This window comes from Erinaceus europaeus, chromosome 2 (genome assembly GCF_950295315.1).
Source record: "Erinaceus europaeus chromosome 2, mEriEur2.1, whole genome shotgun sequence".
Taxonomy (NCBI): domain Eukaryota; kingdom Metazoa; phylum Chordata; class Mammalia; order Eulipotyphla; family Erinaceidae; genus Erinaceus; species Erinaceus europaeus.
Genome location: NC_080163.1, coordinates 147,728,625 through 147,800,713, shown reverse-complemented (window position 1 = coordinate 147,800,713; position 72,089 = coordinate 147,728,625). Strand labels below are relative to the sequence as shown.

Below are 72,089 nucleotides of genomic sequence, written 5' to 3'. Positions count from 1 at the left end.
GTCCGTATCAGCTTTTGGAATCAGGATGATGTTGGCTTCATAAAAGGTGGAAGGGAGTATTCCTGTTTCTTCAATCTTATGGAATAGCTTAAGAAGTATGGGTATTAACTGTTTCTTGAAAGTTTTGTAGAATTCGTTTGTGAAGCCATCTGGTCCAGGACTTTTGTTGTTGGGGAGATTCTTAATAACGGTTTCAATTTCTTTGTCTGTGATTGGTGCATTTAGATTTTGTAGTTCTTCTTGGTTCTCATTCTGTTTTTATCACATTTAAATTCCATACTATGAGTCTCACATATAGATAAAGCACTGTAATCTTAAAAGGTCCTTATTAGAATGTTACAGAGCGGAGAGAGTGAGGAGGCTGCGTCTGGCTCCAGCTCTCACGGCCATTGCAGTACACTGAGCTCTATAGAGACAGCGCCGGAGCAAGTGCGAGTCAGACGGGCACTGGGCAACTCTGTGCCTCGCGGAGGAAAAGTAATCAAACATGGGCAAAGGAGATCCTAAGAAGCCAAGAGGCAAAATGTCATCATATGCATTCTTTGTGCAAACTTGCTGCGAGGAGCACAAGAAGAAGCACCCGGATGCTTCAGTCAACTTTTCAGAATTTTCCAAGAAGTGCTCAGGGAGATGGAAGACTATGTCTGCTAAAGAGAAAGGAAAATCTGAAGACATGGCAAAGGCTGACAAGGCCCGTTATGAAAGAGAAATGAAAATTTATATCTCCCCTAAAGGGGAAACAAAAAAGAAATTCAAGGACCCCAATGCACCTAAGAGGCCTCCGTCGGCCTTTTTCTTGTTTTGTTCTGAGTATGGCCCCCAAATCAAAGGAGAACATCCTGGCCTATCCATTGGTGATGTTGCAAAGTAACTGGGAGAGATGTGGAAAAACACTGCTGCAGATGACAAGTAGCCTTATGAAAAGAAGGCTGCTAAGCTGAAGGAAAAATACGAAAAGGATATTGCTGCCTACCGAGCTAAAGGCAAGCCTTATGCAGCCAAAAAGGGAGTTGTCAAAGCCGAAAAAAGCAAGAAAAAAAAAAGGAAGAGGAGGAAGATGAAGAAGAGGATGAGGAAGAAGAGAAAGATGAAGAAGATGAAGATGAAGAGGAAGATGATGATGATGAATAAGTTGGTTCTCGCGCAGTTTTTTTTCTTGTCTATAAAGCATTTAACCCCACTGTACACAACTCACTCCTTTTAAAGAAAAAAATTGAAATATAAGGCTGTGTAAGATTTGTTTTTAAACTGTACAGTGTCTTTTTTTGTATAGTTAACACACTACCGAATGTGTCTTTAGATAGCCCTGTCCTGGTGGTATTTTTCAATAGCCACTAACCTTGCCTGGTACAGTAAGGGGGTTGTAAATTGGCATGGAAATTTAAAGCAGGTTCTTATTGGTGCACAGCACAAATTAGTTATATATGGGGATGGTAGTTATTTATTTATTTTTCATCTTCAGTTGTCTATGATGCAGCTTATACAAAATAATTGTTGTTCTGTTAAACTGAAATACCACTCTGTAATTGCAAAAAAAGAAAGTTGCAGCTGTTTTGTTGACATTTTGAATGCTTCTAAGTAAATACAATTTTTTTTATTAAAAAAAAGTCCTTATTAGTGTTCTCCACCTCATCCACATGCACACATACACATAAACAGACACACAAAAATTGTGCCTATGTCCTGGATCAAGTCATATCCCTAGAAGTCACCAATGATTTATTTATTTATTTATTTTACTTTAAAACCAATTTGGCATTCACTAGCAGTATGTCAAATTCAGCTATTTAGCATTGTCTCTACTATTTTTTAATTTCTTATTTTTGCTACAGGGTTACCACTGGTACTTGGGGCCTACATAGTGAATCCACTGTTCCTGGCACCATTTTTTTCCCCATCACTTTCATTATTAACCAGCACAGTACACTAACATCAAGACTCTTATCATTTATACGTTTTAGTAAAAGCACATGAGAAGCAGCACCTATATATGTGCATAAATATTTGTATATGTTTACATACATTTCTAATCATAGAAAATTACTGTATTATTACATTGGCAATTAAAAGAACAAGATTTTCAAATATTTTAAGCTAATTTTATTAAAGTAACAAGATATTCTTGCTGACAGTAAAAGGACTATTAAGGTTTTTTTTAATTTATTTTTTATTTAAGAAAGGATAAATTAATAAAACCATAGGGTAGGAGGGGTACAACACCACACAATTCCCACCACCCAATCTCCATATCCCATCCCCTCCCCTGGACTATTAAGGTTTTACTGGCAGTTATTTCACTACCTGGTTTCTTTTTTTTTTTTTTGTAAAATCTTTACTTAATGATTTGAATTTAGAACTAGACTTTATATCATAGATTATTTCAATACTATTTTTAGTGGCTCCCATAACTCCAAAAATAATTTTTAAAAAGATTCAAATTGTGCAAATGCATTTTGAGTGTTTCCTCTATCAATCACAATTTTAGATATGTATATATATATATATATATATATATATATATATATATATATATATTCACCAATTATGAGCTTTTTGCTGAAATTAGGGCACTAAGTGCCAACTTTCCTTGTATAATCAGTTATCTTTGCAAACAAATCAGATGTTGTTTCTTCATGTTTTTAACACAAAAAAATTTAAAACAGACAGGATTTTAGAGTATTTATAAGATGGTATGAAATCATATTTCCAGAGCTTTAAATGTTACAGGTAAGAGAGTTTTTATGATGCATGTGAAATAGTTTTCAGTGTCAAAGACTACTAAATAGAAATATTTTCCAATATCTATTTCCAAGATACTACCTCTCAAGCATATATTACTTTTAAAGCTCTTACTATTACATTTATTATAAAATAGTACTTGAAAGAAAAAAAACAGCCTTACCCCCCTATTTTTCAAATTATTGTTTTGTAAAGAAAAATTCTTCAGATCATCTTTACATACAAAAATCTTAAGTACTAGAACACAAATAAGGGATGAATCAAATCATGTTGTGACTAAAACACTAACACATGGAAAGTTGAATGAGAACTAAAATGTGTGGTATCTAAGAATCTTAATCATGAAACTAAGTGAGGACACTAGTGTCAATCTAGATTGTAATATTTTTTGGGGGGGTACTCGAGTGTTATCACAGGGGCTCAGTCCCTGCACTATGAATCCACTGCTCCTAGAGGCTATTTTCCCCCTTTTGTTGCCATTGTTGTTTATCATTGTTGTTATTGCTGTCAATGTTGTTGGATAGGACAGAAAGAAATACAGAAAGGTGGGGAAGACAGAGAGGGGGAGAGAAAGATAGACACCTGCGGACCTGCTCCACTGCAGTTGGGGAGCTGGGGGTTTGACCTGGGATTCTTTTCACCCGTCCTTGGGCTTCATGCCATGTGCACTTAATTGGCTGTGCTACTGCCCAGCTTCCCAGATTGTAAATTATTAGCACAGTACTTACAGATATTAGATAACATTATAAAGAGAAGTTCTCGGTGTTTCTTCTCAATCCCTTGTATTTGTTTGTGTCCCCTGGCTACGTGAAGAGAAATTAAACTTCATCAAAGGCCATCAGTGAATGAAATAACTCATTTTTTTTCCTTTTTGTGTTTCTCTCATTGGTAGGGCTTCACCATTTTGAACTGATTTTTACTTTGTCAGAGAAAAACACCACAGCACCAAAGCCTCTTCTAATGAAGGTGGGGTCTGGGCCATGCATTTGGCAAGGCAAGTGTACTACCCAAGTGAGCAGTGTTGCTGGCCTACAACAACATTTATTATCTATTTAGCAAGCAAAACCAGATTTTAGGAAGAATAGAAATCTTTCTTCTGTAAAATTAAAAATTAAAGTACGTTATGTTCATTAGGTAATGGAACAAAAACCATCCTACATTACTGGTGTGAATGCAAGTTGATATAGTCATTTTGAGCAATAGTCTGGCAATATCTACTAAAGCTGAACATAGTATTACCTATGACCCAGGAACATGCAGAAATGTTTCTTTATTGAAACAATACTCACAAAAGCCTAAAAAAATGTGAAAGTATCCAAATGCTTATCCAAAAAAAAAATGAGTGACATATATTTCTGCAGTGTATTACTAAATAGTGATGAGAAAAAAATAAGCTACAGCTATACAAGATGAAAACTAACATAATTTAAATAAAACTAAATAGAAAATAATGTATAAATGAAGATACTGCAATGGACTAATAGGCCTCAAAACCTCCCACCATTCATATGTTAAAGCCTTGCCCCAGACTATATTTGGAAACAAAACCTATATGAAGTAAAAACAAATATGTCTTTATGATGGAATCTTAATATAAAATAACTAGCATTCTTATCAAAAGAGAGAGAGAGAGAAAAAAAAACAGTGTTTATTTGTTTTCATTCATTCTTCATCCCTAATTCCCATACACATAGTGAATATATGTGCCAGTGAAAAGGTGACTAGAAAGAAAGTTTTCACCAGAAACTGAATTTTCTGAAAACTTCAGCATGGATTTTTACCAATTAAACTGGGAAAAAAAAATAATGTAGGCTATTGAAGCTACCCATTATGTGACAAAATGTTGAACAGAGAAATGGAGATACCTTTACCTACAGGTATATAAAATTTAAATAAGTCTGGTGAAGTACCTCACTTGGGTAGTGCACTGTTTTGTCTAGTCCCTGCCACACTGAAGGATCACTCTCTCTGCCTCTTTTTCTAAAAAAAAAAAAAAAAAAAAAAAAGACAAGAAAGTCAAGAAAATAGTTACCCATTGACACAGAGAAACACAAGGAAAAAAAAGAAAATCTCCCACCTCTTCATCAGGTTTCTATGTACTGTTTACATGAATGTGTTCAATTCATGATACTTTTTCAAACATTGATAGTCTTTCTGATTAATTGATATATGTGCATATATTTTATGACTCTATAAAATATTTATGCCTCCTATATCAGAATGTGCCTGCAATGTGGAGGTGAAAATAATACCACATTTGAAAAGATCTCGACTTATCACATTCAGAATAATATACAATAGTTGAGGAAGTGGTCCTGGGAGAGAACATAGAATCTCACACACATGTGAGAGTGAGAAAACATATATAAACACTATGTCTGTGTATGTGGACTTGGGTTCTCTGAGGAGTTAGGTGCAAAGGGGTTATTGTGGAAGAAGTAGACTACATTGGAGAGAAAAGGCATTTTGGTGATAGGTTAGCATGTATTTTAGGGTTATGTGACACTGTAAATCAGAGACAACAGTCAATAAATATAAGTTTTTAAAAGCTAATTAGGATATTTTCCCCACCTGCAGGGGGAAAGCTTCACAAATAGTGAAGCAAGTCTGCAGGTCTCTCTCTTTTTATCTCCTTCTCTATCTTCCCTCCACTCTTAGTTTCTCTCTGTCTCTATACAAAATAAATAAATAACATAAAAAATCAAGAAAGCTAATTAGGATATTTGTATCTTGACAACTTTATGGATATAAAATGAGTATCTTTTAAAAATACTCCTTTCAACAGAATTACCATCTCATGTATGAAACATTTTCCTTAAATATTCTTTCTCCTGAGTCAAGACTAAGGAAAGGGGTGGGGCTAACTGTCTGGGTGGGGATACCTGATAGGTATACACATTACCATACATAAGGACCACAGGTTCAAACATATGGTTCCCATCTGCAAGGGGGGAAACGTCATGAGTGATGAAGCAGGGTTGTTTCTTTCTCTATATATCCTTTTTACTATCCAAAAAGGGAGACTTAGGTGGAGGAAGAAAATAAATGGTTACCAAGAGCAGTGGATGTGTCATGTAGGCACTGACCCCCAGTGACAACCTTAGTGGTAATAAAGAAGAAAAAAAATGTGAGGGGGAAATAAGGCTTTAAAAAGAGTGTACTTCTGTTATTGTAAGTATCACAACTACCACAAGATCATCTCTGCCTCAGAACATTAGCCCCCAAATCCTCATCCATTTATTTTCTTTTCCATCAAGCAGGACCTCTGATGGATCCACACACATACTCAGTCAGTGAAACTGCTCATGGTACCCAAAGAACTGGCAGTGTCCCTGGCATTTCAGCATTTTAGCATTTCAGGTAAAGGTGATCTGTTTTAGGAAGACTCACACACTCTGGAATATTATTCATTCATTACAAAGAGGTTTTGTTGTTATCTAGTACATTAGTGCTACAAACACTCAACATGAAGTACACACAATATCTGAAGTGGTTCATGGTTTGCAGTTGAGCATAGTGACAACAGAAAAGGGACTGACTGGGAGTAAGGCAGTGGTGCACCTGGTAAGCACACGCATTATAGTGTGCAAGGACCTGGGTTCAAGCCCCTGGTCCCCACCTGCAAGGGGAAAGCTTCACAAGTGATGAAGCAATGCTGTAGGTGTCTCTCTGTCTCTCTCCCCCTCTCTTCTCAATTTCTTTATGTCTTTGTCTCATAATAATAAATAAAATTTTAAAAATCTATTGAGAAGAAAGAAAAGGAACTGATAGGCATGATATGAATTCTTAACTCTGTATATATATTTTTACAGCTGTATATTCTTTGGTCACTTAACAGCAGCCACAATGAACTTCTTTATAACCCCTGAATACATTTAGTATTAATAGCCACTTGGATTACAGTTTCTCTTGCTTTTAAAAAGAATGTTGTTCAATTGAGGCTTGGTTCCTCGCCAATTTATACAGAACAAATTACCTTCTACTTCTTAAACCTTTTAAAACTATATTTATGGCTCATATTTACATTTCAATTATTTTTAAATATTTATTTATTTATTTATTCCATTTTGTTACCCTTGCTGTTTTATTGTTGTAGTTATCATTGATGTTGTAGTTGTTGGATAGAACAGAGAGAAATGGAGAGAGGACGGGAAGACAGAGAGGGGGAGAGAAAGATAGACACCTGCAGAACTGCTTCACCATTTGTGAAGCGGCTCCCCTGCAGGTGGGGAGCTGGGGGCTCGAACCGGGATCCTTATGCCAGTCCTTGTGCTTTGCGCCACCTGTGCTTAATCCGCTGCACTACAACCCAACTCCCTACATTTCAGTTATTATCCTTAATATCAGGATATAGTTTCCATGGGGGGGATGGGATTCTTAACTTTCTTGTTCTCTATTCTCATTAACTTAACACAGCACCTGAGTGAGATAATAGAAAATACAGATATTGTTCTGTGACTCAGGTTAGAACATTAGAAACATCTTTTTCTAATTTTTTGGACTTAGACTCTCTCCTTCTCATTGTCTTATTCCTCTAGTCAGAGCTTCCATAACTGTTGTCATTTCCTTAGTGATGTCAACCAATGCCCTCTATATGCTAGTGGAGTACATTCTGGATTATGCTTAAGGATGATGGTTTGCTGCTAGTAGAAGAAACTGAGTATGCTTTGTCTTGTGTGTGACTCAGGTTCAAGTCTAGTGCCCACCATACCAAAGGAAGCTTTCACTCTCTGGAGTTTATGTTTGATAGTTACTTTTTGTAATTGTTTTTGCTTTGTTTTGGTGAGAGGGGAGATGTTCTATAGTTGATTTGGTATAGCTTATCTGCACTATGTTTGACACTTTTTGTTTGCTTGCTTGTTTTTAGTTCTCTCTGCCTTCTCTGACATTCTTTAAAAAATAATACAATGGCAGCAACTGAATGGTTAAAGTATTTTAAGTTTCATTTCCACTGCTCTACCTTCAGATAGGGCACAGAGACTGGAGGTTGATTCCATTTCCAATAGTGAGTGACTAAATCAACCACACCTATATAATGAAGTTTCCTTAAAAACTCAAAATTTAAAGAATATCCAGGTTGGTAAATAGGTTAAAGTACAAGGTGAATAGTATGACAAGAGAGAGGATAGATGTTTTGTGTCCCTTCTTACATATATTGCCCTACATTTTTCTTCCATTAGAATGCTTTTCTGAATCCTTTACTAGGTCCTTTTGTAGTAAACTGGTAAACACAAGTTAACTTTTTCTTTGAGTTCTATTAACTGCTCTAACATGTTAATCAAACCTGAAGCAAAATTATTGGAATCTCTACTATACATTGGTTGTTCAAAAACTTAGATTATACCATGAACTCGGGAATGGCATCTGAAGTAGATAGGGGGCTGAGGGACAGTGTTCTTAGTAGTGGGGTCTATTTAGTCTGTGGGACTGAACAACATTGAACCTGGAATCTGATACTTTATCTGTGTATGTGGTATTAAATTGTAGGACACAATTCTGGCATCTTAGAGAATTTGGAGAAAAAAATGCACATATTCAATGATCAGAAATGAAATATTATATGAGTATAGCAGATCGGGTTAAGTGCACATTGTTTGAAGTGCAAGGACCCACACAAGAATTCTGGTTCAAGTTCCTGACTCCCCACCTTTGGAGGGATTGCTTCACAAGTGGTAGAGCAGGTCTGCAGGTGGCTGTCTTCCTCTTCTCTCTCAACTTCTCTCTGTGCTATTTTACAAGAAAATGGGAAAAAATGGCCTCCAGGTGCAATGGATTCATAGTGCAGGCCCTGAGCCCCAGTGATAACCCTGGAGGCAAAAATTAATTAATTAATTAATTTAAAATAAAAGGATCCACTGTTGTAAAATTGAATTTTTCCAGCTAGCCTTGGTTGTAGTGCTCAATAAACATTGAGCATATGACATGGAAAGAGGTTAGATGGTAAAGTAGGGTCCAATAATGAAAAAACATGATTTCTGAGCTCCTACATTTTGATTTTTACTCAGTAAATACATTTTATTAAAATTATTTCGTACTTTTTCTTTACTAATAGGACAGTGAGAGTTGGATTTTATTGTTATTTTGAAGGTCAGTGTTCATGGTAACAAATAACTATTCAATTTATTGTTTTATTTAAATCAGAAAAAAATAGCCCTTTTTACTGCTTTCCTCAACAGAGGGCAATATTTGTAATATTTCTCAATGTTTTATCTTTAACTTGGTCTAGAGGAAATGAAAGATTCTAACCTCATTAACGAATACTAAATTGAATTTTTTTCTCATTCAAACTAAGGTTCAATAGCATGAAATAATTATAAATACATTTTTAAGGTAGCCTATTAGCGATCAGTCCATTAGTGCATAAACCTAGAAGTTTCTAACAGGTATGTTGCAAAAATATAGTTAGAAGATTATCTATGAGGAAAAGTAACTTTTCTAATAAGCTGTGTCTGTCTTCTATTGGCCATATGCTCTCAGAGTGAGGTAACTTCAGGAAACTGAAGAGATGGCACAAATCTACTGTAAATTAATACCAGGGAAGAGATGAGTTAGGTAAGAATATTTCCTTTTCAAGGATATCATTGCCCACAGTTCTGTCCATGTGTTTTGCAGAAGCACGGGGTCCCTCCTGCCATGGTTTGCGGATGCTAAGGGAAGAATGTAGTTTGGAGGAGAGAGGTGCTGAGTTTGGCACAGCTCAGTGCCATCTGCTCTCTCTTGGAATCCACAGATGTTCTGTCCCAAAAAAACTGTGTAAGTTAAGGATTAACATGCTCAGTGGGCACTCAGAGCCCCACTCGGTGAAACATCTCTGTGGGTAGGCTATGGCAGGGTGACAAGGATGGCAGCACCCCCACAGGGCCTGATGCAGGGGAGACATTGAGAGGAAAGGAGTCTCCTGCTTCTTTGAATAGCCCTTTTTGCCAAAGAGCACATCTGAGTGACTTGAAGTAAGGAGCAAATTGTACACCATGGAGAGAGTAAAGTATGGTGAATTGAGCATTGGACAATGAGTCCAAAAGATTTGGCCACTATTCCTGGCTATGCTGCTGACTCCTTTTGTGACCTTGAGGAGGTCATAAAACCTCTCTATGCCTTTGCTTTATTCATTTGAAAATAGCATCAACTTTATCACTCTTCCTTATCTTTCAAAAATACATTTTTTTCTTTACCTATTTGACTTTCAAATATGGGATGAGACACAATCTTTTGTGGTGGGAATGATGTTTATGTACACTCTTATTAACTTGTAGTCATATAAACCACTATTTAATTAATATAAGAGAGGAAAAATTGATTGAATGTCTCAAAATTCTTAATGCACAAACCATAAGCTGAGTCTTTGAAATTCTGACCTCTCTTAAAAGCTTAGACCAGGGAGAACAGAAGCAACCAGTGACATTACTTTATAGGAACAGCTATTTACAAATAATGTTGAAGGACATAAACTATGGTGATGTTGTGTATGATACAGCAAATCCTAACAAAGGTATTTTTCAAAGTTAAACCAATTGCCAAATAATTTGGTTATAACAATAACTATCTATTGCCTTCTTAAGCCCTAAGAAAACAGGAACCTCCCACTTCCTTTACAGAGCCTATATTTCCCCCAGTTCTGGAAGCTCTAGGGTGGGGCTCACTTTCCTGCATTTATAAAAAGTTAAACAAGAAAAAAATATGTAAACTCTTCAAGTATGGCTTGGGGCATGTAACAGACCCCATGCATCACCATAAGAAATATATTGAAATATATAGCTTCCCAAATGGGCAGTGAAGCATCTGTTAGAGTACAATAATTACAGTATACAAGGACATGGGATTAAGCCTGCAGTCCCCACCTGCAGTGGGGAGGCTTCATAAGCATTGGAGTAGTACCACAGGCATCCCTATCTTTCCTCTCACTTTCTCTGATTATATTCAATATAAACAAAATATAAAAAATAGCTAGCTTCATAATTATGTTAAAACAAATCTTACTGTGATTCACTCTTCAAAGACTTCATTTAAAAGAAATCAGACCCTCTGAGATGGGGCTGAAGTGTTTTGTAGAAACCTATCATGAGGAAATGAAAAATTGTACCCATGTATCAACAACTTTACTATATGTAAACCATTAATTTCTAATAAAATGGGGTGAAAAACATATCAGAGTATCTGTGGTATTTTGATAACAGTGAATGCTAAACTTTTTGATGGTGAATCCATAAATACATAGACATAATGAAAAAATTGATTTATTATTTTAATTATTTTCATTATAGACTGTACAAATTATTTGCTGGCACTCCTGTGGAGTGGATCCAGCCAGGGGTTAAAAGCCACCGATCCTCCCTTACCAGTTCTAGTGACTACGTGATTCAGAAAGGAGGCATTGGGGAGTATTCTTGTACTAACACTCATTTATTTGGAGATGGGTGCATGTTTATATAGAGAGTTAAACAAAGAACGTTTTTCACATATGTCAGAAATTACAGGTTTCTTAAAGGTCAGCTTGCCCTATGGTAGGGGGCTGATATGACAAGAATTGATGTGATACATAAAGGTTAAAACGATTGTTCTCCATGATTCAGGCAGGTTAATTATCCAAAGGCATTTGAGAGAAGCATAGGGGTTAAACCAGCAAGGTGAGGTAGAGAAAAGATAAACAAAAATTGATGTAAATCACAGATATCAAAGGACACAAGGAAATAAGATTCTGGGGCTTTTCACTGTCTGGTGTTAGGGGTGTACGATAGAGTGTGTTCTCCTTTGTGATCAAAAGGTGAAGTGGATGTGTGAACTTTGAGTGAACCCTAAAGCAGGCAGCCATTTGGCTAGCAGGGAGAACTAAGTGTGAGAGGCTTGTAGGCTTTCTATGAGCTTGAGAGACTAACAAGGAGAAACTGAGTCTGGGAGACTTTTCCCTCTTGGCTCATCGCTATAAGGAGAGAGGCTAACAAGTGAGATATCTTTCCAGATCTTCATCCAAGGATGGGAGAGCTGCCCTAAGCTCTTCCAAGCTTTCACATAGTTCCACAATTATTCATCATTTTTACTTTAATTATTTTTATAAAATGGCATGAAAGGCACATAAAGCAACCTATATACAGGATAGCCTCTCCTCTTAGTTGGCTCTCAGCAAGTTCTGCTTCAACCATACATTAACTGAGATACTACCTTGACAAGTTTTGTTCATTAGTTTTAATTTTTTTACATGTATGTGCCAGCATGATAATTATTAACTTAATCATATGGCAATATTTAGAAAGAGAGACCAAGGCTTGCAAAATATGGTCATGGATCACCAGGATTTGTGAGGAGTTTTGCTTGCATCACCACAGTGAATCATATATGGATTGAATTAATATTGCTAATGTGTGGTGCAGGAAAGGAAAACTTTGATTCAATTCCAACTGAGACTAGGTATCTAAATGATGGGTTGGTGAGTCTATAGAGAAATAATTATATAGGACAGCATAGGAACTGTCAGTGGAAAGAGCCTAGTCTAAGTGTGAGGACATGCATTTTTGGAATAAGATGAGTTTAAATCCTGACTCTGTCATATGGTATCCCGTGAGTACCCATTCATTGGGGAAACTGACAATCCTTCCTAGCCGACTGAATCCACATGGATCCCAGTCACTTTCAAAGCCAGCAACAAGCAGCTCCTGACAGCTTTCAAGACGCTGTTGACTGGCTACGGAAGAAGGGCAAACGCTAGAAGAAGAAGTGTGATATTGACAACTTAATATCTCTGTGTACTTTACTTTTTCTTAATGGGAAAAATAATATTGTAGTCTTATAATGCTTTCGCTTCTTTAGTGGCAACTGAATCAGTAATGCTTGATTATACTTAGCATACATAGTGTGTTATCTAAAAACTTGCCATGCTTGTTGGTCAGTCTTCTTACAGTTAACAGTATAGTTGTTGGCACATAGGTACAATTTCTCATGTCACCAAGATGGGTGTCTGAAAAACTCTGACCCCCTAATTAGGTCCACCATCTTGTACCAGAACATGAAAACCACAGCTCTTCTCCCTGTACTTTCCCAGAGTCCTTTGCTACTGGTACCCTCAAAGGCATTATCTAAAATGACTTGACTGAACATCATTTGCATTTTTAAGATGGCTTCCCACAAAAAGAAATGCTGATATACAGGTTGAGTGAAAGAAGTCACTTATTTGGCAAATGATTCCAGAAACACCAGAAGAAGAAAGAAAGTTAGACATAGGAGAGAGGAAAGGAATTCTCATGGTTGATTTCTTATAGATTTTTTAAAATTTATTTTATTTATTTATTTATTTATTTTTGTTGCCCTTGTTGTTTTATTGTTGTGGTTATTATTGTTGTTGTCGTTGTTGGATAGGACAGAGAGAAATGGAGAGAGGAGGGGGAGGGGAAGACAGAGAGGAGGAGAGAAAGATAGACACCTGCAGACCTGCTTCACCGCCTGTGAAGCGACTCCCCTGCAGGTGGGGAGCCGGGGTTCGAACCGGGATCCTTATGCCAGTCCTTGTGCTTTGCGCCACCTGCGCTTAACCTGCTGCGCTACAGCCCTACTCCCTCTTATAGATTTTTATGGAACACTTCATAGATGTATCCCTGCTAAGAAGTGATGAAGTTCAAGTACTTAACCTTGCATTTAATTTCCTTGGTAGCAGAGGGCTGATGTCATCTACTCAGTTTCTAGAGATTGCAGAAGGGACTTTGACTAGTTAAGGAATAATAAAAGTTTCATGGTATAGGCTGAAACTGGTAGATGCTATTATAAGATGGATGTGTTAACTCAGTGGCGGGGTGGGGGGTGGATCCATCCATATGGGTAGATATATCAAATCATTACACTGTGTACTTTAAGTTCTTTTTAAAGTTTATGTCAATTGCTTCTCAATAAAAGGTGAGATACTTCATTTTATTTTAGCATATTTAATTTTAATATATTTTATTTTAAGGAGCAGCAGTAGGTTCATAATAAATCCGTGTAGAAAGTACATAGATTCCCCATATATCTTCTGTCCCATATATGTGTAACCCCTCCTAAACTGCATCTCCCCAGAGAGGGGCATTTATTACAACTGGTGAACTTCAGTTGATAATACTATATAATCTAAACTCTATTGCTTATATAGTGGTATACACTCAAGATTTGGAGAAATAAATGGCATGTACTCACAATTATATAAAATAATTTTACCAGTCAGAATGTTCTCTGTTTTATGAATTTTCATCAATATGATTTTTAAAAAATTAAATGATATCCCACTTTTTATGACAGAGTAATATATATATATATGTACATATATATATATAATTGTACTTGACTTTTTCAGAAAGATTTCTTTAACTTAGCAATATCCATTCAAGTTCTGTTGCTTCACATGAATTGAACACTCATTTCTTTTTAGTATAAAATAATAAACTACTATTTAGATGTCACAGTTTATTTATTCATTCATACATGAAGGACATATCGGTCTCTTCCCAAGTTTTGGCAATTATAAAAAAGATTGTTTATATATCAGTGTGCAGGTTTTTCTTTTGACTTAAGAGTTTCCAACTCCTTGGGTATTTATGAAGAAGCATGGTTGCTAAATCATATGGTAAAACTATTTTCAGTTTTGCAAAAAAAAAAAAAAAAAAGCCCTCCAAATTTATCATTTCACATCCCTACTAGCATGAGGTATTGGCAGAGTTCTGACTTTGGTTACTTTAATGTAGGTATAGTGTTATCAACTTGTATTTTCTTTATAATAAACATCTTTTCGTCTGTTTATTTACTGTTTATATTTCTTATTTAGTAATGCATATGCTGAAGCTTTGGCCTGGGGATATTATTATTTTTTTTTACTGCTGAATATTAGACCTCTTTATATATTTTGAGTAATAATGTTTAATAGTATATAAAGCTCTGTCAGATAAAGCATTTAAAAGTGTTTTCTTTTCTTTTTTTTTCCAGAGAAGCAAAATTAGTCTTTTATTAGTTCATGAAAAAGACAACTCTGATACATGACTGAATGAATTTAATTGTTATAAACCACTTTGGTAAACTTAAGTAGGATGGAGGATAAAAGAAAATTGGTAGGGTAATAGTTGGAAAACAGTTCAGGTTTTCTTTTGCTTCCATCCCATAAATGTATGGGTAGGATTTCTTTCTTTTTTTTAGTTTATTTTTTATTTAAGAAAGGATACATTAGCAAAGTATTGGATAGGAGGGGTACAACTCCACACAATTCCCACCACCCAATCTCCATATCCCATCCCCTACCCTGATAGCTTTTCCATTCTCTATCCCTCTGAGAGCATGGACCCAGAGTCGTTGTGGGTTGCAGAATGTGGAAAATGTTTTCTTTCAGTAACTTCATATTTTATTTGTTTATTTATTTAGTTAGTTTCCTTTTTGTTGACCTTGTTTTTATCATTGTTGTGGTTATTATTGTTGTTGTTATTGATGTTATTGTTGCCAGATAGGACAGAGAGAAAGAACATGGAGAAAGGAGGGGATGATAGAGAGGGGGAAGGAAAGATAGGTACCTGCAGACCTGCTTCACCTCTTGGAAAGTCATCCTTCTGAAGGTCAGGAGCTGGGGGCTCAAACTGGGATCCTTATGCAGTCCTCGAGTTTCGTGCCATGTGTGCTTAACCTGCTGCACTACAGCCCAACCTCCCTCCCCCAGTAACTTAAAATTTATATTAACATTATGAAGTGGATTCTTAGTACTATCCCTTTTATAAAGATAAAAGAATAGTAACTCAACGGTTAGATTTCTATTACTTTACTCAAGGTCCTGCAGATTTCAAGTAGTTTAGAACCCATGTCTATACTTTGTTCATAAAATGGAATAAGTCAATTTCAGTCTCTCAATTTCTATTTCAGTCACATTTAGCACCTTTCAAAAAGTTTTTAAGTAAGTTCAATTAAAATTGATGTTTTTCAGACTAATATTTATTTATGAAGTGCAATATGCCTCTTAATAAAATTTAGTATTAGGGGCAGATGGTGGTACTCTTAGTAAATCCTGTATGTAACCATGTGTGAGGGCCTGGAGGGAAGCTTTACAAGCAGGGTAGCAGTGCTGCAGGTGTCTTTCTTTTCCTTTCCCCATCCCTATGTCTGTCTTTGTTAGAAAGAAAGGAAAATATAGTGGGTGCCAGGAACACAGGTCACCGCGCAGGCACAAAGTCCTAGTGATAACTAGGTGGTCAAAGTAAATGAAGCATAAACATTTCAAAGAAGAGTTTGTCTTGTATCACTGGAGCTAAACTACTATATGCTTACTATTTTAGATAGATATAAGAGAGGTTGAGAGAAACACCACAGCACCAGTTTCCCCTAGTGCCATGGGACCCAGAGCTCAAACCTGGATCAAATACAAGAAAAACTAGGCAAGATTCAAGCTGAGCTATCTTGATGGATCACAGCAAGTTTTTTTTTTTATTTAAGAAAGGATTAATTAACAAAACCATAGGGTAGGAGGGGTACAACTCCACACAATGCCCACCACCCAATCCCCATAGCCCACCCCCTCCCATGATAGCTTTCCCATTCTCTATCCCTCTGGGAGAATGGACCCAGGGTCATTGTGGGTTGCAGAAGGTAGAAGGTCTGGCTTCTGTAATTGCTTCCCTGCTGAACATGGGCGTTGACTGGTCGGTCCATACTCCCAGTCTGCCTCTATCTTTCCCTAGTCAGGTGTGTCTCTGGGGAAGCAGAGCTCCGGGACACATTGTTGGGGTCTTCAATCCAGGGAAGCCTGGCCAGCATACTGAAAGCATCTGGAATGTAGTGACTGAAAAGAGAGTTAACATACAAAACCAAATAAATTGTTGAGCAATCATGGACCCAAAGCTTGGAATAGTGGAGAGGAAGTGTTAGGGAGGTACTGACTACAAACTCTAGTGTACTTCTGCTTTCAGGTATATATTTTGCAGTAGATTATGGATACGTGTGAACATATGCTCTCTCTCACAGAAACTGGTGTATATCTAGGTTTTGGGACTCTGTTAGAAAGTGAACCACCTGAGATGAAATTAGAGTATACTATGAAAGGAAAGGTCTCACCTGAGTAATGAAGCTGAAGGGCTGTCATTCCACACATGAAGTCTCTGGACATAGTCTGAAGTGAAGCATGTTGAGGTAGCAATCGTTGCATTGGTTGGGTTGTGATCGGCAGATGCAATATTATTTAATATGGATTGGGAGAGGCATACGGGAAAGTGGGCCCTATCCAAGGGTTCCAGGACTGGGGGAAGTAGGGGCTCTATAGTGGAGATGTGAGGTTCCTGCTATCTTAGGGCTCAAAAGACAATCCATAGTTAATGTTATCATCACACTATTTGTTAATTGGGTTAACTTTGAAATGTCCTTTTGTTATGGTTTGCTGTACAGTACCCAGTATCTGGTATATAGCTATGTTATTGGTTGCTTCTGATCTACTTGGTCTAGGCTTTTGAGAGAGTCCGCATATCAAATACACAACGATATATTAAAAAGATTCAGTTTATGTTTTGAAAAACTTTGAGACATACAATTGATTTTCCCCCTCTCATATTAATTAACTACTGATTTATATGTCTACGTTCTGCTAGGAATGTACATAAACACCAATCCTACCACCAAAAGACTGTGACCCATCCTTCCCGCCCACTCCCACCCCTCACTGGCCCAGGAAGCTGCATGTCTACCCCTCACCACAGGGTTTTTACTTTGGTGCCTTACTTACAATTTGGACAGGACCTGCTTTTAGTTTCCTTTTCAGATCTAAGTCAATTTCTGTTGATGAGTGGGATCATCCTATACTCATCTTTATCTTTCTGACTTAGCTCACTTAACATAATTCCTTCTAGCTCTGTCCAAGATGGGTCAGAGAATGTGGGTTCATAGTTCTTGATAGCTGCATAGTATTCCATTGTGTATATATACCACCGTTTTCTCAGCCACTCATCTGTTGTTGGGCACCTGGGTTGCTTCCAGGTTTTAGCTATTATGAATTGTGCTGCTATGAACATAGGAGTACACACCTCTTTTTGGTTGGGTGTTATGGAGTCCTTGGGGTATAACCCCAGGAGAGGAATTACTGGGTCATATGGAAGGTCCATGTCTAGCCTTCTGAGAGTTTTTCAGACAGCTCTCCACAGAGGCTGGACTAATTTACATTCCCACCAGCAATGTAAAAGGTTTCCTCTGTCCCCACAACCTCTACAGCATTTGTTGCTGCTGTCGTTTTTGATGTATGCCATTCTTACAGGAGTGAGGTGGTATCTTAGTGTTGTCTTAATTTGCATTTCTCTGACAATCAGTGACCTAGAGCAGTTTTTCATATGTTTGTTAGCCTTTTGGATCTCCTCTGTAGTGAATGTTTTCTTCATATCCTCTGCCCATTTTTGGATGGGGTCATTTGCTTTTTTGGTGCTAAGTTTGCTGAGCTCTTTATATATTTTGTTGATTAGTTTCTTGTCTGATGTATGGCATGTGAAGATCTTCTCCCATTCTATGAGGGGTCTCTTTGTTTGTTTAATAGTTTCTTTGGATGTGCAGAAGCTTTTCAATTTGATTTAGTCCCATTGGTTTGTTTCTGCTTTAGTCTTCTTTGCAATTGGGTTTCATTCATCAAAGATGTCCTTGAGGTGTATGTGGGAAAGTGTTTTACCAATGTTTTCCTCTAAGTATTTGATTGTTTCTGGTCTGACATCTAGGTCTTTGATCCATTTGGAGTTGATTTTTGTTTCTGGTGAGATAAAGTGGTTCAATTTCATTCTTCTGCATGTTACAACCCAGTTTTCCCAGCACCATTTACTGAAGAGAGACTCCTTTTTCCATTTAATCCTTTGGGCCCCTTTATCAAAGATTAGATGTCCATAGGTGTGGGGATTTATGTCTGGGCTTTCAATTCTGTTCCACTGGTCTGTGTGCCAATTTTTGTTCCAGTACCATTCTGTTTTTATGATGATGGCTTTACAATATAGTTTAAGGTCTGGGAGTGTGATGTCTCCATTTCTGTTTCTTTTCCTCAAGATGGTCTTGGCAATTCTAGGTGTTTTCAGGTTCCAGATAAATGATTGTAGTGATTGTTCTATTCTCTTAAAGAAGCTTGGTGGAACTTTGATGTGTATTGCATTAAATTTGTATATGGCTCTGGGAAGAATATTCATTTTGATGACATTTATTCTTCCAATCCATGAGCATGGGATATCTTTCCATATCTTTGTATCAGTTTCTATTTCCTTGAGTAGCGACTCATAGTTTTCAGCATGCAAGTCTTTCACTTCTTTAGTCAACTTTATTCCTAGGTATTTGATTGATTTTGCTGAAACAGTAAAGGGGAGTGATTTCTGGATGTCTTCTTCAGATTTAGTGTTTGCATAAAGAAATGCCACTGATTTTTGTACATTGATTTTGTAGCCTGATACCTTGCTATATTGCCTAATAACTTCCAGTAATTTTCTGCTGGATTCTTTAGGTTTTTCTATGTATACTATCATATCATCTGCAAATAGTGAGAGCTTGACTTCTTCCCTTCTAATCTGTATTTCTTTGATTTCTTTCTCTTGCCTGATTGCTATGGCAAGAACTTCCAACACTATGTTGAAGAGTAACGGTGACAGTGGACAGCCCTGTCTAGTCCTTGATCTGAGGGGAAATGCTTTCAGCTTCTGTCCATTGAGTATGATGTTGGCTGTAGGTTTGCTATATATAGACTCCACTATCTTGAGGAATTTCCCATCTATTCCCATTTTTTGTAAAGTTTTGAGCATGAATGGGTGTTGGATTTTGTCAAAGGCTTTCTCTGCATCTATTGAGATAATCATGTGGTTTTTGGCTTTGCTTTTATTGATGTGGTGAATGACATTGTTTGATTTATGGATGTTGAACCAGCCTTGCATTCCTGGGATGAATCCCACTTGGTCATGTTGAACAATCTTTTTGATATGTTGCTGTATCTGGTTGGCCAAGATCTTGTTTAATATTTTGGCATCTATGTTCCTCAGAGATGTTGGTCTGTAGTTTTCCTTTTTTGTTCTGTCCCTATCAGCTTTTGGTATCAGGGTGATGATGGCTTCATAGAAGGTGGAAGGGAGTATTCCTGTTTCTTCAATCTTATGGAAAAGCTTAAGAAGTATGGGTACTAACTGTTTCCTGAAGTTGTGTAGAATTCATTTGTGAAGCCGCTGGTCCAGGACCTTTGTTGTTGGGGAGATTCTTAATAACGGTTTCAATTTCTTTGTCTGTGATTGGTGCATTTAGATTTTGTAGTACTTCTTGGTTCAATTTTGGAAGGGAATATGTTTCTAGGAATTGTTCCATTTCTTCCAGATTCTCTAGCTTGGTGGAGTATAGTTCTTTATAGAAGTTTCGCAGGATTCTCTGGATCTCTGTGGTGTCAGTTGTGATATCTCCTGCATCGTTTACAATTCTATTAATTTGAGTCTTCTCTCTTTTTTTTTTTTTTTTTTTTTTTTTGGTGAGTCTGGCTAGGGGTTTGTCAATTTTGTTTAATCTTTCAAAGAACCAACATTTGGCTTCATTGATCTTTTGTATGGTTCTTTTGTTTTCGATGTTCTTTATTTCTGCTCTAACTTTAGTGATTTCTGTCCTTTTGGTTGCTTTAGGGTTCCTTAGTTCCTCTTCCTCTAAGTCCTTGAGGTGTGCATTAAGGTTCTTCATTTGAGTTTCTTCTTGGTGTTTAATATGTGATTGTATGGCTATAAGTTTCCCTCTCAGTACTGCTTTCGCTGTGTCCCAAATATTTTGATAGGTTGTGTCGTCATTTTCATTTGTTTCCAGGAACATTTGAATTTCCTGCTTGAGTGAGTCTCTGACCCAGTGGTTCTAAGGAGTATGTTGTTTAGTTTCCAAATTCTGTGACTTTTAATAATTTTCTGTTTGTAGTTAAATGTTAGTTTTACTCCACTGTGGTCTTAGAAGATACTTGCGATGATTTCAATGTTCTTGAATTTATTGATGCTGTCTTTGTGGCCTAACATGTGGTCTATCCTTGAGTATGTGTTATGTGGATTTGAAAAGAAGGTGTATTCCAGTTTTTTGGGGTGAAGGAGTCTGAAAATATCCAAGAGGTCTAGTCTGTCAATCTCTTCATTCAATTCTCTTGTATCTTTATTGGTTCTCTGCTTTGTTGATCTGTATAAGTGATCACAGCAAGTTTTAAAGTCTTTGAAAGAAAAAAAAAATATATGCAGCTATCAAGAACAATGAACCCACCTTCTCTGACCCATCTTGGACAGAGCTAGAAGGAATTATGTTAAGTGAGCTAAGTCAGAAAGATAAATATGAGTATGGAATGATCCCACTCATCAACAGAAGTTGAGTAAGAAGATCTGAAAAGGAAACTAAAAGCAGGACCTGACCAAATTGTAAGTAGGGCACCAAAGTAAAAACTCTGTGGTGAGGGGTAGACATGCAGCTTCCTGGGCCAGTGGGGGGTGGGAGTGGGTGGGAGGGATGGGTCACAGTCTTTTGGTGGTGGGAATGGTGTTTATGTACACTCCTAGTAAAATGTAGTCATATAAATCATTAGCTAATTAATACGAGAGGGGGAAAATTAATTATATGTCTCGAAGTTTTTCAAAACACAAACTGAATCTTTTCAATATATAGGCTGCGTAATTGATATGCAGACTCTCTCAAAATCCTAGACCAAGTTGATCAGAAGCAACCAATAGCACAGCTATATAAAAGATACTGGGTACTGTACAGCAAACCCTAAAAAAAGGACTTTTCAAAGTTAACCCGATTACCAAATAATGTGATGATAACATTAACTATCGATTGTCTTTTTGACCCCTAAGACAGCAGAAACCTCCACTATGGAGCCTCTACTTCCCCCTGTCCTGGAACCCTTGGATAAGGCCCACTTTCCCGTATGCCTCTCCCAATCCTTATCAAATAATATTGCATCTGCCAATCACAACCTAACCAACACAACGATTGCCACCTCAACATGCTTCACTTCAGACTGTGTCCAGAGACTTCACATGTGGAATGACAACCCTTCAGCTTCATTACTCGGGTGAGACCTTTCCTTTCATAGTATACTCTAATTCCATCTCAGGTGGTTCACTTTCTAACAAAGTCCCAAAACCTAGATATACACCAGTTTCTGCGAGAGAGAGCATATGTTCACACATATCCATAAACTACTGCAAAATAAATACCTGAAAGTAGAAGTACACTAGAATTTGCAGTGAGTACCCCCCTAACACTTCGTCTCCAATATTCCAAGCTTTGGGTCTATGATTGCTCAACAATTTGTTTGGCTTCGCATGTTAACTCTCTTTTCAGTCACCAGGTTCCAGATGTCATCAGGATGCTGGCCAGGCTTCCCTATACTGAAGACCCCAACAGTGTGTCCTGGAGCTCCGCTTCCCCAGAGACACACCCTACTAGGGGAAGAGAGAGGCAGACTGGGAGTATGGACCGACCAGTCAATGCCCATGTTCAGCGTGGAAGCAATTACAGAAGCCAGGCCTTCCACCTTCTGCAACCCACAATGACCCTGGGTCCATTCTCCCAGAGTGATAGAAAATGGAAAAGCTATCAGGGGAGGGGGTGGGATATGGAGATTGGGTGGTGGGAATTGTGTGGAGTTGTACCCCTCCTACCCTATGGTTTTGTTAATTAATCCTTTATTAAATAATTAAAAAAAAATTAAAAATAAAGAAAGAAAAAATATAGTAGAATCTATGAACTCAAAGTCCTGAGAATGCAAGAACACAGTTTTTATGCGCTTATTTGCAATTAAGAGGTTAACACAATAACATTTGAATGCAAAATCACATTTTAATATGACTGGAGGGAAATTTGTATGCAGTTGGCAAATGGGAGGCAATGGTGATTAATAGGTGGTGCCATGATCCTTGAACGTCTGGTCCCACTTCAATGCAACAAACATCAACTTCCAATACCAGCTTTATTTGCCTGATTAAAAAAATAATTAATTTCACAGCACAAAACTGCTCAGTGTTTTAACCTCAAGATGCTTAAGAAAGCAATGTTGAGGTGATTCAGAGTCCTTTATTTGGAAGTAGGTAGAGAGATAATGTGTCTATACATATGACATGATCTGTTAAAAGAGAGATAAGATATCATAGAAGGCCCTCCTATAGATTGTGTTGATGGGGTGAGGACCATACAGGATCATAGGCTTCAGGCTTAGGGGTAGATAGACTGACCTGGATACTTTACTGTGGGACCTTTTTGATATTAGAGGACATCTGTGAAAAAAGACAGTGTGGATTATATGACACAAAGCCCACTTCCAGCCCACTTTGCAAAAGACAGTACTGGGGTAATTATAATTGGTACACCTGCTCACTTTAAGAGTGCCCTAGTTAGGATTATAATCAAAACATTGTTCTCCATAGAAGGAATAGTCATGAAATAGTGTGCAGAGCAAGTGAAGTTTCAATAAATGGCATGTTTATTAAAGCTATTGAAACTATTATTCTTTTAGTACATTGGCATTTAATATAATAGATGTTTCATCATATATTTGATAAGGGTATACAAGGCTTTTAGAATTTTTACCACTTCTTTTTTATGTCTTATTTATCTTATAAAGACAATGTGAAATAGCAAAATGAGGTGATAAAGATGGAAACATGCCTTCAGTACTGCTTTGCCTCTCCCAAAGCTTTTTCCCCAAGGAAGGGACTGGAAACTTGAATCTGGATACTTACATATTGTAACATGTGTGCTTAATTGGGTGTATCACTTCCCAGCCCCTTATAGCATCTTTAAAATGGGGGTAAAATATGCCAATGTTTTGTTGTATTGGAACTTGTGTGTTTTGATGACTAACAGATTAGCTGTGTCTTTATATAAGCAGAGTAGTTTATAGTTTATCCTCTGTCATGTGGATTTCACTCTAGACATGACATCTAATTTTTGACAAGGGAACCCAAAACACCAAATAGAGAAAGGGGAGTATATTTAACAATGGATGCTGAAAAAAAATGGATTGAAACATGCAAAAGAATGAAACTGGACAACCACATCTCATTACATAAAAAGTAAACTCCAAACAGATCAAAGATTTAAAAGGTTAGAAATCATCAAAATCTTAGAGGAAAAGATAGAACTCTCTTCAATGTAACTGTATGTAACAACTTAGCTGATTCAAATTCAATAACAAGGAAACCATAAACAAATATAAACCATTGATACTATATCAAACTGAAAATATTCTGCATGGCAAAAGAAATCACCAAAACAACTAAGAGACACCCTCATAAAATGGGAGAAAATCTTTTTGTGTTATATATCACACAGAGGGCTGATAACCAAAATACACAAAGAACTCAACGAATTCAACAATAAAAGAGCAAACAATCCTATTGAAAAATGGGGGTGGGGGAGATATGGGCAAAATATTGAAAGAAGAGATCCAGAAGGCTGGGTGGTAGCACGCTAGATTAAACATGTTATCATGCAAAAGGACCCAGGTTCTAGCCTCTGCTCCCCACTAGGGGGGTGGGTTTGTGGGGTGGGGGTGCTTCATTACTGGTGAAGCAGCTGACTACATGATGGACAGTCGTGGATAAAAGATGACTGCCTTTTGTTTTACTTTTATTTATTTGAATTTCCCCATTGGTATGTAGTGTCTAATACCCTACCTTTAAATTGAGCTAGTAATCTGCTTTCCCAAGATAATATTGTATAGGTGACATTCTGGGAAGTGATAGGGTAGGTTAGAAAAGATATTTTGACTTAAATTTGGGTATCTTAAAATAAGTGTTCTTGAAATACCACAATGTTGTATTAAAGAGACTTTGTGCAGACATGACTATATGACTGTATGGAGAGGAATCATTCAGAGCCAAGATTTCCAGGGATCATCATCACAATAATCTGTTAACAAATTCATACACATGGCAATCTCTTCATCTTAAACTGAATATAACAATAAAAAACAATTATATTTAGTGACCACTTATATACCACCACCCCGGAGTGACAATAGTTAATGTCAGTGGAAATGAAATTGTCTCATGTTTTAAGTCCTGAATATTCTTGGAGTTTTTATTGCCACCAGAGTGAACACTGGACACTGTGGCTCGGTGCTTACATGAGTCCACCACTCCCAGAAGAAATTCTTTTTGGTCCTTTTTTTTTTTTTCTTTTGGATAGAGACTGCAAAATTGAAAGGTGGGGATAGAGAAAGGAGAAACCTGCAGCAATACTCCACCGCTTGGGAAGCTTCCCTTCTACAGGTGGGGACCAGGAGCTTAAACCCAGGTTTTTGAGCATAGTAATATGTGTACTCAACCAGCAGCATGATTATCATGAGATAATAATAATTATTATATTATTCATTAACATAATAATAATTATTATTACTAAAGAAAAAAAATTTAAGTTTTTGAGCAGAGGCTAAGATCTCACCTTCCTGATGAGTTCATTTTCTCCAGACCACTTTTTCTTATAATTCTTCCCAAGCAACTTCTCAGTCTCTGTAAACATGGAGTAGGAGGGACACACTGTGGGAGGTTTAGCCATGAGCTGGAGAGGTTCCAACCTCAGACCCTTAATTCTTGGTCCTAATTTCCCAATGGTCCTGAGAAGCATATGGTCTGTGTCAGCTTATTTGTGTCACTGTGTATAAGTACCAAATTACTTCTTGAGTCAGTCTCCATTTGTCTACTGTGTGTGTGTATACACACACACACACACACACACACACACACACACACACATTATAATCACTTCACAAAATTCTTTAAGTTTTTTGTAAGATGCCAGGTAACACTCAGGATATTTCACATTCACAATACTCCTGAGTCACCTCCCAGACCCAAGTTTTATTCTATATTTTTAGAGGGAGATTAAGGAAGAGACACAAAGCACTGCTTTACCATCTGTGACATTTTACTTATTTTCATCTTTGTTGTTGTCCATAGTGCTTCTATGTAGTTATGGGGATTGAATTCATTATCTTATGCATGGGAGGCATGAGTTTCACCATTAAGTTAGCACCCAGAACACTCAATGCAATTCTTATGGGAATTAAAGTAACATAGAAACAGAGCAGTGTCTGGCACACATGTCGCATGCTCTCAATAACAGAAATATGGCATAGGAGCAATACAATTTAAGAAACTTAATAAGAGAAGACATCATGACAGATATTCTTACATAGTAGCAAGGTTGCTATGTATCAGATGGTGTTCTAGGGATTGTGTGTGTTGACTTTATCTCAAAGTAACACTGTATAGAATGTTTTTTTTTATTATGTGCAGTTTAAGATGAAGAGATTGGCACATATATGAAGTTATTTACAGATTCAAGCACAGAAAGTAACAATAGTGGGGATGAAGAGATGGGCAGGAAACAGAGCTAAAAGAAAGTAAAGTGGAGATGAAGGAGAAACTAAAAAATAGGGGAAGGTGTAACCTGTCTACTAGCAACTGTAATTTAGATTCAAGGAATCAGAATCTCTGTTTGATATGTGATGAGATTGAAAAGAAAATTTTGATTCCCAGTATAGTTTGGGAAACAAAATTGAAGTGTGGTCTACATATCTATACAATCAAGATCTTGCTTTACAGATATCTGAGCCTGCTTACACAGTACTATTTCATTCAAAATTCATTTTGACAAACAGGAAATGTTAACCACGCATCGACTGGAAACAAAGGAGATCACATTTAGAATTTGGGAAGAAGAAGTGGAATGAATTAGAAAGTTCTTTACTGCCAGTACTCTAATTACAGGTTTTAACTACTTGCTGAAAGTTTCAAAGGTAAAGGGAATGCAGTGGTTCAGCATGAGTCAAAAAATTATCATTTTTTTATAATTTATTTATTTATTGGGGAATTAATGTTTTACATTCAACAGTAAATACAATAGTTTGTACATGCATAACATTCCCCAGATTCCCATTTAACAATACAATCCCCACTATGTCATTCATCATCCTTCATGGACCTGTATTCTACCAACCCACCCACCCACCCCAGAGTCTTTTACTTTGGTGCAACACATCAATTCTATTTCAGGTTCTACTTGTGTTTTCTTTTCTAATCTTGTTAAAAAAAATATCATTAAGTGGGACATCAGAATATGTTTACATAAGAAGTAGGTGGGACTTAAGAAACAAGGTCAGAAAGAGAAATCACAGAGTAAAAGGGCCCTATGGAGGAGGGAAGGAGAAAGGTTTGAGGGCTCTGGTAAATGGTGAGAGAAAAGAAAGTTAAGCTGAAGGTGAGAGTGTTTTATAGACACCTATCACAGGGAGATAAGACACTGTTCCTATGTGTCAACAATTATACCATAAACCATTAACCATCCAATAAAGTGGTAAAAAAGAAAGCCATTTTTATTAACTCTTATCAAAGGGAGTTTCATAATTTATCTAAAAATATAAGTGATACTATTTGAACTTCTGAAAGACATTTATTTTTTTTATTGAAAGGTTAATGGTTTATAGTACAGCTGTTGGCACATGGATACAATTTCTCAGGTCACCAAGATGTGTTTGCAAAACACTCAGAGATAAGCCACAAAGACTTTTTTTTTTTTTAAGAACAGTAATATCTGTAATTTGTCATGAAAAAAAAAAAATCCTGCCTTTCATCCTTTTTCTGTACCCCTTCAAAGGATATCACTTACAGCAATTCTGATAGATCTACACATCTTTTAGAACAACATTTCCTAATGCAAGGCAGTCTATTATGTACGAAATTTGAGATAGCTTTACAAATAAAGATTTTCAGTCTCCAACTAACATGTACCACAAAAGAACCTCTGTTCTTGGACTCCAAGAATCTGTGTGTCTAATAACCACCCCTAGGTGATTTTACTTTGTTCAGTAAAGTTTGAGAATAAAATTTATTCCATATTTTTTTTCTTTTTTAAATACATTTTCTTAACCTTTTTTGGATGGAGAGACACCTGCAGCACTATTTCACCGCTCATGAAGCTCCCTCCCTCCAGGTGGCATGCGAGGACATGCACCCAAGTCCTTGGACACTGTAGTTTGTGCTCTCAACCAGGTGTGCCACTAGCCAGCCTACACAGTATGTTTTGCTAGAGAAGCCAAGAACTTCTTTCCCTTGTTGCAGCTTTCTGTGCATGATTTTAGGTCTCCAAATCATATTCCCCCAGTGAACTGAGATTCTTCCTTTTACTTACAAATAATTATCAGCTACTTAGTACAGTACATCTTCACTTAACAATGTCAGTAGATTCTTAGAACCTGTGTCTTTAAGTGAAGAGACTTGTAGTGAAAGTAGATTCTTAATGTCATTTTGTTCTGGATTCTTTTTTTTTTTAATTTCTTCTGTTATAATGAAACAAAGTTAAGTTTTTTTTTTTGAAAACTTGTTTTTCTTTTGAGATTGTGAATCAAATGTCCCAACTTTTTTTTTTTAAGCACTCAAGCAGGAAATAAAACATAGAAATATTGGTCCTCCTAAGCCAATTTAAACATCATAGGTTTGCTTCACTTGAGACAGTAAAGAGAAGTAGAGAAGATTTATTAATGAGAAAGATAGGAGAAGAGAGAAAGAACCAGACATCACTCTGGCACATGTGCTGTTAGGGACTGAACTCAGGACCTCATGCTTGAGAGTCCAAAGCCTTATCACTGAGCCACCTCCCAGACCACACTGGATTTTATTTTTTTTAAAGAAAGAAATGTATGTATGTTCAATATGACAAATAGTGGAAAGGGCTGTGAAAATTATTACTGAAGTGGTAAAGCTTTACTAGTCAAGCAGAATCTAGATAGCATCTACTTATCAATAATTTAAAGGAGATGGTTGTCTTGTTATTAAAGTAACTAAAAGAACAATACATTTTCCCCCTTCATGTACCTAACATTACCTCCTTGTTCTTCAGTTATTTTTTTTCTTTGTCATCTTACTTTTATTTTTGAGTGTCTGTTGTTTAAAGGGTAAGTTTCAGAGACATGATAAACACAGTGGGGCAGAGGTGAAAATTGTATATTATATTTCCCAACAGACTGTGTGTTGTTCACCAGCTGTGGCATATGAATCTTACTAATAGAATAATATATTTATTAAACTAATAGAATAATACATTTATTAAATTAATAGAATAATATATTTTCCCCTTCATATACCTAACATTTCCTCCTTGTCCTTCAGTTTTTTTCCTTTGTCATCTTATTTTTATTTTTGAGTGTCTATTATTTAAAGGGTAAGTTTCAGAGACATGATAAACACAGTGGGGCAGAGGTGAAAATTGTATATTATATTTCCCAACAGATTGTGTATTGTTCACCAGCTGTGGCATATGAATCTTAGTCCCTCCACAGTCTGTCATTAGTTACCCAGAAGAATTAGACTGTCCTAAAAACTGAAAGTAAAGATGTGTGAAATGGATGTAATTATGATAGTGTTCATCAATGACAACCTAATTCAGATGACCATAACAGTGAAATAGATGCAGAACCATTACTGTAATTTCAGGATTTACATCTTTACAAATACATCCTTTCACATTAAAAGCAACTTGATTCATACCAAGGTTAGAGAATGCTGATCACATTTTAAGAAGATTCAAGTTAATAGGAAATACCTAAATATTTCAACATTTTTATTGTATTTTCTGTAAGTAGGAATTCAGAGGTATTTTGAAAGTTAGTATAATTATAGGTTGGGAGGTAGCATAATGGCTATACACAAAAACTTTCATGTCTGAGGCACCAAGCTTCCCAGGTTCATCACCATAAGCCAGAGCTAAGCAATGCTCTATTTAATAAAAAGTATAATTAGAGATATATTTTCAGTACTTTTTCTTATATTACATTTGCATATATAATGACAAATGCAGATTTTTAAATACAGTTTCCACTAAATAACTACTAATATTTTAGGCTAATAAGAAATCTACAGCAAATTATTGAAATAAACCCTCAGAGATGTTCAAAAATATTTTGAATATTCTTTTATTTATTTATTTTCCTTTTTGTTGCCCTTGTTGTTTAACATTATTGTGGTTATTAATGTCGTTGTTGTTGGATAGGACAGAGAGAAATGGAGAGAGGAGTGGAAGACAGAGAGGAGGAGAGAAAGACAGACACCTGCAGACCTGCTTCACCACTTGTGAAGCGACTCCCCTGCAGGTGGGGAGCTGGGGGCTCGAACTGGGATTATTATGCAGGTCCTGGCGATTTGCGCCACGTGCGCTTAACCCGCTGTGCCACCGCCCGACTCCCATATTTTGAATATTCTATAAAAAATGTATTTTCATAAACATCAATATGATAACACCAATAAATAATCACATTGCAATTTATATTAGAACCAGAAGAATGATATATCTTGATAACTTGGGTTTTTTTTTTTTCTTTTTTTATTGGGGTATGTTTTACAATCAACAGTAAATACAGTAGTTTGTACATGCATAACATTTCCCAGTTTTCCAATTAACAATACAACCCCCACTAGGCCTTTTGTAGGACCTGAACATCCTCACCCACCCACCCCAGAGTCTTTTACTTTGGTGCAATACACCAACTCCATTCTATGTTCTGCATACTGTTTTTTCTTCTATTCTTTTTTTTTTCAACTTCTGCCTATGAGTGAGATCATCCCATATTCATCCTTCTGTTTCTGACTTATTTCACTTAATATGATTTCTTCGAGCTCCATTTAAGATGGGCTGAAAACGGTGAAATCGCCATTTTTAATAGCTGAGTAGTATTCCATTGTGTATATAGACCACACTTTGCTCAGCCACTCATCTATTGTTGGACACCTGAGTTGCTTTCAGGTTTTGGCTATTACAAATTATGCTGCAGTGAAATAGGTATACATAAGTCTTTTTGGATGGGGAGAAATAAGTCAGTGTGGGGGAGAGAGAGCACAGTGGTTATGCAAAGAGACTCCCACTCCCCAAGGATTCAAAGCCCCACCTCAATTCAGCTGCTCTGCCATCAGCCAGAGCCAAGGTAGACAGCACTATTTGGGTTTTTAAGCTTCCAAAGAAATCCTGTTTATACTCTGTAGGTTCTGTAGCAATTATTCACTGTGTCTCCCAAATCATCAGGAGAACTATGTGGAAAGGCTCACACTATACAGCCCCACCTCCAGTCCACCAGGGTGTAGATCTTCTCTTGAGTTTCCTGGCCAGTTCTCTGCCCCCAATGTCAGCAGGGGTCCTCCTGGCTGCTGCTCCAGTCTCCCAGGGGCAGTAACAATGGAGACTCACAGTTGCATTTGGTGAGCCTTAGGGGAGTCCTCTTCTCCCTTCAGCAGTCTTTAGCAAACTGCTAGACTGTTACCAGCCACTCTGGAGTAGATACAGGCTTTAGCCCCAGGAGTCTCTCCTTAAACTTCTCTCTGTCCACCAGCTATCTGTGTTTGTACTCATCAGTGATTTGGTGAGTTCCTGAAGTAGTTCTAATCTTGTCTTGCTGTGGTCCCAGGTGATCTCCTTTGATGTTCCTAGTTGATCAGAGGAGGGGAGGGGAGGGGAAGAAAGAGGGGAGGGGAGGAGAGGAGAGGAGAGGGGGGAGGGGAGGAGAGGAGACAGGAGGGGAAGGGAGAGGAGGGGAGGGGGGAGGGGAGGGGGGAGGGGAGGAGAGAAGAGAGGAGGGGAAGGGAGAGGAGGGGAGGGGGAGGGGAAGGGAGAGGAGGGGAGGGGGAGGAGAGGAAAGGAGAGAGGAGAGGAGAGGAGGGAAGGGGAGGGGGGAGGGGGGAGGGGAGGAGAGAAGAGAGGAGGGGAAGGGAGAGGAGGGGAGGGGGAGGGGAGGGGAAGGGAGAGGAGGGGAGGGGAGGAGAGGAAAGGAGAGAGGGGAGGGGAGGGGAGGAGAGGAGAGGAGAGGAGAGGAGGGGAGGGGAGTGGAGGGGAGGGGAGGGGAGAGGGGAGGGGAGGGGAGGAGAGGAGAGAGGAGGGGAAGGGAGAGGAGGGGAGGGGGAGGGGAGGAGAGGAAAGGAGAGAGGAGAGGAGAGGAGAGGAGAGGAGAGGAGAGGAGAGGAGAGGAGAGGAGAGGAGAGGAGAGGAGAGGAGAGGAGAGGAGAGGAGAGGAGAGGAGAGGAGAGGAGAGGAGATGCAGCTGCAGCTGCTGTTACTCTGTAGCCCTGCCTCTGGAAGTCTCCATCTGAGACATCTTGTTTTTAAAACTGTATCTAGGGTGATATAAAATAAATATTTAAAAATCGAACTAACAATATAGATGAAACAGGAGGGAAGAATGCTAAGAGAAATAAACCAGGAGGTGGGAAATGCCTATGATACTATTCAAAATGGGACAAAGCAAGGGAAAATATAGGGTTAAAAATTAATAAATCAGTCTATTCACAATGGGAAAGGGGTTGAGGGCTCAGTGCCATATAGTGGAGGGGAATTTCACTTCAGTACTATAATGTAATGTGTCCTATAATGTAACAAGACTGAAGAAGTGGAAACTGGAGCCATACTAGCTTAGAAAGAAGGCCTCTATTACAAGGGACCTCAAGTTATAAAAGATACATTACTAAGGTAAGATCAAAGCTTTGGTTTCCCTACAAGATATTTAGTTTTTTCCTTGTCCTTTTAGATGAAATGTTGCCTACCAATCTCAGGGTGACTTTGATATTAAATAGTATTGCTAGGAACTGGGCTGACATTTCATTTTAGTGGACTTTCGGGAGAATAGAGCTAGCAGCATCATGAGACAAGGTCAAATTTTCATGTCAAAGTGGAAAAGGATTTGCTGACCTATACTCCAAGTCCACATCCAAGTGCTAATCCTTATGACATAGAAAAAGTAAGTCAATATACATTTAACCTGCAAAATCTGAACTACTGAAAGTACTCTCTCCATTCCTTAATCAATGATATTATTTGAAAGGAGAGGATAGGTTTAATAAAGCTGCAATGTCTCTTATACCCTGATGATTATAAGGCAAATTTACATCAAAGCCACTACATGACACTATAAAATACATTAAGTACAAGTGAAATAAATTTCTGTTTTCACTTTTGACAGGAGTATCTTTCAAATATAACATCAAAATCTGACATTTCATCAAAACTAAAAGCACAGTTATACAGACACATCTAGAATTTAAAGTATTATTATTCTTTTGGGTTGACATTTAAAAATCAAATTGCAATCCTACTCATTGTATTGGGTGTAGAGGTAAATTAGTATGCAAACTCAAGGTTTAGAAATTACTCTTCAGGTACAGCTCTGACACTTATGAATTTATTAGTAAATTTTCCATATTGCTTTCATAACTATCCTTAAAGAAATTACTAGGGACATATTTTTAAAACCATCCTATACATTGGGACTGGATGAGACACAGAGAGGCATCTTTACAGTTATTAGAACATTGACACGCTATTGCCACTACCTCCTTTGAATATATTCCCTGGCATTATGTTCTAGTATATAGCACTCTTTCTTTCTTTCTTTCTCTCTCTCTCTCTTTCTTTCTTTCTACCAGGGTGATTGTTGGGGCTCTGTGCCTGCTCAACAATTATAGCACTCCTTGAGGCCATTTTTCCCTACCCCCTTATTTTCTAATAGAAACAGAAAAGTAAAGCAAGAGAAAGGAGAGAGCTTCACTTCACCACTTTTGAAGTCCCTCCACTTCCTCCGAAGTAGGAGATATCAAAAAGCATTTTTTCTGCTTCCTCTTACTTAGCCCTGACTCACAGATACTTCATAGAAAATAAATGAAATCACATACTGTCTAATTCAACCAGTTAGAGTGAATGCAGTCACAGACACAAGCAAGGGGATTGCAGATATAAGTGTCTACTTTAGTCTTGTATTGAAGCATTAATACATGGTTTGACCTCCATCTACCATAATTTCTACAAATAGTATTGATCCATTTGCATAAATGCAAAAGCAGAAGTTTAACTTGCAAGCCAGAGTTGAATTACTAGTCAACTGAGTATCAAGATTGGTGATGGGAATGGAGCTATATCCTTTGTCACAAGCATCTAGTATTAATATCTCATTGTAGTATAATTTGCAACCTATTTTTCCAGACACTGCAACATGGAAAAATTTGGCTGAATATCTTAAAGATTAACCCACTGCTGCTACTTCTCTGAAAGACACAGAGTAACTGTAAGCTCAGGTAGATTAGACTCAGAAGATCCAAATATGTAACACTAGACAAAGGTTTTAACTCAGAGGGTCAAAAGGACTGAACCACAGATTAGATATGAAAGTCATGACAGCACAGTGGTATGAGGGGAATCTCTTCAATACTTGTTATCAGGAATAAAGTCATTTTTAAAAGCTCTTCTCTTGGCCCTCTTTCATAGAACAACACAAAAAGTGGATAGGTCACACTAATGGAAGCAAATCTACTGACTTGTAAATACCTTATTCTGGATAGGAGACAATTTTATAACATTTACAAATGAACACCATCTGGATTCTGAAAAAAAGATCATAATAACAAAAGGGACCTCACTCAATGAAAGCTAAAGTCTCTTTACAAAAACCAGTTAAAGATGTTCCATCACGGATTAATTTTAAGATAAGCAGTAACCTGCAGGTGGGGAGCTAGGTGACCCTTGCACTAGTCCCTGCACTTTGTACTACCTGCACTTAAACTGGTGTGCCACCATCCAGCCCCAAATTTTAAGCTTAGTGTGCTGCCTTTTAATTTTAGTCTGCCATATGTGAGTCACAAGACATAAATGTCTCAGGACCATCTTTTGTTTTTACTCCTAAAAAGATATTTGTTTCAGTTTATAAATAGGAAACTTAGAAATCATGACACCAATAAAAATACAGTAACAGAAACACATATATCTTGCTATGTACATGTGCTCTCACTTAAAGGTCATCCTATCAGCTAGAGTTATAAGAAAGTGTTTTTCCAGAATTATATTCATCAATAGGTTTATTTCAAAAATAATTATTTTTAAAATTCTATACAACTTTTTTGAAGCATTGTTTGCCTATGCATAGATTAAATAATTATCAAAAGATTTTATTTCTGGATTTTTAACCAGATAACTTTCAGAGATTTTGTTTTCTGAATTGCCAATATATGCATTACACCTTCCCCCTCCCCCAGTTCTGTATGGCTTCTCAAATGAACCATGGTATGTACAAATTTGATGCTTTCAACTGGATGCATAGATCACTGGCTTATGTTTTTGGCAATGCTTAAGGCATCTGGTAACTAAACTTGTCACCTCTGGGAACCAGGCTAATATTCAGAGTTCCCAACTCAAGTCTCACTTTTTAATTATTTATTTGCTTTTTGCCTCCAGGGTTATCGCTGGGGCTTGGTGACTGCACTTTGAATCCACTGCTCCTGGAGGCTATTTTTTTCTTTCTGTAGCCCTTGTTGTTTATTGTTGTTATTGTTATTGCCGTCGCTCTTGTTGGATAGGACAGAGAGAAATCAAGAGAGGGGAAGAAGACAGAGAGGGAGAGTGAAAGACTGACACCTGCAGACCTGCTCCAATGCCTGTGTAGCGGCTCCTCTGCAGGTGGGAGCTGGGGACTCGAACTGGGATTCTTATGCTGTTCCTTGAGCTTTGCCATGTGTGCTTAACCCACTGCCACCACGAGTCCCCCTCAAATCTCACTTTGTACCAGCCTATGTAGTAATACTTTCTTCTATATTACTTCCCTTTTTTAATTCCTTTTTTAAAAAACATTTATTTTCCCTTTTGTTGCCCTTGTTGTTTTATTGTTGTAGTTATTGTTGTTGTTGTTGATGTTGTTGTTGTTGGATAGAACAGAGAGAAATGGAGAGAGGAGGGGAAGACAGAGAGGAAGAGAAAGATAGACACCTGCAAACCTGCTTCACCGCCTGTGAAGCGACTCCCCCTCTTTGCAGGTGGGGAGCCGGGGTTCGAACCGGGATCCTTATGCCAGTTCCTTGTGTTTCACACCACATATGCTTAATCCGCTGCCCTACTGCACGCCTCCCTGTATGTCCCTTTTTTATGAAAAACTGTATCTCTACACTTCATGCACTTTTATACTTATTTACACCTTTATATTAATCACTTCTTATCATCTACTTCTTCATTTTTTTTTTTTTTGCTTCCAGTCCCTGGGACTCAGTGTCAGCACCACAAATCCACTGCTCCTTGCAGCAATTTTTTAATAAAAACTTTTCCCCTCATTATTTTATTGGATAAGACAGAGAGAAATTGAGAGGGGAAGGTAGACAAAGAGAGAAAGATAGACATCTGCAGAACTGCTTCACTGCTTGTGAAGCATTCCCTCCACAGGTAGGAGCCTGAGGCTCCAGCACAGGTCCTTGCATTTCGCACTGTGTGCACTGCAGTGGGTGTGCCACTGCCCAGGCTTCCCCTACCACCCTTTATTCTTTTCTAGGATCAGAATATATTATTTAATATCTTCACTGGAGTGTTCTTTAAATATTTGCAACATAGTTGTCAAAAAAGAATTGTGATCCTTTTTCACAACTAATTTTTTTCTAGTATACTGTATTACATTACCTCCATCTTTTCCTATTATTCTTTACTTTCTTAATATGAAGCAGAATATTATGTCGAACAGTTATGGTGTTAACACTTTTGCAAACAAACACTTGTGCACAAATCATATTATGCAAGAGTAATAATATAAAGCATGCAGTTTAATTTCAAAATATAAAGTGTTAAAAGACTATTTTAAAACTTTATCTTACCTTAATGGAAAATTCTGTGTAGCTGGCTTATACAAATTTTTTAGTTTCTTCAATAGACAAGAAAGATACAGAGTGTATACTGTTATTCTTTATCCTCTTTCCTCAAAGGAAATACAATGTTCATAAACTGAGTCTACAAGTGTGTGTGTGTGTGTGTGTGTGTGTGCGCGTGTGTGTGTTTTGCCACAGGGTTATTACTGGGCCTCAGTATCTGATGGCAATCCACTGCTCCTAGCTGTCACTTTTTGTTTGTTGTGTTTTTCTTTCTTTTTTTACTTCATTGGGCAAAGAAAACTTGGGTGGGAAGGAAAAATAGACACCTGCAGCACTGCTTCACTGCTCATGAAGCTCCACTCCTACAGATGGACTTGAACCCAGTTCCTTACCCACTGTAAAGAATGCTCTATTTGTTGTATCTCTCCATGACTGATTCTTCTTTATTTGCATTCTTATCTGTGTTTAATATTTTGCTCTTTCAATCTATAGTGCCATATGACAAAAAGTAAACATTGTAATTTAATAAGTATAGACATCAAGAAGGTTATTCCCCCGAATAATGAAGCTGAAGGGTTGTCATACCACACGTGAAGTCTCTGGACACAGTCCGAGGTGAAGCATGTTGAGGTGGCAATCGTTGCGTTGGTTAGGTTGTGGTCGGCGGATGCAATATTATTTGATATGAATTGGGAGAGGCATACAGGAAAGTGGGCCCTATCCAAGGGTTCCAGGACTGGGGGAAGTAGGGGCTCTATAGTGGAGATGTGAGGTTCCTGCTGTCTTAAGGTTCAAAAAAGACAATTGATAGTTAATATTATCACCACATTATTTGGTAATTGGGTTAACTTTGAAAAGTCCTTTTTTTAGGGTTTGCTGTACAGTACCCAGTATCTTGTATATAGCTGTGCTATTGGATGCTTCTAATATCTACTTGGTCTAGGATTTTGAGAGAGTCCGCATATCAAATACACAGCCTATATATTAAAAAGATTCAGTTTGTGTTTTGAAAAACTTTGAGACATACAATTGATTTTCCCCCTCTCATATTAATTAACTAGTGATTTATATGTCTACATTTTGCTAGGAGTGTACACCCATGTTCAGAGGGGAAGCAATTACAGAAGCCAGACCTTCTGCCTTCTACCTTCTGCCTCCTACCTCCTACCTCCTACCTACCTCCTACCTCCTACCTCCTACCTCCTACCTCCTACCTCCTACCTCCTACCTCCTACCTCCTACCTCCTACCTCCTACCTCCTACCTCCTACCTCCTACCTCCTACCTCCTACCTCCTACCTCCTACCTCCTACCTCCTACCTCCTACCTCCTACCTCCTACCTCCTACCTTCTACAATGACCCTGGGTCCATGCTCCCAAAGGGATAGAGAATGGGAAAGCTATCCGGGGAGGGGGTGGGATATGGAGATTGGGTGGTGGGAATTGTGTGGAGTTGTACCCCTTCTACCCTATGGTTTTGTTAATTAACCTTTCTTAAATAAAAAAAAAATTTAAAAAGTTATTCCCATCTATACAGTTAAAATGTAGAAAAAGATAATCCTCATTCATTGAGACCTAAGGTAAGATATCAATAAATACTAAATTAATGCCAAATTAAATCTAGATGCTAAAGGGATGCTGGCAGGTTGTTTGATGTCTGGTTTGGTTTATTGATACTTGTTCTATTATAAAAACAAAATGTATTTATATAAAAATATATTACTATATACAACCATGTGTATAATATATATATATATATATATATATATATATATATATATATCCTTTATAACTGAGTTAAATCTTCTCTTACTTGGTTATTCTAAAACATAAAGAAAATTTAAAATTTTTCAGAAGGAACCATGGATATACTCAGTGATAGAGTACAAGACTTGCATAAATGAAGTCCTAGGTTTGATCCCTGAAACTACATATGAGCAGGACTCAGCTCTATGTTTCCCTCTCTCATAAAATGAAAATGAATAATAATGATGACCAGATAAGCCAGATCAAAAGTAATGTCACTTTACATGTAGTAACAGTGATTTCATCTTGGGATGACATCTAGGGAAGTATAATGAAAAATAGAAATGTTTAAAACTATCAACATTTTCCTTTTTGGTATACTGTCTTAAAATTGTGCTAAATTTCTACCTTTAAATACTTGATGTTTTCTGATAATGTAACTGTGACCTATACTAGCTGTAATTCTTCAAAATACTTATGTAATTATATTTTATTTGAATATAGTCGTAAGAGAGAAACAGAAAATGATAACTGTAGAAAAGTGTCAGTCTCACTGTCTAAAGATCATTGGTCATTTTCCTTCCTACCTTCCTCATTTAGCTGTAAATACTATTTTCCTTTATATGGGTGTATTTAATGCAAATTAAAACAAATAAATATAAATGCAAATGAGTAACATGATTTGTTTTCTTGATTGCTAATACTTAGCTATTTGAGAGCAAATCACATTAAATTTTACATTGTAGCATATGCCACATAGATCATTGCATTTGTACATTTTCAAAATTCTGTGGTAGTATGATGGAAACATTTGGAATTAATCCTTTTTTTAGTCTGTAACATATCTGTTCTTTTAGGTTTCCTAATGTGTGTGTGTCTGTGAGTGTGTATTTGTGTTTGTGTGTGTGTAGATAGAATAGCTCTGTATTCATCTTTGAAATACAATTAAAATTAAATATTGATCTCATTCTCACTATGAATCTCCACATTTTAGAGATTTTTTCCTATGTGAAAAAATGAGTAATCCATAAGGATTACTGATTCTCATTTTAAGTATTAAGACTGTGAGACTGAGAGACATGTTGTAATTTTCTAAAGACCACATACTTTGTTAACAAATGTAGTATATAAAATTTCAGATTTTCTTATATCTTCCACAGTAGTTAATGTCATGTATTAATTATAACTCATTCTGCATAAATGTGTCAACTGATTACTAGAATGACTCTGTCTTTTAAATCATTATGATTATTTGGTGGCTTTGTTATGTTGTTCTGGTCATTTGTACTATAATGTAATAAGGTTACTTATTGCTCTGACTTAAGAGAAAATAATTTCACTGAAGATAAATTTAGTTGGGAAGAGTATTCCATTTAAAGCTTAATTTTCAGTTAGCTATTAGATTAATATTAACCTAATACTTTCTTTGAAAGATTATGTTTTCATTTCCCTTCAAATTCTGAAATCAATGCAAATGATTAAAATAATGACTCAATGTATTTATTACTCTGTGTACTAAGTAACTAATAATAATCTGTTTATTTAAAATGCCTATATTCTAGGGCTAGCTACATGGTTCATAGCTCATCCCCCACCACACTGGTAGACGTTTTGGTTCTGTAATATCTGTACCTTTTGCTTTCTGTCTCTGAAAAAAGCAAAAACAAAACAAATCCTATGACCAGTGAAACTTTGGTAATGAAAAAAAAGAATAAATAATAACTAAAATAAAGTAAAATATCTACATTCTGTTTACTTTTTTTCCACCAGAGTTATTGTTGAGGTTCAGTGCCTTAACAACTCCAACAGTCCCAGTGGTTCAGGTTTCCTTTTCTCTAAAGACACAGAGAGAAGGAAAAAATACCACTTCACCACTGTTGACTCTTCTCACATGTGGGGCTCCAGAACTCAAAGTTAAGCCTTCACTAGATGCATCACCTGCTGGCCCTCCTCTATTTAGTTTTTTAAGCTACAAGAAATATCAAACTCTAATATATTCTTTTACATACATCTTATTTGCTTCTTTAATAAACAGTTACATAGTATTTTATGCTATTTTTACAGATAATTAGGAGTTCTTATGGAATGAGTGAAGGGGGCAGAGGAGCTAGAAGAATAATGGAGTTGCATAAGATTTTCTTATCTAAAACTCTGAAGTATCAGGTTCAGTTCCCTCTCACCACCATAAGCCAGAGCTGAGCAGTACTCTAGGTAAAAACAAAAAAGGATAAACTTGTTCTCATATTTGAGACTACAAGGTTTATTTTCCCCTATGTGATATATATAGATATATATGTGTATGTATATGCATATGTGTATATATATATTTGGTCTGGATGCAGAATTGTCAATACATTTTCACACATTATTTTAAATAATCCAGTATTTTAAGGTGAACAATAAGGTAATTCAGGAACTAGCATTCTGAAAATGAATGAGCATGTTTTTGGCACCAATGAAATAGGGTATTTTTGGTTTCTGTTATAGTCAAAGGAAAGAATGGAATTCATTTCTATTGTGTTACATCAACTAAAAAAAAGTACAATTACTCAGAAATTGGAGACTAAAAATGTGAAGTACAAAAATTGATGCTGGGGAGTCAGGCTGTATCACAGCAGGTTAAGCGCGCATGCCAAAGCACAAGGACCTGCTTGAAGAACTTGGTTTGAGCCCCTGGCTTCCGACTTGCAGGGGAGTCGCTTCACAAGTGGTGAAGTAAGTCTGCAGGTGTCTTATCTTTCTCTCCCTCTCTCTGTCTTCCCTTCCTCCATTTCTCTCTATCCTATCCAACATCGACAATATCAACAATGATAACTACAACAACAATAAAAACAATGGCAACAAAAAGGAAATAACTATTAAAAATATTTTAAAAATTGATGCTGAGGTATAAATTGACTGTTAAAAGAATATATATAGGGACCCAGATTCAAGCCCCCACTTGCCATCTGCAGAGGGGAGGGGAGGCAATTCAGGAGCAGTGAAGCAAGTCTATCTTTCTCTCCCCATCGTATCAAATAACATAGAAAAGTGGGGGGAAATGGCCACCAGGAGCAGGATTCTGGGGAGGCAGGGTTTCATTCTGAGATAGTTTATGACTATTAAGAAATTTAACACTATGAAAATTCTAAGTTCTTACCATGTTCAAAGGCAAGAGAAACTAGTAGTATATTTGCTGACAAAGTTAGCTTAAAGTAACAAAATGTCACCAGATAAACATTTATAAAAGGAACGCAAAGATTTTTCTTACAAAAAAAATGGATTTGCCATGAGAACTAGTATCTTTAACTATAGCCTTTTTTCCATCAAGTTCATAACAAATTTGTGCCAGATCATTTTTAGCTATTTTATACTTAGTTATACCCACTAACCATGTAGAAACATGATGTTTTCTCCGTACCATCTCTTTCTTTCAATGAAGATTTAATAGGTTTTAAGAAAGCTACACCATTTTCTGTGAATATGACTGGTATAAGAGTATGAGTTATATATTCCTTAGATCATTTAAGAGGATTTTTTTCATTCAAATTACTCTCCACTTGCTTATTGCAGTATCATTTACATGAAATAAATATATTCTCCTTTATAAGTGCATCTCCGTTAAAGGATAGTTATTTTAATTAACTATAAAACATCTTAAATTACTTTTATTTATCACAACCATTTTGAGCAAATACACTTAAAGTTTGCAACCTATTGTGTTTCTTCAAGTAACTGATTTCATTTTAACATCACACCAGTATATCTGTGAATAAAACAAGTATTCACTGTTCAGTGACTAGCATTACATAAAAAGTAAATACAAGCTTATCTAAATGCAGCGATTAGCATAAATATGGTTCACTGTAGTGTGCATTTGGGGAAAAGTAAACATATAAAAAAGCAAATTTACATTGATTGACTCAGAGGTACCTCTTGTAATGTGATAACAATTCAAAAACATTTCCCCTATAATTCAAGTACTCAGAATATGGTAAGGTGCAATCTAATTAATGTAATGTACATGGCATTTTAAATTCATTTCAAAGTGGCACTACATATCATTGAACTGCCACTAAAACAATCAGCCTTAAATTTTTATAATATTCTTTTGTAGTAGTTTCTGACAATATTTTAATATTACTGACTCCTTAGCCATTAAATTATTAAACTATAGAATGAGGAAAAAAAGTTTAAAAATGAAAGTTTGTATAAATTCATACATTAGTGCAAATATTGTGCTGAATGCAAGTCAAATAACCCAGGAGGTTATAAGCAAATATTTATCTCTGCTGAGTAAAATGTGAGCCAAAGATTAGGCTCTGCCAAAGAATGGAAACAAAGAAACATGGAACAGGTAATTTGTATGCACTCATTCAATCTGTAAATTCAGATGTTGAAAATAAGACAAGAGGACAATGATGAGATGTGATAGTATATTTTATCCAGAATGGGGAAGTCCTAGCTAGCATCTTAACCTTTTATTAGAGAACATTATTTCTGAAGGTCATAGTAATTATATCCTCCCTTCCATTTAAAAAAAATCTTTTCTATCTTCCATATCTCTCCCTTTTGCTCCTCTGAGGACCCGCATTAGAGGAAAAAGTCATTTTTTACATATACAAAATTTACTATTAAAACTTGGTTGTCAAATTTTGTTTTAATTGTATTTTGCTGTTCATTGACTTTCTACATATTGAATGCTGGCTATCAAATTCACTTTTCAAAGTCACTGTTTTCAGCCATACAGAGTGACTGTCGTCTTGAATTCTACCAAACACGATAAAATAGGACAAGCAAGAAAGATCAGAGCATTAGTTATTTTAAATACCATGGTTTTAGTTTTTGTTTAGATTATTTTGTGGCCTTGTATATTTAAATAATATATTTCTGTGTGAATTTACATCTATATGAATTCTCAGATTACTGATAAATTATATTTTTTAAAGTATTTTAAGGACAAACTTGATAATTTGTGTTGTTTACATTTGTTTGCTTATTATTATTTTTTTCTGTTGTCATCTGAGCATTTCTGTTGTTCACCACTCCAAGCTGACATTGCAGATAGCAAAAGAAAAACAAAGGGAAAGAAACCACAACACCAAAGTTTCCTACAGCTTAGTGGGGACTGGAGTCAGACATATTTGTGAGCATGGCAAAGCAAGTGTTCTATTCAGGTGACATTTAGTTGACCTTTATTTACAATTTCTACTGCAAGGATGAACTGTCTTCTCTCAGTCCCACTGAAAGTTCTCATCTTCCACTCTAACTCAAAATGGATACTAACCTCTCCCTAAGTTTTTAACCAGAAAACCACTCAGCTCTGACTCTGTGTGGTGCTAAGGATCTGACATGGGTCTTTCACAAAGAAGTCCTATATGCTACCCATTATCACTCAGGCCTAATAACATCTTAGAATAATCCAAATACTTGTTATTTTTAGTACTATAACACCTCTATACATATAACCATTAAAATGTTCTCCTGTTAAAATTACTTGGTGATGGAATGTTTTTCTGACATTTGACAGTGGAAAAAATTCAATCTCAGTAAAGGTAAAAATAGTGCTTAATATGAAAGTAGATCTATTTGATTCCAAACATCTTTGCTAATAATATAGAAACAATTAATCCCAATAAGATGATATTTATTCAATTTCCTTAACAGTTTGAACTAAGAAGAAAATTACCATTGATTTAAAAAATGTTTCTATATGAGTATATATGTCTTCCTTATTTTAATTTCAACATTTATTTCTTTTTAATTCAGCAATAAACTATTGTATCTACTATACTATATAGATTGTCAGAAAATATATAATCTAGTCAAATTAATGTGACAAAGATGCAAAATAGATTCCAAAATAAAATCAAAATATGCCACAATATTTGATCATGTTCTAAATATTAAATGTGGATATAGCAATTCTAGGATTAAATATCTCAATATCAGTAATATTTCATGTTTTTTCTTCAAAAAGAAGATAAAATTACGTAATCAAAAGCATTTTAATTATAGAATAGAGGTTGCTAATAAGTTTAGATGATTTGTAAATTTTGGCAATTCTACATGGTTAATAAAAGAATTTAAGAAATTAGGATTAAATATTTTGTATTAATTTACCATTTTATTATTATATCTTATAATAATAAATTTATTCATTATTTCTGAAGTATATATTTTTTGTGTGTAAACACACAACTTTCTTTTTCAAGCCCTTAATATTTTAACTTTTTTTTTTTACACCAGAGCACTACTCATCTCTGGTTTATGATAGTGCAGGGGATTGAACTTGGGATTTTGGAGAGTCAGCCATGAGAGAGCCTCTTTGCATAACCATTATGCTATCTTCCCCCACCCAATACTTTAAATGTTTTATGAAGTCAGGATCTTTACTACAGAGGATATATATATTTGTTGCACTTAAGCATTCATCCAAACTTTGCTCCTAATAACAGAGTTTTACAAAATTGTATGATTGAAGAGAAATGATTCCAGAAATACATGTCTCAGTGTTCTCTCATCTCTTCTAAGACCCTGTCCTTCACATGGCAGGTGAAAATGAACAAGAGGCAGACAGGACTCATATGTACTCAGTTAATGACCTTACTTAAATTACACCTTTGATAGGAATGATTCAAAACATTTTCACTTGATAAAATTAAAAAGTACTCATAAGGGGGTTGGGGGTGGTAGCACAGCAGGTTAAGTGCATAGGGCACAAAATGCAAGGATCCCAGTTCCAATCCCAATCCACCCCTCCCCAGGAATATCACCTCACAAAAGGTGAAGCAGGTCTGCAGGTGTCTTTCTCTCCCCCTCTCTGTCTTGCCTTCCTCTCTCGATTTCTCGCTGTCCTATCCAATAACAACAATAACAACAACAAGGGCAACAAAATGGGAAAAATGGGTTCTAGAAGCAGTGGATTCACAGTGCAGGCACTAAGCCCCAACAGTAACTCTGGAGGGAAAAAAATATAAAAAAGTACTCATCAAAAGAAAGAAGGAAAGGGAAGCTATATGTCGATATGAGAAAAGAAAAATATGAGATCTTTGACCTGTCTTAGTAACTCTGGTGTAAATATAAAACAAGCTCTAAGAAGATTTTTAAAATTCTCTTTCAATTTCCCTGCCTTTAGCTAAATAAAGGGGGTCATGGAAATAATTCACTTGGGGGGCTAGGTGGTGTCACACCGAGTTAAGTGCACTGATTGGAGTGCTCAAGGACCCAGGTTCAAGCTCCTGGTACCCATCTGCAGAGGGAAAGCTTCAGGACTGCTGAAGCAGGGCTGCAAGTGTCTCCTTCCCCTCCCCTCTCAATTTCTCTCTGTCTCTATCCAATAGTAAATAAATAAAAATATTTAAATTAATAAAATTTAAATAAAGAAATAGCTCACTTGGATGGCTCAGTCTCCACCACATTGAAAGACTCTTTGGTGTTGTAATCTTTTTCACTCTCTCAGTGTTTATCTCCATCATTATCAGCAAAACAAACAAAAAAGGTTAAAACCTTCTGTACAAGGTTCCTGGTGGTGGTACATCTGTTTTTTTATTTGTTTCTTTGTTTTAATTTTTATTAGTAATTGTATGTCACAAGATTGTACATTTACAGTGTATAGACACCACATCCACCACCAAAGTTTTAGTTTCTACCCTCCCAAAGATAACTGCCTAGTTCTCACAAGTTTTACAAACAGTTTGCTTCTTGTTTTGTTTTGGCAAATTCATGGAAATTAGATCTTTAGATTCCAGGAGTGAAACCATCTGGTAGTTCTCTTTCATCTCCTTATTTTGCTAATTAAATCTCCAATTCAACCCATTTTGTCCCAAAGAGCACAATATCATTTTTGGTTGCAGGATAGTATTCTATGGAATATATATAACATAATTTTTTAAGCCAGTCATTTGTTAATTGGCATTTAGGCCACTTTTACTCTTTGACTATTGTGGATAATGCAACTTTGAACATAGCGGTGCATATTTCTCCTCATTTAATTAGTGTCGGAATGTACGCTGGATAAATGCCTAAAAGTGGTATTACTAGATCATAACGTAATTCAATTTGTATTTGTTTAAGGACTCTGCATAGAGTCTTCCAAAGAGGCTGCCCTAGTTTGCATTCCCACCATCAATGCAGCAGAGTTCCTTTTTCTTCACAACCTCTCCAACCCCAGTCATTTTCTGGATTTTGATGTAAGCTATTTTTTTATGTGTGAGATGATATCTCAGTGTAGTTTTAATTTGCATTTCTTAATAATAAGTGAAGTGGAGCATTTCTTCATGTGTCTGTGGGCTCTTTAGAAAACCATTTCTTTGTCTCACTTTTTTATTAGGTTATTTTGATTCTTTTGTAGATATGTACCAATTCTGTATAGATGGTTGATATCAGTTGCTTGTCTCATGTATGATGTGTAAATATCTTCTTTGATTTACTGGGTTTCCTGGTTATTCTTGTACAGTTTGCTTTTGATGTGTAGAAGCTTTTCAATTTCATGCAATCCCATTTATTTGTTCTTGTCTTCAATTCCCATGCCAAGTCATTCTAACACATATAGGATGATATCTTTTTGTTGTTTTGAGTTGAATTTCCCTCATGATTAGTGATGTTGAGCACATTTGTGTGTGTGTTAGCCATTTTATGTTTCCTTTCCTTTTCTTTTCCCTTTTGTTGCCAGTTTTTTTTATCATTGTTGTTGTTATTGATGTCGTTCTTGTTGGATAGGCCAGAGAGAAATGGAGAGAGGAGGGGGGAAGGCAGAGAGGGGGAGAGAAAGATAGACACCTGCTGACCTGCTTCACCACCTGTGAAGCTCCCTCCCCCCCCCCCCGTAGGTGGGGAGCCAGGACCTCAAACCAGGGTCCTTAAACTGGTCCTTACACTTCATGCCATGTGTGCTTAACCCACTGTGTTATCGCCCGACCCTGCATTGTATGCTTTCTTAGGAAAAATATCTGTTTAGCAACTCTGACTAGTACCAAATAGAAAGAAAGCTTTAAGTTTTTCCTACTGACCCCAAAATTAATTTTGTGGGCTTTTCATGCATGATTGTTTTGTTTTCAAATAAAGGTATTCAATACCTCTTTTACTGAGAGTTTTAATTATTGAATGGATGTTGAACTTTGTGAAATCAACTTTCTGCAATGAGAGTAGTATATTTTCATTCATTTTGCTAATGTGCTATATTACATTTATTTAATTGTTTCATGATAGAGGCCAGAGCACTGATCTGTCATTTTTGAAGTTTTATTTTGATTCAGTGCCAGGGCCCCAGGCATGCAAAGCCTGTACTCTACCTCTGAGCCACTTCCCAATATAAAAAAATCTGCAATTCTAGAACTACTAACCGATCGTGGTCCATCTAGTTTTCTCTTAGTATCCTCATTTATTATTAGGCATAATTATTGATAACTTCAAAACATGAATTTGGGAATGTTATTTATGATTAATATTTTTTCTTTGAAAAGTTCAAGGATTAGTATTCTGGGTCATGTGGTGGTGGCACACACAGTAGGATGTATAAATTGCCATGTTTGAGGACCCAGGTTTAGACCCCCAGCCCCACCTACAGAGGGAAAACCTCACAAAACAGTGGGGCAATGTATTGGAACGGGTATTATATTCTCTCTCTTTTTCACTCAGTCTCTTAAAAAAGAAATAGAGGAGCCGGGCAGTAGCTCACTGGGTTAACCACACATGGCCTGAAGGACAAGGACCAGGACTGGACAGCATAAGGTTTGAGCCTCCTGCTTCCCACCTGCAGGGAGTCGCTTCACAAGCAGGGAAGCAGGTTTGCAGGTGTTTGTCTTTTTCTCTCCCCCTCTCTGTCTTGTCATCCTCATTCGATTTCTCTCAGTCCTAACCAACAATAGCAGAAATAACAATAACATAATAAACAAGGGCAACAGAAAGGGAAAAAATAGCCTCCAGGAGCAGTGGATTCGTAGTGCAGGCACTGGAGCCCCAATAACAACCCTGGAAGCAAAAGGAAGAGAGAGTGAGAGAGAGAGAGAGAGAGAGGGAGAGAAGGGAGGGAGGGAGGGAGGAAGGAAGGAAAGAAAGAAGGAAATAAATGCTTCCAGGAGCAGTGGATTTGTCATGCAGGCATAGAGCTCCATCAATAACATTTTAAGCAAATAAATTAATAAATTAAAGGACTGGTATTAAGGTTTCTTTCAGTGTTTGGTTAAATACAACTATGACCCACCTAGTTCCAGGATTTTCATTTTCTGGAAATAATTTTACTGCTAATTTAATCTACTTGGTATTGGTTTATTTATATTTGTATTTCTTACTCATTCAGTTTTGGTGCATTTCATCACCATCTCCTACCTGTTTTATAGAAAAAATATTTTCATTAGGGGATTAACAGTTTACATTAAATACATTTGTTGGGGGATTAGGGCGGCAGTGCAGCCGGTTAAGCGCTCATGGCTCAAAGCACAAGGACCTGTGTAAGGATCCCAGTTCAGTCCCCAGCTCCCCATCTGCAGGGGAGTCACCTCACAGGCGATGAAGCAGGTCTGCAGGTATCTGTCTTTCTCTCCCCCCCTCTGTCTTCCCCTCCTCTCTCCATTTCTCTCTATCCAATAATGATGACATCAATAACAACAACAATAAAACAAGGGCAACAAAAGGGAATAAATAAATATTTGTTAAAAATAAATGAATACATTTGTTGACACATGTGTAGAATTTCTGTTTTCTGCATAACACTCACCCCCTAACCTAAGTCTTTCTCTTCCATCATGCACTAGGACCTGAAAAAACTCCCCCAGCCCAAAGTCCTTTACTTTGGGATTCTCTCAGGTTTTACTGTTAGAGCCTCACGCTTAATTTTCCCATTTCTTTTGCCTCCCAGTAGAACACTCTGAACAGAGCAGTCAGAATAATCCCACTAAATCATAAGAAATACTATGCAAACTCTCTGCCCAAAGTCTTTCCAAGGATTTTCATCTCAGAATAAAAGACAAAATCCATTCTCTGACCTATGAAACTTCAGATGCCCTGCTATCGGTGACCTCTTCTCCTCTTGAAGTTATGCTCCAGTACAAGCCATGTTTACCATCATGTTTCAACCCAGTGAGTGCTCAGATCAGTGCTATGGCACATGATTCTACTTCTTTTCTGAGTGTGCTTTCCCTGATAGGTTTACCTGGCTCCCTCATGTCTTCTAGTAATTCACTCATAAGTCAAAGAACTGTCCTTGCAATTTAATTTGAAATATATATGCTGCATAGGATTTTTGAATTTAAGAGATGAAAACAAGGCACAGGTTAACTTTTAGTTTCAGGTAAACATTAGATAATGTTTTCCAACATTACATAGGGAAATATGTAAGGTATACTTTTTTTTAAGTGTTGATGATCAGAAACTCAAATCTGTCTTTGCGATAACTTCCTGGCTTTACCTTCAAATTCAACATTCTGGTTCTCCTGCTTTAGAATTTATTCTCTCATTACTTATCACTATCTAATATACTATACTTTAATTTTTTTTAACCAAAGTGAAACTAAGCTCTGGCTTATGGTGGTGATGGGGAATGAAATTTTGGTGCCTCAGGCATGAAAGTCTTTTTACATACACATTATGCTATTCCCTTCAGCCTTATACAGTTAGATACGTTATTTACTTTAGATTATTTTAGGTCTCCCCTCTAGAATGCTCTCTTCCAGAGCAGAATATGAACTGGATCCTTTATTACTGTATCCTCAGTACCTAGAACAATGCCTGATCACTGTGAACTTGGTAAATGTTTATTGAATAATGATCAACTGACTCAGTTAACATATGAAGTGTTCATTCTGTGCAAAACACTATAGGAGGTTTTAGACATACATTATCACACTCCCTTCTTACAATTGGATTTGGAGATAGAAACGACTATATTTCAGTTTTTTACACTTATCTGAGTTTCAGAGAATATGAATGTTTCTATATAAATTTAAATGGGAAAGCTCAGATTCAAAAATACAGTTTTGTCTACCAGAAAAAAAAACTTCTCTTTTTTTTCCAATATGATATGATAATTATTCTTTTATGAAATCTAGAATGAAATTGACTGAGATGTTTAGTCTTTTTCTTTTGGATGCAGATTATAAAAATGTTTGGGGAAATATATATATACATTTTTTTCCTTTTTTTGCCCTTGTCATTATTGTTGTTGTAGTCATTATTGTTGTTGTTACTGATATCGTTGTTGTTGGATAGAACAGAGAGAAATGGAGAGAGGAGGGTAAGACAGAGGGGGAGAGAAAGATAGACACCTTTAGACCTGCTTTACCACTTTGAAGTGACTCCCCTGCAGGTGGGGAGTGGGGGCTAGAACCTGGATCTTTATGCAAGTCCTTGCGCTTTGCGCCATGTGCGCTTAACCCGCTGCACTACTGCCTGACTCCTCAGGGTACTTTCTTAAGTAGTTTATTGTATTTTAAAAAATCATCTATAATTAGTTAGAATGTAGTTCTTATCTAATAAATCCCTTTCTAGTGCTACTATTGCCAGTCAAATATTCCAATAACTTGACTGAAAAAGAAAATGCAACTTAACAAATCCAAATTTAATATTTTTAACTCTTTAGAATGTATTCCAAATAATGTTTTATGAATATTCTCTCTTCCCAGTGTAGTATCAGTATGGAATATCTTTCTTTTTTTAAAATTTTTATTTATAAAAAGGAAACACTGACAAAAACTATAGGTTAAGAGGGGTACAACTCCACACAGTTCCCACCACCAGAACTCTGTATCCCATCTCCTTCCCTCATACTTTTCCTACTCTTTATCCCTCTGGGAGTATGGACCCGGGGCCATTATGGGGTGCAGAAGGTGCAAGGTCTGGCTTCTGTAATTGTTTCCCCACTTGAATACGAGTGTTGGCAGGTCAACCCATACTCCCTGCCTGTCTCTCTCTTTCCTTAGTGGGTGGGGGGTTTGGGGGAAGCTTGGCTCCGGACACATTGGTGGGGTCATCTGCCTAGGGAAGTCTGGTTGGCATCATGTTAGCATATGGAAACTTGTGGCTTAAAAAAGGGAGTTAACATATGAAAACCAAACAAATTGTTGTCTAATCATGAAACTAAAGGCTAGAAAATTTCATATGAAGAGATGGGGGGGGGTCTCTGCTTTGTAGATAGTTAGTAGTCCTATTAGTTAGATTCCAAAGAGCCCATGACTATAGTAGTTTTTTTTTTTTTTTTTTTTCCCTGAGCCTGACATCTGATATGCAGGTGGATTCAAGTTATTGTCTGGGGAGATGATGTCATGGCTAGAAAAAGGACCAGAAAGCTGGATCAGGGAATAGAGTAGCTCCCAAATACTGGGAAGGTGTATAAATATTGTTGGCTGTAAACCCTATCGATTTGATTTGATCTGGGGCCCATATTCAGCTTAGAAGTCTTTGTAACCTCTGCATCCCTGTACATCTGAGCTCACATTCTGTAGTCATGAGTAGGAACATTCTAAGCTGCCCCAATTTCAAGACCCATCTTCCTCTGCTAGAAGATAGAGTATGCCTCCCTGGAAGGACATAACATTCTCTACTTGTTGATGCACGTTGAGGGCAAGGTCCTATGGGGGCCCGCAAATGAGTATATTTCTTTTTTTTAAATTTATTTATTCCCTTTTGTTGCCCTTGTTGTTATTGATGTCATCGCTGTTGGGTAGGACAGAGAGAAATGGAGAGAGGAGGGGAAGACAGATGGGGGAGAGAAAGATAGACACCTGCAGACCTGCTTCACCGCCTGTGAAGCAACTCCCCTGCAGATGGGGAGCTGGGGCTGGAACCGGGATCCTTATGCCAGTCCTTGCACTTTGTGCCACATGCACTTAACTCACTGTGCTACTGCCCAACTCTCCGAAGGAGTATATTTCTAAATGAAGTCATTGTAGGACCTTCAGTCTTTGAGAAATTTTAAAGAAAATTTTTTCTTCTTAAATAGATATTTGAATGAATTTAATTTCATCTGAAAGCTTAAAATTTCAGTTTTAATGATTTGCTTTATTTTTTTTTTTTACTGCATTGATAGAAAAGAAAAACAGATGTATAAAATGAAGGTAGGGATATTCTTTTCAATATTTATATCAAAACTATAAATATAGCACTCAGAATACCCTGAATTACCAAAAACATGCTCAAAGCAAGGAGATTAGAAATTGGGAGGAGGGGGAGTCGGGCAGTAGTACAGTGGGTTAAGCACAGGTGGAGCAAAGCAGAAGGACTGACAAGGATCCCAGTTAGAGCAGGTCAACATGTGTCTATCTTTCTCTTCCCCTCTCTGTCTTCCCCTCCTCTCTCCATTTCTATCTGTCCTATCCAACAATAACGACATCAATAACAACAACAATAATAACTACAACAAGGGCAACAAAAGAGAAAATAAATAAATATTTTTAAAAAAATAAAAATAAATTGAAAGGAGGATACATTTGACTCTCTGATCTAATTAGATATTCTGTGATTTAACTGAATTATTTTTATGATTAATTATAACAACCATCATTACATATATTTAGCTGAGTTCATAGAGGACATATCACATTACTATACTTGTGACCTTGATAAAGTGCCATACTCAAAATGAAGAAGGTATACTTTTGTTTTCAAGATAATAAATAAATAATGCTGTTTTTTAAAAAAGTAGCCAACCTATCTCTAAGACCTTGGGACAATAAGGGCAGTGTGGTGCAATGGTAGTTAGTGCATCTGAGTCCAAACCTTGGGAGAATTATGGTGCTTATCCTTGGAGGAAATGGCACAGAACTTTGATGATAGTAGTGATATAAAACTATACACAGTTTCTTTTATAATCCTATAAATCATAATTAAATAACTAACAAAATATAATACCATAATGTAATAAGCTAATTCCATAAAAGACACACACTATCTAAATTCACATAAAAAGAAAATAAATAAACTGAATAAGACTGTCTCTGTTTAAGGAAGTGAATGAATACTTGATAAATTTTGGGGGAAAAACCAGGAAGAGATGAATGAAGAATGAAAAGAAGAAAGGCACACATTAGAAGTTATTCAGAGATTCTAAAACTAATATATTATTAAGCAAAAAAGACACGGAGAACCTTAGATAAAAGAAGCAAGTGTGAAAAATCTAGATGCTATGTAATTCCAATTTTATATTATTCCAGAAATGGCAATGCTATCAAGGCAGTAAACAGTTGGCAGGGAGTCAAACTGGGGAAGCATGGATTCAGTGATGAAGCCAGAGGTGTTTGCTTGTATGTTTTGTATAATGAAACAATTTTCCAGTGATACGGTAAAGGTGTGGTATCATCTTACGGTAAGATAGTTTACCTGGGAGCACATCTCCTTTCCTATGCATGAGACCTAGCTTCAAGTCCCACAAATTAGAGGTACAACTGCACTGGGGGAAGCACTGATGCTATGTTGCCTCTCCCTCTATTTTAGTATCTGTCTCTAAAAAAAATTGAAAAACTTTTTTTTTAGAGCAGCAAAGCCCCTGTGATGACCAAATAGTGTGAACCTTAATGAAGAAATATTAAAGCAACAGTATGGGCATCAAACAATAAAAGGATGAAATGCAGAAATATCACAACTGAATCTGTGTTACAGTATATGAAACAATCTCACTGAAGAGGGTGTGGAAAAGGGACTGACCTAACTGACTTTGGAAATGAATGAGGTCTGGTAAGATTCTTGATAAAAGCAACTATACAGAAGCATTATATTAAAATTGATAACTTATTTAGTCCTTAGGGAGACAGAGTTAATGGTTCTGAAACTGTTATGTGTCTAGTGGAATTGACTAAAACATATTAGGTGCAAATTGTGACAGTTACGTTTAGTTCATTGTTGAAGAGGGAGGTTACTGACAAGAAGAGGGAGAAGGCTCAAGGATCTGTGTGGTAATGAGTTAAGAGTGAATCTGTGAACTCATTTTAGTATACTATCGATTCCAGTGTTTACATATAGAAAGACTTCCAGGAGATGTGGCTATAGACTAAGAGTGAACAGCAAAGACTGTTCCCCAAAAACAGCAAATATTGACAACCATCAAATCCACAAACCTAACTAAACTGCAGCTGGGACATCTGCAGACATCAAGGTCTCGGGTGGGTACTGGTGTGCATGGATGGGGTGAGAGGGGGCACAGAATTGAAACTAGGCACCCAGAGATTAGGAGCTCCAGCAACAAATAGCACCATTTTGTTTCTGAGAATAGCAGTCAAGGCTGACTGTGCAGGATACTGACTGTAAGAGATGGGTAACCTCTGAGTTTTGACCCATGGCCTGGGGTTGAGAGACTGTTGAACTGATAGTGAGGTCACACCAAAATAGCAGGGGATTTGCCAATCCACTCTAGTCTGCCTCCCTAAACTAAGGCAGACATTCAGAAGGTCATTTGTGGTAGCTGGCAGCTAAAAGGCAACAGGCAACAGCCAAAGGCCCAATGATAAACTGAGCCCTGCTTCCTCAAACACAACTGCCACCAATAGCCTGAATTCAGACTGAAACCCTATCCTACGGAGAAGCATGTTTGTGTGTGTGTGTGTGTGTGTGTGTGTGTGTGTGTGTGTGTATTACATATGGAAGACATATACACCTGGGTTAGTGTATACATACGTGTTATCTTGTTATATTTGCTGAGATACTAATCAGAATCCCCACTATAGAATCAAGACCTCTCTACCAACATCCACTGAATAAGAAGGGTTTTCCTAGTTTTACAACAGATACTCAGAATCTTTTGCTTTTTTGAGTGACAACCTGGAAACTCAATCTAGGCATTAAACTGGGAGCACCTTAAAGTTCACCTCAACTGTCTTCTCTATGAGGGATTACAGTTCTTCACTAGTAGGTGTCATATGTGTTTCAAATGGCAAGAGAGCTCACTTTGGGCGGATGTCTGCTTTGCCATGTGAATAACCCGGGTCCTAGTCTGCCCCCTCTATACTGGGGGAAACTTGGTGCTGTGGTATCTTTCCTTCTCTTCCTCTATCTCTATCAGAAAAAGCACTAATATTAGAGTGGTAAAACCTCAATAATAAAACAAATTAATGTTTCATGCATTTTTATCTGTTAACTTTAATATTTAAGGGAAAAATATCACTTAAAATATTATTCTTGCTAAAGGTCACTTAACTTCCAAAAAGTTTTCTTTAAATTTACAAATTTTTTAAATTCTATGTAAGAAGTATAATACTGTACATTGTGTATTAATTTGTTTATAAGGCACCAAACATAGGATAAATAAAAACACACTAAATGAAAAGAAAAACAGAATTTCTGATAGTTTTTGTCCTTTTGTGTTTCACCTACCCAGAGGTGTTAGAAACACTCTATAAAATGCAAGGTATTTTGGCAGTATGAGTAACTTATTCATTCGGGTCTGACCAGTGAAAGAATTCTGTCATGTGAAAAAAATCATCAAAAGTTAAACTTCCATTGCCTTTTCTATGTTTAAAAAATTTCTATCCTGAATTGACTCGGGGCTGAATTTGGAACATTTTAATTCATATAATTTAATAATTAACAGTAGAAATCTTTACCAAGTAATTTTTAACAGTATACCATTAAGTCCTCAAAGGTTATCATCTTAATAAGTAGAAAAAAAAGTAGAAAACAGCTTTTTATTCCAGGATTATTAGACAGCTGATTATAGTCCATCTTCATGTTCATGAGAACTTGGTTGGGAAGGAGAGTGTCACTAAGGATCATATTCCCCAAAGGGAGGTTTGAAGGAGATCTATAAGACTATCTTTTGTCTACATATGAGAATCTCACATCTGCAGTGAGGGACAGTAGCCTTTTGCATGAGTTCTTTTAATCCTCTGTGAGATACTTGAGTGATAATACTCTTCTTCTTGTCCTTTATCCTCCTTGAGGTTTTATGAAGTCAATTGCTTAATATTCCTGAATAGTTGAGGAAAGAGCTGAACTCAGCCCCAATTCCAGTATGCAGGCTTTGTCTCTGACAGTTTCTGACAGCTCATAAATGGGTTTAGTATTGACTCTCCTTAGAGGCTTTAAAAAAAATTTTTTTTAAGGAGCAATTCTGGATGTTTGATGAATTCGTATTACTTTGACTTCCCTTTCTTCGGATGTGTTGTACAGTCATGCAGTCAACAGTAAAATGTATAAGTGCACATAAATGATCCCTGCATTGTGAAAATTGCAGCAGAAGACAAGCAATTATGTGGGGGAGCATATTAGGTAATACTGTTTTGCTTAGTCTCAGAGCCTCAGCTTTATTCTGAATGTTGAACTCAATTTCCATATTACTCAGAAGACATTGATCATTACTAGCCTAAGTAAATATTCATTTTGATTGTCTCAGCATGCAGTCTCAGTGGTCATATTTTAACTTCTCATGCAGGCAAAAGGAAACCTTAGATAGATATTTTAGCTGTTCTGTACTATTACAAAATATATACAAGCAGGTGTGGAGTAATAATAGCATATGAGAAAAGGCTTTGTAAACACTAAGTTGTACTGCAGAGCTAATGTACTAGATTTATCTCATGTGATCACCCAAAGAGTACATAGAAGTGCAATTGTTATACTCTCATTTGGGGTTGGTAATCTGAAATACAACTAATATGACAATTTATACATTCCTGTAGCAAAAAAGAAGTTCAGCTGTAACTTGAACTTAGAAACAGGGTGTGTTTAGTACAGTTATTATTCATCCTTTGTATGTGTCTGTCTCTTATTTATTTATTTATTTATTTCAATCTCTCTCATTCTCCTCTCTCACTCTCTCTCACCTTCACTTAACAGGCAGAAAGTAACAGAAGACATAGTATGAATCACTCTAGCAATAGATTTTTGTGGAATTTTCATAGTGACTGCATGATTTTACATTCTACTCAAAATAACTAAGACTCACAAGCAAACTAATTGGTCTTTAGCAGATGAATGGCTAAAGAAAACATGCTACATGCAGTTGACTAGTATTCACCTTAAAAATGAGAAAACCTGAAAATTATCAATATCTATATGCAAACACATTGAACAAGCTAGACAAAATGTTACATACCATTTCCCAGGACTGACCGAGATGAATGATCTCCTGAGCAGGCCAAAAGTCTACTAGCAAGTATTAATAAATTGAGTAACACTGGTGGTTATCAGGGGTGAGGAGACAGAATTTCAGTGGTTGGTGTGATGAGAAACTATATCCCTGAAATCTTATAACTCAGCAAAGTGGCAGGATATAGATACCGTATGCATAAATCTGTGGCACTTGTGAACACACTAATGAGGCAGAGAAAGGGAAATGAAAGAAGTAACCCCATCGTTAAAATGGAGTTTATGTCTAAATTCACAAATTCAATGCAATCCATATCAAAATCCCAATAGGATTCTATATAAATTAATTTACAGATTCAGTAAAATCCCTATCAATGTCCTAATAATCATTCTTTAAGGAAACGAAAAAAAAAATCTAAAAATTGTCTGGAACCACAGAAGGCCACAAAAAGTCAAAGCAATTCGAAGAATATAAAAATGGAAGCATCACACTCTGCAGACTCTCATCTATATTACAAGTGGTAATTAAAACAGTGTTGGTTGGAACAAAGAGAGGCCCAAAGACCAATGGAATAAAACAGAACCCAGAAAGAAATCTACACACATATATAGATTTAATATGCAACAAAAGAGCCAAAAAACATTCAATGGTGAATCCAGAGCCTCTTCAACAAATGGTGTCAGGAAAATTGGTTGGCCAAATGTAGAAAAATGAATCAGGCTATCACTTAACCATAGGCCAAAGTTAACTAAAAATGTATTAAAGGTATGGATATTAGACCTGAAACTATAACACACAGAAAAATATATACAAGTGGAATATTTCAGTAAGATCCATCTTGCTCTATGTTTCTTTCAGTGTTTTTTTTTTTTTTTTTTTTTGCTTGCTTGTTTGTTTTTTGCCTTTGTGAGACCTATGGTAGCTATAGAAAATAGGACATAAAAATTTGAGGGAGTTGGGCAGTAGTGTACTGGGTTAAGCGCATGGCACATGGCTCAAAGCGCAAGGACAGACTTAAGGATCCTGGTTCAGCCCCTGGATCCCCACCTGCAGGGGAGTCGCTTCACAAGTGGTGAAGCAGGTCTGCAGGTGTCTATCTTTCACTCCCCTTCTCTGTCTTCCCCTCCTCTCTCCAACAATTGCTCTCTGTCCTATCTAACAACATCAATAACAATGATAATAATGATAGACACAACAATGGTAAAAACAACCAGGGTAACAAAAAGGGAAAAAAATGGCCTCCAGGAGCCAGTGGATTCCTGGTGCAGGCACCAAGCCCCAGCAATAACCCTGGAGGCAAAAAAAAAAAAAAAGGTTGAAATTAAAAAAAAATAGAAAAAATAAAAATTTGATGGAGGGTTTGGTGACTTATAAAGACCTTGTATAGATGGGGAACTATACCCCTGAAGTCTTTCTTTCTCTTTATTTCTTTCATTCTCTCTTTATTTCTTTCTTTATTTCTTTGTTTATTTCTTCTTTCTTTCTTTCTGTCACCACACCTATTGTTGGGGCAATCTGTCACTCCCAGAGGCCATTATTTCCCTTTTTGTCTTTCTATTTTGTATGTGGCAGGACAGAGATAAATTTAGAGGGTTGGGGAGATAGAGAAGGAGAAAGACACCTGCAGACCTACTTCACCACTTGTGAAGTGTACCCCCTGCAGGTGGGGAGCCAGGGTTTCAACTGGGTCCTTGTACATGGTGATGTGTGCGCTTAACCAGGTATGCCAACAAATGCCTCCCCCCAACCCTTGAAATTTATAATTTTCTTTTTTTTAAAGAATATTAAAAAAACACACAATTTATTTGTATATTTATTGTAGAGACAGAGGTAGGAAAGGAGAGGTAGAGAGAGAGAGAGAGACCTGCAACACTCGCCATTCATGAAGCTTCCCCCCTGCAGATGGGGAGGCTTGAACCTAGTTCCTGTGCTCAACCAAGTGCAGAATCACCCAGCTCCCAAATCCTATAAATTTCTGAAACACTAATGAAAACCACTATAAACATGGAACCATAAGGAAATTGGGGAGGCTTGTTCTCGTGTTTTTTAAAAAATTTATCAGGTGATTAGTAGTTTACAATATAACACATAAGCACAACCTCTCTCACACCTTGACTGGTTCCTAGGAGACACAGCAGGACCCCAATTTCCATTCATTCTGTACTTTACCCTTCTTCCCCAGAGTCCCTTGCTTTGATGCAATATGTCACACCCAAACCAAGTTTCACCTTGTGTTTCTTTGTTGTTAAGTTCCACCTGGAAGTAAGACCATTTGGTATCAATCTTTCTTTATCTGGAGTGTTTCCCACAATGTATTGCTTGCAAAGGAGATAACTCATCATTTTTAATACCTGCATAGTACTCTATCATGTATATGTACCATAACTTCCTTAGCCATTCATCTGTTGTTAGACATAAAAGTTGTTTCAAAGTTCGGGGTGTTTTTTAATGTTTTTATTATCTTTATTTATTTATTGGATAGAGACAGCCAGAAATCAAGAGGGAAGGGGGAGAAGGAGAGGGAGAGAGACAGAAAGATACCTTCAGCCCTGCTTCACCACTTGTAAAGCTTTTCCACTGCAGGTGGGGACCAGGGGATCGAACATGGTTCTTTGTATGCTGTAACATGTGTGCTCAACCAGGTGTGCTACCACCCAGCCCTGGGGTGTTTTTATTTTTATTTTTATTTTTAAGTAGGAAACACTGACAAAAACCATAGGATAAGAGGTGTACAATTCCCATCACAAGAACTCTGTATCCCAAATCCTCCCCTGATAGCTTTCCTATTCTTTATCTCTCTGGGAGTATGGATCCAGGGTCATTATGATATGCAGCAGGTGGAAGGTCTGGCTTCTGTAATTGCTTCCCCACTGAACATGGACATTGGCAGGTCGATTCATACTCCCACCCTGTCTCTTTCTTTCCCTAGTGGGGTCAGGTTCTGGGGAAGCGGGGTTCCAGGACGTATTGGTGGAGTCGTCTGCCCAGGGAAGTCTGATTGGCATCATGCTAGCATCTAGAACCTAGTGGCTGAAAAGAAAGTTAACATATAGAGCCAAATTGTTGACTGATCATGAACCAAAAGTCTGGAATGGTTCATATGAAGAGTTGAGGTGTCTCCATTTTGCAGATACTTAGTAGGCCTATTTTATTTCTATTCCAAAAGGCCCATGACTATACTAGTTTTTGTTTATTTGTTTGTTTTCCTGAGCCTGACATGTGACATGCAGGTGTATCCAAGTTATTGTCTGGGGAGATGATATCATGGCTGAAAAAGGAACCGAAAACTGGATCAGGGTAGAGAGTAGCTCCCAGATATGAGCAAGGTGTATAAATATTCTTGACTGTAAACCCCATCAATTTGATTTGATCTGGGGCCCATATTCAGCTTAGGAACCTGTGTGACCTCTGCATCCCTATAGATCTGAGCTCATATTCTGTGGTCATGAGCCAGAACATTCCGAGCTGCCCCAGTTGCAAGTCCCAGGTGGAACATAGAGTATGTTATCCAGCCTTCCTTCGGAGGTTGTTGATCCACATTGAGGGCAATGTCCTATGAGGACTCTCTTAAAAGCTTAGACCAGAGAGAACAAAAGCAGCCAGTGGCATCACTCTATAAGACACACCTATAAACAAATAATGTCGGGAGTCGGGCTGTAGCGCAGCGGGTTAAGCGCAGGTGGCGCAAAGCACAAGGACTGGCATAAGGATCCCGGTTCGAACCCCGGCTCCCCACCTGCAGGGGAGTCGCTTCACAGGCGGTGAAGCAGGTCTGCAGGTGTCTATCTTTCTCTCCTCCTCTCTGTCTTCCCCTCCTCTCTCCATTTCTCTCTGTCCTATCCAACAACAACAACAACAATAAAACAACAAGGGCAACAAAAGGGAATAAATAAAATAAAAAACAAATAATGTCAAAGGACATAAACTATGGTGATGTTGTGTATGATACAGCAAATTCTAACAAAGGGATTTGTTAGAATGGGCTCCAGATCAGATCAAATCAATGTGGTTTACAGTCAACAATATTTACACACCTTTCCCATATTTGGGAACTACTCTCTTCCCTGATCCAGATTTCTGGTCCTTTTCCAGCCGTGACATCATCTCCCCAGATAATAACTAGGATCCACATGCATATCTGATTTCATACTCAAGGAAAAAAATAACTATAGTCATGGGCCCTTTGGAATATAACAAAAAGAGGACTACTAGCTATCTACAAAATTGAGACCCCTCCCTCCAATTCTTTATCTGCACTAGCCTTTAGGTTCATAATTAGTCAACAACTTATTTTCTTTATGTGTTAAGTCTTTTTTCAGCCACCAGGTTTCAGATGCTATCATGATGCCAACTGGATTTCCCCAGGCAGACAACCCCACGTGGAGCCCCAATTCCCCAGAGCCCCACCCCACTAGGAAAAGAGAGAGGATCAACCTGTCAATGCCCATGTTGAGCTGGGAAGCAATTACAAAAGTCAGATCTTCCACCTTCTGCATCCCACAATGACCTTGGGTTCATACTCCCAGAGGGATGAAGAATAGGAAAGCTATCAGGGAGGGGATGAGATATGGATTTCTGATGGTGAGAATTGTGTAGATAACCTCTTACCCTCTGGTTTTGTCGATGTTTCATTTTTATAAATAAAAAAATTAAAAATTAAAAAATAAATTAAAAAAGAGAGAGTTAACATATCAAAGACAGCCTATGGCCTGTGCATTAAAAAGTTTGATACATTCTATCAATTTTTCTTCTCTTATATTAATTAGTGACTTATATGACTACAGGTTAATAGGAGTATACATAAACACCATTCCCACCATCAAAAGACTGTGTCCCATCCCATCTCATCCCATCTTCCCCACTCCCCACTCCCCCACCCCCAGAGAAGCCAAACATCTCACCCTCAACCCAGAGATTTTCACCTTGGTGCCATACTCCAAACACAGTCAAATCCTGCTTTGAGTTTCCCTTTCTATTATCCTTTCTCAACTTCAACTTCTGTTTATTAGTGGGATCATCCCATACTTGTCTTTGTCTTTCTGACTTAGCTTATTTAACATAATTCCTTCTAGCTCCATCCAAGATGGATCAGAGAAGTTGGGTTCATTTTTAACGACAATGAAAGTACCCTTTAAAATATATTCAAGGGATAGCTACATGAATCACCGAGACAGTGTACCTGCCTTGTCATGTGCAAGACCCAGGTTCAAGTCAGCTTCCATTGCACTATAAGAAGCTTAGATGACATGGTATCTTTCTCTGTCTTCCTTTGTCCCTCTCTACCTGAAAAAGCTGACTCAGAGTAATGAAACTCCAGCACTGACAGAATGAATGAATAAACAATATTATAAGATTATACTCAGTCTCAGTATTATTCACTGTACCTTATATATTTAAATTCAGTTTTCCTGACTCACCAGAATATTTTTCAAACTGGACACATTGTGATATTAATGTTGTCTTCTTAAATACATTATTCTCCCTTGCATACTTCTGAACTCTATTCCCTAACTTTAAACCACTAATTATTTAACTACACCCATCTCAGAGTGCTCCTATAGTGCTTTGATCATGAATATTTTTTTGAATTTTTGTATTATGATAAATTGGATCCTTCAGTGAATTCTAAGATTCTTTAAGTCAGCCTCAAATCGTTTTTATTACTTATCTACTGAATTCAAGAATTAGATTTCCCCACCAATGAAATCATTCTCAGTACTAATTTCATAATGCTCCTTCAACTCAGGGTTGCTATAATTTTTTTTTAAAAAAATTAAGACAACTAGAATAAAAATGGCATATACAGTAATCATTCCATATACACACATGTAAATGAGTGACTGGGTATTCCTATGTTCATTTTACAAATGGGAAAAATCAAGACTAGAGAAATAATGTAAATTTCTCTGTTTGCACAATTTATAAATATGGAAACTACTCAGAGTAATTTAAAACACTATTCATGTTTATATGTATATAATTTCATTATTTGAGAATGTACTGCTTAAATTTGCATATAACTTATTTCAACAAGCATGATACTTTCCCATTTCTTGTTCTCTATTATTCTTAACATCTAGGAATGACAAAAATTAAGACCCATGTTAACTGTATAGACTTATTGTGATTACTTTGCAGTACTGAATATCTCAGGTCAATATGTTGTATATCTGAAACTAGTACAATGTAACATGTCAATTATTTCTAAAAAAATCATATTTAGGGAGGCAGACAGTAGTACACATAGTACGAAACACAAGCATCACAGTTCGAGCCCCCGGCTCCCTACCTGCAGGAGGGTTGCTTCACAAGTGCTGAAACAGGTCTGCAAGTGTCTATCTTTTTCTCCTCCTCTCTGTCTTTCCCGCTGTCCTATCCAACAACAAAATATAGCCGCCAGGAGCAGTGGATTCACAGTGTAGGCACTGAGCCCCAGCAATAACCCTGGAGCCAAAAAAGAAGAAGAAGAAGAAGAAGAAGAAGAAGAAGAAGAAGAAGAAGAAGAAGAAGGAGAAGGAGAAGGAGAAGGAGAAGGAGAAGGAGAAGGAGAAGGAGAAGGAGAAGGAGAAGGAGAAGGAGAAGGAGAAGGAGAAGGAGAAGGAGAAGGAGAAGGAGAAGGAGAAGGAGAAGAAAGAAAATGAAAAATCATGTCTAGTAAGGAATGGTAGAATCACAGTTTAAGATTTACCATCAGTATCAAAACCAAGCAACTTTTGCAAGTGATAGCCTCAGTGTTAAGCATATTACTATACAAAGCATCATACTTACCAGAAACATTTATACATTACAGAACTAACTGTTATAGAGTCATATGTCTGAAATGTCTGTATACAATCACATTTACCATGAAAAGTATTAGTGTGTGTGTGAAAGTGCACACACATAAGTGTGTGTGATTATTCAGAGTGGCAATTATTTTCTTTCATCTGGGAGGTTGACGCCTTTAATTTGCTCAGGCTAAAGGGAAGCAAATTATTACCTCTATCTTTGCAAGTGATTTTTCTCTTGTCCTATTTCCAGATGGTTTCCTGATTCCTACCAGAATCAGTGGTCTTTATGAAACAGTATTCTCTTGGTGATTCTGCTCTATGAATTATTATTCCTAGCGGCCATTCAAACACTTCTACCAAGTGTCGCATTTCACCTAAATTGATACTAAAGCCATTTAGCATAAGCTAATTAAAATCTGGATGTCCTTCATGAACACGCCACATGACTAATGGAGATGAGCTCTATCATCATTACAGAGTACATTACTTTTGTAGATATGCTTTATACTGCATTCCAGAGCTATTTATTATGTTTTCATGAGCATGAAGGCTAATACATTAATTCTATTTAAGAATAGTGATTTCAATAGTATCATAATGTCAGGATTGTGAACTTTGTTCTAAATCTCTAGCTTTTTGCCCTCTTGTACTCCTTATCCTTTAATTCTCAGATATAGTATAGAAATCAACACTCATTTTCCTGGGAATAAGATAAAAACATGATAAATCAGATTCACTAGGACAGTAAGATTAACCATAGTTTTTAGGTCAATTTCTTATCATCAAGTGGACACTTTTAAAGGTTTATTTTTAATGTGAGAGTAGAAGACCCAATCAACATCTGGCAATCCAAGTGATTGGATACAGGGTTTCACTCTGTCTTCATTTTCTTATTTTAAAGACAATTTTAATGTTTTTTAAAAAATATTTCTTTATTCCCTTTTGTTGCCCTTGTTGTTTTTTATTGTTGTGGTTATTACTGTTGTTGTTATTGATGTTGTCATTTGTCGTATGCTTTACATTGGCTTGTTCTAGCCCTCCCCCTCCAAGAGAATTGGATGAGTCCTGTTAATTTCGCGGGCCTGCTTGGCCCCGCCCCAAGGGACCCTGGGAGAGGGTTCCGGAGTCCGAGAGTTCCTGAGTTCCCCAGTGACAGAGTTCCTGAGTTCCGGAGTTCGAGAGTGCGAGGGTGCGAGAGTTTCTGAGTTCGAGAGTAAGGGAGAGGGTTCCTGAGTTCGAGAGAAAAAGAAAGAGTGCTTGCGCCGCCGCAAAGAGACAGCAGAGTTCTGTTTGGTGATTAGTTTGTCTTAGTTTGTGAATCGTTGTTCCTGAATAAAGAAATACAGCTTCCCTGCCCAGCCGTGTGTCTGGTCGTCTCTGTTACCCGCCCGTGAAGCTAGCCCGGCAAGAGCTTCCGAATTTTAACAACAAATGGCGCCCAACGTGGGGCTGACCTGCGCATCTCTCAGATAAGTAAAGACAATTTGGCTACCTATGTACGATGGCCTTCTCTTCTGCTTGTGAAGAGATCTCCAAAGGCCTCTGCTCTTTCTTCACGAGACTGTTTTGCTGTTTCTGGAACATTTATCTCTGGACCACTCTGTGGTTTCCACTCGCTCGGGCGAACTCAGAACAGCCAGAGGGAAGAGCCAGCGGGCGGGAGGCAAGGCGCGGAGCTGCTGTTTCCACCTGGTCAAACAGCCAGCCAGCCGGCTGCGCCCAGACAACCCCGCGCACCGCGCCAGTAACCCCGCAGCCCCGCAGCCCGCAGGAGGCCTACGCCACCATGCAAGAGCCCGATGCCAGCACGCTAGAGCCCGATGCCAACATGCTGGAGCCCGATGCCAACATGCTGGAGCCTGAGGCCAACATGCTGGAGCCCGATGCCAACATGCTGGAGCCTGAGGCCAGCCCACAGGAGCCGGCTCTCCACCGCGTGGTGCAGGGCACTGGACGCTTGATCCCTCCACGCTGCTCGGCCACTGCGAACAGGGCAGCAGACATGGCAGGGCCATGGGGCAGGGCCGCGGCGTTCTATCATGGCCGCCACCCCTGGGCACCTAGGCTCACGCCTTCTACAAAGATGGCCTGCCTGCCCTCTTTCTATGAATTCTGGAACCATCCCGGGCCTCCCGGACCCCCGGGCTCCCTGCCAAAACTGGGCACACGAGATCTCCAGCCGCCGGTCCGGTCTGAAGACAGACAAGCTGGAGTACGCAGAGATTTGTGCAGAGATCGCAACCTGCAATTCCCAAAATTTAACAAAAGGTTAAATAGACTTGTTGATATGTAAAACACTACCTTCTCTATTAGAAATGGTAGATCGCACAATGGCTATGCTAATTATTCTCATGCCTGAGGTTTCCTCTCCGGCCCACACCTAGGGTGTGTCTCCATCTTGAATGGGTGTAACAAAAGGTTAAAAGACGGTTGTTGATATGTAAAAGTCTCAAATTCCTTCTCTATTAGAAACGTTGGATCGTGCAGTAGATATGCTAATAACAAGTTTTGTTTCATAGTAAGTAAATTGCAGCCAGCTGCCTGTGGGACTCTAGGCCGGTCCCCGCCCCCATGCAAATGCCCTTCGAGGCAAGTAGCCCCCCAGAGGCAGATATGGCCCCCTCAGGCCTTCCCTTGGCAACATGCTGGTTTTTGTTATATATGTTTCTGTTCACCCCACACCCTTGATACTATAGTCATTTAGTTAAAAAGAAAAGGGGGAATTGTCGTATGCTTTACATTGGCTTGTTCTAGCCCTCCCCCTCCAAGAGAATTGGATGAGTCCTGTTAATTTCGCGGGCCTGCTTGGCCCCGCCCCAAGGGACCCTGGGAGAGGGTTCCGGAGTCCGAGAGTTCCTGAGTTCCCCAGTGACAGAGTTCCTGAGTTCCGGAGTTCGAGAGTGCCAGGGTGCGAGAGTTTCTGAGTTCGAGAGTAAGGGAGAGGGTTCCTGAGTTCGAGAGAAAAAGAAAGAGTGCTTGCGCCGCCGCAAAGAGACAGCAGAGTTCTGTTTGGTGATTAGTTTGTCTTAGTTTGTGAATCGTTGTTCCTGAATAAAGAAATACAGCTTCCCTGCCCAGCCGTGTGTCTGGTCGTCTCTGTTACCCGCCCGTGAAGCTAGCCCGGCAAGAGCTTCCGAATTTTAACAACAGTCATTGTTGCATAGGACAGAGAGAAATGGAGAGTGGAGGGGAAGACAGAGAGGGGGAGAGAAAGATAGATACCTGCAGACCTGCTTCACCTCCTGTGAAGCGACTCCCCTGCAGTCCTTCTGCATTGTTACATGTGCACTCAACCAGGTGTGCCACCACCTGGACCCAAGTTCTTATTATCTTCTTTTTAAACAATTTTTATTATTTATTTTGGATAGAGACAGAGAGAAATCTAGGGAGAGAGAGATATGCAACCGTTTCACCAGTTATAACCCCCCTGTAGGTTACACTGTAATGTGTGTGCTCAACCAGGTGCACCACCATATACGCCCCTAACTTCCCATTTCTAAATCAGACTTTCCCTTCTTAATCTCCATTTAAAATATCACAAACAACTCAAATAAGATGTTGCTTATGGTTCTGCTTGAGAATATTGACCAAAGAAAAAGCTAAGGGGGGTTAAAGGAGAGAGTTTGTGACAGCTCACCTGAGCAGGTGCCCAATTTGCTACATGTTCGGGCCTGGTTGAAGCTTCAGTACACCACATGGGAATGCCACAGCATTAGGAGATGTTTTTATACTATAGTATATTTGTTTGGAGTATGGAGCTTCATATGTAAAAAATTAAATAAACAGTATAAATTAAAATACTTTTCTTCAGTGCATTAAAGAGTTTTTACACTTTTCTTTTATCTGCAACTATATCATTTATCAAAAAATCATAAAAGTGGGCAAGAAGAAATTGGGTCTTTGGTTTTATGTATGAAGGACTTTTAGAATTAATAAGCTAACTTTCCCCAGGACAACTGAATAGGGTGTTGCCCTTCATGAACTTGTATTAAAATTAGAAGAAATGAAAGACAGGTGATGGGGTCAAGCTTGGCTTCAGTTTAGTCACTGCATAAACCGGAGATAAATGGATTAACTTCAGGAACATTTTAAGAGCTCTATAAAATAATGCATGTCAAGAGTGTAGCACAATTTTTGGAACTTAGCAGGTACTAACTAAAATCAAAGGATATTGATGTTGAAGCCCAGCAAACTGCTTGGTGCCACAGAAAGTCAGACACTGTCACACCAGCTTCTGCATGAAAGAAAACCTGCTTTATTATCATTGTGAGGTACAACCAAGATTGCCTTCCAAAAAATGTTACCTTTTCATAGGGGTGGGGCAGGAGGAAGATAGGAAAGCCAGGTTAAAAAGATTCCCATATATTTCTATCCTTCCCAGTTCTTCATGCTAGCCCATCAAAATGGGCCTTATTTCCTATTTGGTAGGCTGGAACATGAAGTTAATAAAGACATAGTTTAAAAAAAAAATCATTGAGGGGACAGGTGGTGGCACACCTAGTTAAGCTCACACATTAAAGCACACTAGGACCCAAGTTCAAGCCCCTGGTCCCCACCTGCAAGGGGAAAGCATCAGGAATGATAAAACAGGGCTGCAGATCTCTCTCTGTCTCTCTCCCTCTCTATCTTTCCCTTTGCTCTCAATTTTTCTTTGTCTCTATCCAGTTATAAATAAATATTTTTTTAAATCATTATTTGTTTAAGTGTTACAGTCACATTTTCTACTGTCTATAAATGTCCTGATAAATTTAACATCTTTGCACTGCCAATAAAGAATTTATCTTTGGGTAGGGGGTGGAGAAACTAGCCCTTTGTCCTATTAACTGCTCAAGTCACACCTCTTGCTTCCCCCCAGACTACATCAGACAATTCAACCCCAACCCTCCTGAGGCTATTTCTGTGTTAAAAACAAGAGAGTAAGTCAACATGTCCTTGCATTCCCTATAGTTCTTGTACTGTGATGATATGCAACTACCTAGTGAAGTAGGCTAGGCTTAGTGATTTCTTTTTCATTCACCTGTAATATTTTAAGCATTTTTTTATTTCCTAGGTTTCTGTAAAGAACTTGAAAATAAACTCCTTTCCTTACATCCTATTCTAAAAAATGTCCCGTCTCCTCCCTACATCATCACTGCTTAAAAAGAGAGAGAGAGAAGTAATTAATAACCTAGGGCCTGGGCTGTGGTGGCACACCCAGTTAAGCACACATACTACTAGGACACAAGGACTCACACAAAGATCAGGGTTCAAACCTCCAGAACCCCATCTACAGCGGGAATGTTTCTCAAGCGGTGAAGTAGGTCTGCAGGTGTCTATCTTTCTGTCTCTCCAGTCTCTCTTAATTTTTCTTTGTCCTGTCAATTAAAATGGAAGAAATGGCTGCCAGGAACTTTGAGTTTATAGTGCTGGCACTGAACCCCAGCAATGATCCTGGTGGTAATAATAAGGAGGAGAAGGAGGAGGAAGAGGAGGAGGAGGAGGAGGAGAAGAAGAAGGGTGAAATAAAATAAAATAACAACCTATGAGAAGACAAGTTGGTTCACTTTACAATGGTTAAGAGGAGGTAGGGACTAAGTAGTCAACTGAACCAGTCAAACAATAGCCCTGAGTTGTTCTGAATTATCTGTTATTTAAGAGCTTGCAATAGTCACAGTCTGATCTGGTTGGTTTTCTAGCTATGTTTGTTTACTTACTTACAGACCCTTCCTTCCTCTACAGTGTATGTGTTATTGTGCACAGCTAACCCGTCACTAAGATTCCTTTTTCACATGATTACAATCTGCTTTTCCATGAATTCTAACTTGTAGATTGCATGTCTGTTTATATTCCAACAGAGTTTTGTAGATAATCAAGTGCTATTCTTACTACCAGAGATCACATGTAGTTAGGTAGATCTTGTGCTGTGGAATTGCATGTGGGCTGCAAAGAAAATAGAACATACAATTGCATGAAATGTTGTCCTTTAGAGATGATTTTGATGGGTGTACAGGTATAAGAACAAGATTAATAATACTATGTGTAGTTTTCATTATGACAGAAGTATGGAATGTTATGTCTGTGATGTACACATGTAGTCCTGTCATCTGGTCTATTTTATTTTAAAACTTTCCCTGAAAGTTTCTCTTTGCCTTTATTACCTCTTTCCAGTGGGCCTTCATTCATTCCTAACTGTGAGTTGAAGGAACAATTAATATTAGCCTCACTAAGAAAAAAAGGTGTCTATCATCATCAAAGGATTGAAGTCTAGACTAGGAAAGTTGGAATACAAAACAACTGTCTTCTGAAAGCAAGAAGCCTGCCATGAATACTGTTTTTTATACCATCACCAAGCTCCCCCACCCACTACCACCACCTCTGCTGCTGGATAATTGTTCATTAACTATATGTAATTTAACTGCTTCTTTGACTTTATGTGACCCACTCATTGTCGATTCATCATCCAGGCAGATACTGCCTACTGACTGACCTTGAGTTAAAGACAAAGCTCCAATTCCATGACATAAATATAAGGGATATCTCTTTCTGTTTTCAGATTCCTGATGAGGAGTGTATAGACTACATCTCTGGAAAAGTCACAGAAAGGGATTTGCTCTAATGTGTCATGAAGTCAGTTTTGTGATAATGAACAGCACACGCATGTCATTGTGATGGCTCTCACTCTTAACTTCCTGTGCTATAGTCAGAATGAGTTTTAAAAAGTACATGTAAGGTGGTCATCTCTTTTAGTTCTCTTTGAATTGCAACCATTAAAGTTATAAATTGTTAACTTTGGTTTGCAAAAATCTATTCCAACATTACCTTGGTAAATGGTCTCAACCTAGTCTCTTACTGCATTAGGCTCTAAAGGACACCCTCTCCAAGGTTTAATTAAAATGTTAACTCTTCCTCAAACATGCTGATCCCTTCATAATCTCTGTACTTTACCTGTGCTATTGTTTCCCTGATTAAGAGAATTTAAATTTCATTCTTCAAGACCCAGATAATATCTCTTTCTGAATCAATGTACTTCTTGATTTATACAGGTAAATAAACTGGCACTGTCTTCTCAGTAGTATGAAAGAAAAAATGAACAGGTGGTCATAAAACACTAAGACAAGAGACAACAAAAAATATGTGGCATCTAACTACTAGATCTTAGTAGTTTGCAGACACTGTACCCTAATCACTTTACCCTTATTAAACTGATGACATGGCAAGTTGATGTTATGCAAATTAAAATAACTTTTAAAAATTTAATAAAAATAGTAAGTGGATATATATATATATATATATATATATATATATACTAAACACAAGGAAGTAATATAGAATAATGCTAAATATTTCAAAAGATAACTAAAGAGTAGCAGCAATAGGGATGAAGAAGACCAGAGAACTTACAAAAATATTGAGATGAGAAAATAGAACTCATGGGTAGGAGAGATAGCATAATGGTTATTCAGAGAAACTCTCATGCTTGAGGCTCCAAGATCCCAGGCTGGATCTCCCACACCACCACAAGCCAGAACTGAGCAATGCTCTGGTAAAAAAGAGAAAACAGAGAGTTCATGATTTAAATCTAGTATCTGGCATGTTTAGGTTAAAAATAGTTTGAATTAGGGGCCAGGTGGTAGCACAGAGAGTTAAGCATATATGGTGCGAAATGCAAGGACCAGCATAAGGATGCTGGTTTCAAGCCCCTGGCTTCATAGGTAAAGTCAATCGCTTCATAGGTGGTGAAGCAGGTCTACAGGTGTCTATCTTTCTCTCTCCCTCTCTGTCTTCCCCTCCTCTCTCCATTTCTCTCTGTCCTATCCAACAATAATGACATAAATAACAACAATAATAATAACTATAACAACAATATAAAAAATGGCAACAAAAAGGGGGGAAGCAAATTAAAAAAATAAAGTGTTTAAAAAATGTTTGATCAAAATTTAAAGGTGTGGCTTGTGTAAGACCTTTTAACTGCAATTCCATATCTCTACCCAAACTGATTGTGTTCATTTATGTGAGGTGTTTTGTTGTTGTTGTTGTTGTTGTTATTGTTTGTTTTCTTCCTATCAAGAGAAGGTAGAATGTGGTTGCAGTAATTTACAACTAACTTCAGCCATACAAGGATAGGTTTAGAGAATTTGGGCATCTCCACTGTCAGGCATTAGCATAGAATTATCAGTTCAAAATTTGTTTGCAAATAATTCTACATTAAGGGTCTTTTAGCATAAAGATTCATCCTGGAGATAATTGCAATGAATGAGAGTTATGCCTTGGAAGATAA

At 37.5% G+C, this 72,089-nt stretch overlaps 1 pseudogene; it reads left to right on the top strand.

Annotated features, from left to right (window-relative positions):
- The first annotated feature begins 350 nt into the window (after nt 1–350).
- LOC103118425 (high mobility group protein B1-like) lies at nt 351–1,313 on the top strand (annotated as a pseudogene).
- The last annotated feature ends 70,776 nt before the right edge of the window (nt 1,314–72,089 follow it).